Raw genomic sequence first — 72,089 nt, forward strand, 5'->3', positions numbered from 1 at the left:
CCCATTATGACGAGGATCCCTTATCTTTAGCATTAGGAGTGAAAGACAGACATGGTCGAGTTCGTGAAGTTCGTAAATTTGTGTTGCCATTAAATTTTTTCAATAATCAACCCAAAACCCCTCAAATGACGAATGCACAATATAAAGTAATCATTAAGCAACAACAACAAAACTTGATGACCAAGAGCAACGCTTGAATAAGCAACAACAATGACTCGCAGCTTTAGAGACGATGTTGGCAGCAATGCAGCTTAGCATGCCTGTAGGCCAGTCGGATAGCATCATCCACCTAGGACAAGCTTCCGTTGTAAGTCAGGCAAGAAAACCAACCTTCAATACCAGCATGAAGTATGATTTTGTTTATTCACTTAATATTTATTTGTTTATTATATTTATTGATTTGGTTTTAATGCTTATATTTCATTATATATCATAGCACGATGTTGGGACTCAGAGTATGACCTTTGCTCAGGTTGCCATTAATAAGTTATCTAATTATTCACTTGATCATTTATCCAGAGAAAACTGCATTAACGTTGAGTCCGATGATGGATTATTTGATCAACCATCAGTTTCTTACATTGGTGAGGATAAGGTTAAGGAATTTTATAACCTAGATAAAATATCAACTGCTAATATTATTGCTTATATGAGGTTAGCTTATAAATATAAATATGCAAAGTCAATATTTATTAATCTATATTATGGTGTATTACTAACTAGTATTATTGATTGTTATCGTGTAGTTTCCTATATAGAGAGGTCAATGCGAGACAAATAAGCCATAAATTCATATTCATTAACACAAATTTCATTAATGAGTAGAGTGGCACAGTCGTTTTTCATGCTCGTCATGTGATTCAATGCATGAAAAAACAAGTTGATTATTATTTGCTCCCATATAATGCTACGTAGGTTATATTCATATAAATAATTATTCCAACTTTTATAAGAATCTGAGATGATGCCTAATCTGAGTATATCATTCTTATTATTTTGCAATTGTCATTGGCAGCTTATTGCGATTGACACCAATTCTTTTATGCCATACTTATTTAATTTTGCTCAACCAACAACGATGCCTAACCCTAATATTAAAAATTTTATAAAGAGGTATCACATGTTATTATATTATCTTCTATTTCTACATAATTACTTTTATAGTTGTATTAAGTAATTTTTTTCTTTTCAATTTAGGGTAATATCTGCATTTGATAAGAAAGCAAAGATAAATTGAGTGTCATTATCGGTAAATATGAAATTTATTCTTTTATGTTAAATTTGTTTAGATAAATATTTCCTAAACCTGCTAAATTTATTTTTCAGGTACTTCATCAATTAGAATATATTAAATGTAGATATTATGTCTTTCGTTTTACGATGGAGATAGTTTTATATGATTTTATGACCATACCATTCAAGGTTAGTATTAATTTTTTCAAATCATTATATCTTAAAAAAAAACTAAATTATGTTTTCGTTTATTAACATTTACTTTTGATTTTTCTTAGTGGGAGAGTAAAGAAAGCTTCATGATAGACAAACTTGATGAAGTCCGTAAAGAATGGTGTAAGTATGCATTATCGTTTGCTAAACCTTGAGGTTGGAAATTGTTGGTTGGGTGTAAATATATGCATTTCATTTGTTACAATGTTTTTAACATGCCATGTTGAATAGATAATTTAAGTTTCTAGATTGGGGTATTGGTTTAATATTATTGGTATATATTTATTTTATATCAATTGGCAGCTTATATGAATACATATATATTGAGTACGATTTTTTGAAAAAGTATATTTATATGGCAATATTATCAGTTTTAAATTCGGATGTGTGATCAATTTATTGAAATACTACAATGTTTGTAATATAAATTCTAAAATATAATTCATAATATCATATATATAAACTAAATGTTTTGTGGGTATAAACCTACAACTGACTTCAAATGTTTTTTGGGCATAAACCTACAACTGACTTTACATATATAATTAAATCAAATGTCTTTTGATGGCATTACTGAAGACATTTTTAGCCAGAAAATATCCTGAATAATTCCTTACAAAATGTTGAATAGGGTTATTGAAGCTGTTTCTAGCTAACAATACTTTCAATAATCTCCTTCAATAATTGAATAGGGTTATAAAATTTTTTATAAGGATTATTGAAGGCATTTTGACCAAAAACACCTTCAATAATCCCTTATAAAAATTTATTAAGTAGATTGTTGAAGGTGTTTTCGACCAAAAATGCTTTTAATAATATCTTCTAAAATTTTTTAGAGGATTATTGAAGGCATTTTTGGATAAAAATATTTTTAGTAATTCCTCCAAAATTTTTTGTAAAGATTATTGAACGTGTTTTTTGCTAAAAATACCTTCAATATTCTCTCTCCATAATTTTTTGAATAAATTATTAAAGGATTTTTTGTTAGAAAATGCTTGAAATAATCCCATTCAATTTTTGTAAGGGATTATTTAAGACATTTTTTGGTCAAAAATACCTTCAATAATCCATTCCCATTATTTCAGGGGAGTATTGAAAGCATTTTTGGTCAGAAATACCTTGAATAATCCCTTACAAATAATCTCTTGAAAAATAAAAAAAATGCTAAAGGGATGGATCAAACCTATGACCTTATAGTTAACAACCATATGATCTAACTGACAGAGCTACTCTAGTTTTTTTAATTAAAAATTTTTATTTAAGAGATGATTTATTGAATGCATTTTTTACCAAAAAAGCCTTCAATAATCTTCTCCAATTTTTTAGGAAAATTATTGAAGGCATTTCTGATAGAAAATGCCTTCATTCTCCATTTGTTATGAAAGGATTATTCAAGGCTTTGTCTACCAAAAATGCCTTCAATAATTTTCTATCCATTTTAATAAGGGAATTATTCAAGGTGTTTTCAGCCAAAAATACCTTCAATAATCATTTCAATTTTTTAGAGAGGATTATTCAAGGTATTTTAGTTGATAAACGCCGCTAATTTTTATCTTTAGTGGCATTTATAAGTACAAACGCTGCTATTTTAATATTTAGTGACATTTTGATAACAAACACCTTAAGTTTTATAAAAACACGGAAGCTAGCGTTTTTAAGTGAAACACCGCTATAAAACTACCACAATTTTTTATTTTCTTGTAGTGATTAGAAAATCTTTTTTTTTGAAAAAATATTCTCAAAGAAAATGTTTTATTTTTTGGAAGTTGTTTTTAAGTTGTCAAACGAAGTCTTAATTTAATTCAAATTAAATTTGAATATTAAATATTTTAATTATGTTTGAGTAGAATTTTAAATTTGAAAATAAAAAAATTTAAAATATTTGAATAGAATGGAATTATATATTTTTTATTATTTTTATATTTTTTAAATTTATAAAATAAAAATAATTATTTTATATAAATCTATTTAAATATATAAAAAGATTATATTAAAAATCAAATCAAATTTTGAAAAAAATAATTTCAAAATTCAATGAACTAAACTAATTAATAAAATTCGATTCAGATCAAATCAATTGCAAAAAAATTTCAGTTTAAATTCAAATCAATTTTTAAAGTTTTATAATATTATATATTAATCAAATCAAAACGAATCAAACCATTGTCATCGTGAGGATAATTTGGGTGATATCAGCCCTTATCATTGGAACTAAAATATAATAACACTTGGAATATAAAATCTAAAGTATGTTAAATTTGTATTGCTAAATTTTATAGTGAAAGTAATTCAATTTTAAATCAATTAAAATTTTTTAATTGTTCTAAATTCATTTTAATATTAAATTTTATTTATTAATTTTTTATTGAATTAAATTAATTCAAGTTTAAATGAATGAAATTAATTTTTTTTATACAATTATTATTGTGGACTCAAACCATAATTTTTTTCATTTGATTCACATAGCTCTAATACCAAATACTACAAATTTACTAGCTTGTGGTCTATGCAATGCACAAATTATTTATATATATAATTATACACACAAATAAGTATTTTTAATAAAATAATATAAATTTTACATATATTTCCAATTTACTTATTTAAGAAAACAAAATTTTTGTCAAGTAAGCCTTTTCTTAACTAGTGATAAAGAAAATATGTATTGAAATATTGAGATCCAAGGTTCAAATCATATCATATGTGAGTTTGATCAAATTTTATATTGACTTTGTCTAATTGTGTCTTAATATAAATATTGATTGATTTATTTGTTTAATTTAATTTAGTGATTTTCTAATTTGAATGTAATATTTGAACAATATTATTGTTAAAGAAAAAAAAAGCCAAAATTTGCGTTAACTCAAAGTTCTTCATCAATTTTACATTATTTATGTTTATTCTAGTTAAACATAAGTTAATTTTATTTAAGAAAACAATAAATTTATAAGTTAGGATTATAATAGTAATTTGTATATATTTTGTGTAATTTCAATAATATCTTTCAATAATATTTTAGCAAATTTGATTTATAAAAAATGTATACTATTATTATGTTTTATAGCAAAAAATAAAATGCTAATAGGAAAATCATGGGATCAATAAACAATATTACATAAAAATGAAGGAAAAAAAAGTCAAAATAACTTATTAAAAAGAATATAGAAAAAGAATAGGACACAAAAAGGGGAAAAAAAGTTAAACAATTATACTCATCAAAATTATTATACCATTCTTAAGATAGTACTGATAATGTTTTTTTCTTGCATGTATATGAAGATTCTAAACATAAAATTTCTTTATATTAATCTATTTTTCATGATTGAAAATCCTACAAGAGGGACAATTTCAAATGTTGTTACATTAATCTTTTTATTAATGAAAAAAAATCCATAAAATTATAGACATAATACCATTTATACCTTGATGGCTTCAAAATCTATATTTTTCACATCTTTACCATTAGAAAATTAAGCCACCAATTGAATAGTACGACTTAGGAAAAAATGAATATGTACATTTTCAACTACAACTAGCAAAATAAATACACAAATATTTTATTCCATAAGATGTATAGCAAGAGAAAAAAAAAACAATCACAAAGACATAATAAAAATTATGTCAATTTATAAGAGATTAATAGATAAAAATGTGATTAAATATATAGCAAATGAAGCTTTAATAATAGATTATAGCTGCATATTAAATGTAGATAATCAAAATATTTGATATTAACAAAATTCACTCACTACCCACAAATTTGTAAATGTTAAAACATATGAAAGAAAGCAAATAAGTTGACATTGAAAGGGAAAAAAAAAGTGGAAGTTATGATCTATCAAGTGATATTTATAAACAATGCAAATGTTAAAAAATGTAATGTAATCATCTTATTAAGAACTTAATATTGCCGACTAACTCTTGGTTCAGTTGGTATGTTATTAGAGTTGGTACTTAGAAATTGTGGGTTCAATAAAATTTAAGCGTGTAATATCCTTTTCAGTAAGGTAAATAATAAGGTAGGGGGTTTAATGATATATTAAAAATTAAAAAAAAAAAACCTAATATTTATAATATTGAATAACAGAGAAAGTAATAATAGAATTCAGTGATAATGAACATTTGATAAAAAGGGAAATATATAATTTGATTCAATTCAGTATTCAATTTAAAAAATTAAGAATTAAATAAATTTCTTTCTATATAATTCAATTTTAAAATTTGAATTTTTCATTGAAAATGATTAAAGAAAATATTTATATATTAGATGTGTTAGCAAAATTGGTTTTTAAATTTAAATTTAAAACATATATATATGGCAATGTAAATTAGTTTTGAAAAGTTAATTAAAGAGAAAATTAATTGGTCAGTTTTCAATTAATGGTTTTTATTTTTTGAACATATCATGGAAACTGGTTAAAAGTAAATCGAAAATCAATTTTTGGAATATATCATGGAAACATATAATCTAAATAGTTGTTAATCTTTTCTCATAAAATAATTAATTTTTTATAAAATTATTAGAGGTAATTTAAAATATTTGATTTTAAATTAACGCCTACATTGATTGTTTCTATTTTAGTGTAATAATTATATTTTATATTGAAAAGCCTATTTTAGTGTTTTGAAAAGTTCTTATTAAATAGTAAATTATACTCACAAATATGTGAGATTGCAAATAGAAAGAAATATAAAATATATATATGTTTGCAATTAATTAGGCTTTTTATTTTAGTTTTGAATTTCTAGCATTATACATTTGGTTTATATATTAAATTAGATTAATAAATGCATAAATTATTTCTTAATTAAACACTAAAATTACAGCTATTAAATATTCAATACTTTAAAAGTATATTTTTTATTTATAATATTCATATTTGATGCTTAAAATTTAGAATTAAATTTTTTAAAAATGATTTAAGATAATTGATTTGTAATATCAATAACAATATATAATAACTGTCCCCAAACTCAGATTTGGTGGACAACTATTAATTGTCTGAAAAAACAATTTGAGAGCAAATGTAGGGATAGTATATATTTAAAGAGGACACAATTGGCAAACAAAAAACAAAGGTAATTCAACGTGTTGCTTTGGTTCTATAAAAAAAAATTAGTGTAATAAAAACCGAAAATATTTGCTAGGAGGATAGCAAATTGACCAGGCGTTGAATACCAAATCAAGGTCTGCAACTAAGGTGTGAATCATCTTCAACAGAAGCTTGAGGCTCGAAATAGGGTCTCTTGCTTCAGCAACTAAATGAGGCTATATTCCCTCTCGCTTTCTCATTTCATTCAGGTTGAGGAGAAGATGATTTAGCGAAGATAATTTGGTAAAGGGTTAGGGTTTAGTAAATAATTTGATAAAGAAGTGATTTGGTGTTTTTTTTTTTTTTATGCCAATAATTTGAACGATTATGTTTTTTTTCCTTTTAGGCAAATTTTTTTATAATTCGATTATAACTGTTTTTTTTTTTTTAGCTTACCTGTTTGCTTGATCAAAATTTTTCAGGAAATTAGGTGAAATTTAAGGTTTGTATTTTTTTTGTAGAGTTAAATTAACTTGACTATAGATTAAATAAATTCAGTTGCAAATGAAATGTGATTTATGTAGTAGTTTTTATTTTTTGGAAAACAATTTTTTGCAAAAGAGAAAAGGGAAAAAAATGTATTTAATTCCTGTTAAAAAGTCAAATTCTTTGATATGACTACTATTCAAAGTTAACCTGGCAAAGTAATACCCAATTTTTGTAGTGCAATTTTGTTTTAACCTTCTAATTAATGTCTGATTTATTGATTTGGTGATATAACATGGGTTCTGAAACTCTAGCTCCATTGGTTGATAAGACAAATGCAGTAGTGTAGACATCTGTTGGCAGGTCAATCATTGAATATCTTAGGAGCTTTAATTACATCTCTTCTATAATTGCTGGTTTGTATCTGAATTCATTTCATGGCTTGAAACCATAGGTCTCAATGTTGTGAGTGCCCTCACTCATTAAGATCACATGATTAATCAAATACAAAATGGGAGAGAAGATGTATAACTGATTGCAGTTTGTAGGTTCAAAATAATGGAGCAAAGTAATCCGATGAAAGGCATGGTAGATTCTTTCAATGTTTCGGTGGCTGCAGGTATGGTCATGCATCATGCTGTTTGTGACAAAAATAGCTCGCCTGGTAATGGTTTCTGCCTAAATTCATGGATATTTTAGTCATTTACTGATTCTGATAGTTCCTTCTTATTCTGAATTTTGTGATATTATAGAGATAAGAGAAAATATGTGGACAAATGTCCTCACCAATTGATGTTTAAAAAGAACTCGAAGAAAAGAACATGAAAGTGAAAAAAAGGTACGAAAAATAATTTTTTGCTTTGATTTTGTTATATTTGGAAAATTATTTTTATGTTTTATATTTGAGTTCTAAGTAAGCAGAGAAATCATAGATTAATGTGTGCTAAATTGCTCTTTCATTAAACACTTCTGTTTTGTTTTAACCATTAAGTAATATCATGTTCATTACTAAACATGTGCAGGGAATGAGAACAACTACTGGCTTTTTGTGTTGAAGGGTGGCTTGCTATGTACTTCGCTAAGTTTTTAATAGTTCTCCACCTCTAAATTTATTATTGCTTAAACTGCAAATTAACCATAATCAATTATGCGAAAATATGACTTAATAATCTTTTTGTCTTAATTAAAAACAAAAGGGGGCTTTGGGTTTGGACATTGGAGGACTGGCAACAGGATATGGAATGGGAGTCTTCTCATATGTGGTGAGTTTCTATATCTCTTCTAGGATTTCACTCATAAACATTCTCCAGTAATTGGTACACTACTTGTTCTTTACGATCATGATGCCTTTTGTTGAATGTATGACAAAGTACCAATATTTATTACTGAAATCGCACCAAAGAAACTATAAACCAGGTAACATGTGCCTGTCAAGTAGCAGCAATCATTATCATCATCACAATTTCCTGAAGTTGTGAATTTAATTTTCTGAACAATCATTAGTTGTTTGAATGTGCAATATAAATGCATAAAATAGATAGAAAACAATGAAACATGCACATAGTTTTATCTGATTATTTCTCATCTTATTCTACAGCTTATGATCTGCAGTGGAGTATCTGTTGCCTTCATAATATGGCAGTTCTAACTTGAGGGCTTTAGCATTAACAAGTAAAAGTGTCTTATCCATTTATTCAGAGCAATTGGATTCACAACATTCTTCTGTAAAACCATGTGTACGTGTGTGTGAGTGTGTTTCTAAAGCTAGATAAGACAAGCTGGGACTCACAAGTAGAATGATTGCAGGATTTATTCCTTATGCAATTCTAGTCTTTGGACTCTTTTTCATTCCAGAGTCTTCCAGATGGCTGGTATGAGATAGCAGTTAAAAGATGATGGAATCCTCTTTTTACCCTGAATTATAGTAACATTATAAATGGGAATTGGATAAAAATCTTAGATATAATGCAGGCAAAGATAGGACGTGAAAAAGAATTTAAAGCAAATGTGATTTGGCTACTTAGGAAGCAGTAGGTATGGTCAACAAAATAAAGATGGTGACTTGGCTCTGTTGCATGAAAGCAAGCTTGATTTTAGAGATCCATTTAGGAAGCAGAAAATGATATGTAGGCAAGTGTATCACTAACTACTTATTCACAAGGTTAATGGAATTACTGCAGTTGTTTTTGCAAGCACTTACCATTTGGCATTTTGAGCAGATATCATCATAAGGCACCTACATCATGGACAGCGCCGACCACCACATTCTTATTCTCTATGATCTGCTTATTAGTTGGCTATATCTTATATGATGTGGCAATGCACATTGTTAAAGTTGAAGATGATTTCCACCAAATGCAAGAACTGAAGGTTTGAGTAGAAGCTGTTGATGTTGCCAAATCGCAGGTATGATTTTCAAGATATATATATATATATATATATATATATATATATATATATATATCAACACATGGTTCACCACCCATTTCCAAGCTAAAACTAATTATGACTTGAGAGTGTTGCTTGTGTTCTTGATACCAGTTTCTGGTAACAATTTCTCATGAAATTAGGACTCCCATGAATGGCATCCTTCGTATGTTCCAGATCTCTCCTTAAGGTTTTCTCTGTAAAATATACCTGCGAGGACATTAATAAATTTTAATCCGGTAATGTTCTTATGACTTTTTGAATGGTTGCAGGGATACTGGCTTTGCTTTTAGATACAAATTTAAGTTCAACACAAAAGGATTACGCTCAAACTGCTCAAGATTGTGGAAAGGCGCTGATAACATTGATAAATGATGTGCTTGACCAAGCAAAAATTGAAGCAGGAAAGCTAGAGCTCAAATTTGTCGTCTTTGACCTTCGAACTATTCTAGATGATATGCTCTCTTTATTTTCTGAAAAGTGTAAAAGCAAAGGTGTTAAGGTAAGCCCAGATAAGATTAATAAAATCTGCTGCTTCATTTTTCAGTATGTTTCTCTATGTTAGATAGTTCCTATAGGTTATAGGCTTATGGGGATGCTTATGATCAAAATAGAAAAATCCTTATGGTTTATAATATGCTTAAACTAACTTGGTGCCTTTGTTTTTCCCTTTCCTTTCTCTGTTTCGGTGGGTTGTTGATGTCAATAAATGGTGGTGTTCCTGATGCGTTACAATGACGGTGTAATTCTTTGGGAAGTGAAGCTGGCAGTTTTTGTTTCTGATAAAATTCCTAAAAGAGTTGTGGGAGAGCCAGGGAAATTCAAACAGATCATTACTAATCTTGTTGGGAACTCTGTTAAAGTAAGTGGGTTGCCCTACCTCCACTCTTTTTGGCACTAATTTAGATAGAACTAGGGGTGTAATCAAGAGAGTCTTATTTAGAGACTCTAGCTAAAGCACAAGCTCAAATTTAGTTTACTATTGAATTGTCTTTGGTTTGGGCTGCATTTTTAGAAATTCAAACTTTAGTTTTGCACCTTGATTACCGTGTTACACTTTGTAGATTCAATTGGTGATGTTCTTTATTTACTGCAGTACTGCTCTGTGGTTCTTGGTTTGGATCGTACATTTGAATCGCATGTTTATGCTGGTTATCTATATGTATGAAGTATTGGTTATTGATGTGAACTATTGATTATTTGTGTGAGGTACTGTGTTTTCCATTGCATAATTTATATTCTGCATAGTTTTTTTGGGCAACTGGTTTTTCTTCTCATACTATCAGTATTCTCATGCTCCTAAATTATTCCAGCGGTGAAATGCAGGCTTGAAGTATGGTATATTTATAAAAGGTAAGAATATTTGATTTTTATAAGATAATAAATATACTTAATTTAGTCAAAATAAATCTTTTAAATAAAATTTATATGAAAATAAATCAAAATAATTAAATATAGTAGACATAAATATTTTTTAAAATTGTCCAAATATCAATAATATAAATCTTCTACGTTAGATTATTTTTTATTTTTATTAAAGACTAACTTTTATATATTTATATAAGATTACATCTCAAACCATAATTTGGAGGAGAAAAAAAAAGAAATGGAAATTCCATGTATTTATCCACGTGCTACATAAATTATTTGTGTTATTTTCTCTATTGCTGAAACAAAAAAATGGATGTATGCCCAAAACTGAAATTATTAGAAATGGACTATAAGATGTCTTATATCATCGTACGATGAAACCTAAGGATCCTCAGCCAAATGGTATGGAATTAATTTATTTGTACATTTGCTTAATAGAGGCCCTCAATCTCCTCAAATATGGGAGGTGTAACCATTATTCATCGTCGATCATACAAATTTCAGATCATCATCACCACCCTAACACCACCTGTATGCATTGTGTCTAGGATGACAACAGTCCTATTAAGACGATTTTTCTCGTTTCATTCCGATTTGATTTTTAAAAAATTTTATTCGGTTTTCATCCGATTCAATGTCAAATTATTATTGTTAATATTTGATTTGACTCCACATTTATATAATTTGCATCTGGTCTGTGTTTGATTTGAAATTAATTTAATATTTTATTTAATATAATATTTATAAAAATATTATTTTTAATATAAATTATATTATAATTATATATAAATATAATATTTTATTAAATTAACATCATAAATTAAAATATCAAATAATTATTTTATTAATATATAAATATAAAATTAAATAAATAATAAATTATATATTTTTATACATACTAAAATTTTATTTGGATAGATAGTGAAATTAATTTAGATAAAATTGAAAATAATAATAAAATTTATTATAATTGTGATTGAAAAAAATTTATTTTAAAAATTTAGAGAGAAATTTATATTGAATAGATTTTCGTATAATTTATATTTAAATTCAACTGATAATGCGGTAAGCTTAATTACATCACATTAATTAAGTACTATAAATCAAGCCCTCAACAAAGATCGTAGAAATAAAATACTTTAAAACTCATCTCTAATTTGACTTTGATCTTTAAAAAGTAATCAAATTATGCTTATAGCTTTTATACTATATCCAAATTTGATATTTAATCTCTTTAATATAATTTATATAAATTAAATTCTCATATTATTTTAATTTTATAATTTTAATTTAATTATTAATATTCTAAAAATTTATTGTTAAAAATAATCACGTAACTATTAATTTGATGATGTAATTATTAATTTTGTTTATATGACATTTTGATTAGTTGATATTGTGTCCATAAATAAAATGACATCATGTGGACAAAAATTTTAATCTATCAAAATTTAAGATATTTTCAAGAAACATTATTAATAGAAATTTAATTTTTAAACTTAATTACTTTTAAAAAAAATAAAATCCATTCAAACAGCCAGCAACCATCAAATCTAGATTTTAAAAATCGATCATCGTGTATCCATGTCGAAATATCACCAAAATTTACTTGAAAATCCTCTTTATAGATGTATCGGTTTATATTTAAATTTTTTTTTCACAAAAAATCAAAATAACTTAAATCCTAAACACCTAGATTTATCGCTTTGCCACCTCCGATTGCCCTAAAACTTTCTTCGAACCTGCCCCTCATCTCTCCCAAGATTTTTATCATTGGGATTTGAAAAATACTTCTTAAAATCCTTTGAACCAGAAACTTCTAAAATTTTAACTTTTCTTTCTCTTTTTTTTTTCTTTTTTAATACGCTTTTCGCACTCATTTTTATCACTGATTTTAATTTTATTTAAATTAATTTTATTGTACATATAAATAAATTCTCAAATTCCTAGCTCCAATGAATAATAGTAACTCCACTACCACATCATCAACAATAAAAGCATCTTAAAAATGAACAAGAGTTAAATTTAAAGCTTTTACTTGGGATTAGTTTAACCAGCAGGAGCTCGATCTCAACTCAGGTTTCCAATGCCAACTCCGCCTAGTCCAAAACTGAGCTAGATAACAACAATTTCCACTTTCTTGGAAAATCTATGGTGGCTAAGGCAATTTGTTTATTTGACATTTAGAATATCAAAGAAGTGAAATTTGTCGGAACTGTCAAAACACAAATGGGTTATATAGATGTTGTAGACCTTTGGATTCACAGGGTCAATTTAGTGGTGTTATTTGTATTAGGGATTTTTTAAGTTCGGAATCAAGAAGATTAGGGATTGTTGATTGAGTTAGAGATTTTCGATTTCCTATTTGGATTTTAAGGTCTTTTTATCATACTTGTTATGCATTTTTTCAATTTTAAGTTTAAAATTTTGAATTTTAATTAATTTTTTTTGAAAAAAATTAAATAAATTCTTAAATTTTGATTAAAACTAGAGGTTTTTTTATTTATTTACGCAACATGTCGTCCTATCCATATCATTATAAATTAAAATATCAATCAATTAAAATATTATATTAAAAAAGTTAAAAATTATATCATCAAATCTACAATCATGTTAATATTTTTAATGATAAAAATTTTAAAATATTAATAATTGAATTAAATTATTAACTTAAAATAATATGATAATCACATTTATATAAATTATATTAACAAAATTAAATTTAACATTTTAAAAAAATCCGATACACTTTTGATGCAACTTTAATTTAAAAAAAAAAACCGTTTTTATGGAATAGGGACTAATAGTAACCTATAAAGGCCCTACCATATTTAAGGCTTTCTTTATAACTAAAAAGGACTTGTGATGTGGCTCGATTAAAATCTCTATTTGCATCATTCCGTTTGGGTAACAAATGAGCATCACATTGAGACACTCTGATCTCACTGCATCTTTTGGTTGGGGATTGGACTCATGAGGGTCCAGTGGAAAAAAGTTGATTTCTATCGTAGGTTATTTCCATTTTTAACCACGTTTTTGTTTTGTTCTTTCAACATTTGTCCTTTTTTTTTCCTTTTTTTTTAATTTTTTAACTTATAAAGTTTTTTATTTATATTTTATAAGATTAAATTATTAATTATTTATTAACAAATTATTATTATTATTATTAAACATAAAAACAATTTAATAAAAATTAAAATATTTATTAATTTTATAAAATTAAATAATTAAAATTTTATTATATAGAAATTTTAATGTAATATTTTTAACAATATTTTTCACTACAATTTATTTTATTATAATAATTATTTTTACATCAAAATTTATATTTTATTATTATTTTAATCTTTTACTATAATAATTATTTTTATTATTATAATATCTAATTTCATTTATATCATAATTTTCAATATCAATTCTGATAACCGTTCAAATGAATCCTAACTCAACCAATGCCGATAGAAGTGACGCACATGAAATCATCTACACGTGACAAGCACATGTTACTATTCTTCTAGGCTCACGGTTTTAGGAAGGAGACAAGCATGATCCCGACAAAAAATTTGGTTCGATCCTTGAATGATTTGATGTGCTGAGCTGATGATGATGTGGCGTCCATTGTTATGATAAGCTTTTTTTATTTTTTTTGGGTCGGTGAATAGATTTTTCCCGACGGCGGCACCGCCTTATCATTTTTAACACGCATGGAGCGTTTTTTAAGAACAAAAAAGAGTCATGCTAGAGCCTCTACTATATTTTTTCATGGCCGCAATAAATTTTTATAAACTTCATAAAAAATTTATAATTATGATCCGGTTTAATGCAAATTTGTTTATTTAATACATTTTTTGTCAAATTAAAAAAATTTACTAATTATAAACTATTTTATTAATATCATCTTAATTCAGATTTGTAAGTCCTTATTAAAATTTTTATAAATTTTTAATAAAAAATTATTAAATATTTTAATTTTACATATGAAATTAATAAATTTACATTATTTTTAATATATATTAAAAATAAAAATAATTTTAAAAATAAAATATACATCATTTTATTAATTTTATTTATGAAATTAAAAATTTTTATTGATAATGTATTAAATAATTTTTTTGATTCATCTAATTAAATTATAAATCAAACAAATCAAATAAAAATTTTACTATTTTATTACATAATGCAATACCTCCGAGTATAAGAGGAGTGAGTAAATCATCGAAGCCAAGAGTACAAGATCCAAGTTTAAATGTTCCATACTTGAAAGTTCATCAAGTTTCAAGCAACCCAAACAAACAACAAGGTCCACGCCCACCATCAAAACCCAAAAGGACCCAATCAAAACTCTAAAAACACTTGACCCAAATCAAGCTCATGTTTTTGACGACCATAAGTCATCAATTAATTCGATTGTTTGGGCTTCTCATGAGCTGGGACTTTGTTTGGCATATAGCCCTTCCGATGGAAATGTACCAGTTTTAACTGCAAGGAAAGATGGAGGCTGGGACGCGTCGAGGATTCACCAGGTTCACCCGGTTGGTATAATTTTGTTTCATGGGCTCCATCAATGTCACCCGGTGCTCTTCTGGGTTCTGGTTTGCAATACCCTGTTCAGAAACTTTGCTCTGGTGGATGTGATAACAATGCAAATGTGTGGAAGCTCTAGAATGGGACATGGAAGATGGATTGCTTTCCAGCACTTCAAATGCATACTAATTGGGCACGGGATGTTGCTTGGACACCCAATTTGGGGTTCCCTAAATCTACTATTCGAAATGCATCACAGATTGGAAAAGTAAGGGGATCAGTGGGAAGGTAAAGTATTGCATAATTTTAATACCCCTGTCCGGAGGGTGTCCTAGTCATTGACCTGAAACATATGTGGCTGAAGGGAACAGCAATCATAATCATTGACCTGAAACATATGTGGCTGATGGGAACAGCAATGTGACAATAAGGAAAGAAGCTGAAGATGGGGAGTGGCAACAGGTGACTTGTTGAGCCATAGAACTGATTCTCTTGTGAAATTTGCCATGTTTTAGAACCTATTTAGTTACATGTATGACAACTATCAGGTTTACCATTTTATACAGCTGCATAGTTCGATGTCCTTGCTAATTATGAGAGTTTATTGTACTTTGCAGACCATGTTATAATCGAGCCATTAGTATGTTTATCTATTGAATATTTTTGTTCTTAATATCCCATAAATTTTATATGTTCATTGCACTTGTCAACTTGATTTTCTCTGTGGTAAAATATATATATTTTTTATTTTTGTGATTTTTTTTAAATCACAAATTAAAAAATAAAAGAAAGAAATATAGGTATTGAAATTTGAATTTTAAATTTATTAATGACACCTCTTAAAAATATTACATGAATCAATTAATTTAAGTTTTAAATTTTATGTAAATGTAATTTGTTTGTACATGTTCATAACGTTTTCTCTGGTAACATAGTTAACTAGTTATAACTTATCTTTGAAAATGATTTTCTTTGCTAAGTTGGGGCTTTTTTAAAAAGTTTTTAAAGATGAGGCAATCCAAAGGTCTTTCAGAATAAATAGCAATAGGGTTCAAAGATATTACATGTTTGCATCTTACTATGCGGCAAAAGCTTTGATTGGGAGACAGGTGATAAATAAAGAGCATCCTGTATGAAAGGTGGTCTGGTGTGCGAGCGTCGGCCCAAAGGTGAAGGTCTTTATTCGGAGATTAGTTCATGGAATCTTGCCAACTTTTGAAGCATTGAGAATATGAGGAATTGGTTTTGAATCTTTGTGTCCGGTTTGTGGATGTCCATGAGGAGTCTTGCTTGCATGTATTTTTCACCAATGCTCTATGGAATGAGATGGGCATACAACCTGATGTGTATAATGCGCAAGCAGATAGCTGTAAGGAGGATTTCTGGTTCTGTATATTTAGTCAAGCACTTCAAGCGAATTGTTTGGAAAAATTCTTACGCTTGTTGTGGTTGAATTCGCAGTGAAGGGAGTGGCAGCATTAGTAGTTCGTGTGGCAAACTATATAATTTTATTAAATATTTAGTATTATATAAATATTAAATATTTTATCTTATATAATTTAATAGTTAATAGTTAACTATTAATATAATATAATATTTCATATTTCACATTTAATTAAATATTATATTATTTTGTATTAAATATTTAATAAGAATAGTTATGTGAAATTAAATATTTAATGAAATATTAAACATTAAATTGTTTAATAAGACTAGTTATATAATAGTAAATATTATATAATAATTCTGAATTATTAAAATTTTAATTAAATATTTTTATTTATTATGATTTATATTAAATTTAATATAACTTTTTATTTAAAAATTAATTAATTATATTTATAATTTTTAATATGAAAAATATATAATATTATATTAGTATAAATAAACTATTCCTTGCTTTGAAAAGTATCAGAAAATGAAAACATGTTTTCAAAAATAATGAAACCAAAAAATTCTTACTTTCAACAATTTTGAAAATTTTTGTTTTTCTTTTCTTTTTTTTTTTAAATAAAAAAAGTTAACAAACATGTTTTCTGCTGTTGTTTACAAAAAATTTAAAACAAAAATAAAAAATAGAAACGATATCAAATGATCTCTAAAAAACTTGTTTGCAATGATGGATTCAAAAAAATATATTTTTTTTATAATTACGACGAATTTATTATTTTTATGAACAAAATTGATGTTAAAAAATAAAATTTGAGGATATTAAAAAAAGTTCTTTTAAATTTTTAAAAAGTTTTTGAGTCGATAAACAATTTACTCAAGTATTTGGATCTGCCTCCGCTTGTATTTTTTGTAAGATTGCCCTTGTTGTGAGTATAAGCTTTTATTTTCATTAAAAATATAATTAAAATTTTATTTTTATTCATTTTTGTTAGCATACAATAATTGAAGGAAACATCAATATGATTGTTGTACATGATCACGCCTCAACACTAAACTCTGAAATAATTAAGCTCTAAGATGAATTCAACCCCTTGAAAGAGAAAATAAACGTTTCTTGTTTCTTATTCACCAAATGTACATTTTTTTGGCTGTGTGTGTAATCCCCTGCATTTTACATTAATTTGGTACTGAGAATTTACTTCGCAATTCTTCCATCCACCTGACACCACTTTGCACGTGCTTCCACGTTAGTTTTGAAGAATTTACTTAGGAAGGAGCATCGCACGTGTGGGAAGGGGAGGAAGCGTCAAAATTCAATTAATTCCAGCCACGTGGAATTTGACCCCAAACCCTTCCTCCCATTGGCTATTATCAAGCTTTCATAAAACCCAACCCGTACAAAAAGAAACTCACATGATCGCTGACAACTCCACCTCCTTTGTCGCGTGCTCCATGGACCCCACTCACTCTTTTAAAAATATTAATTACATCATCAAAAGATTTTCTTAACGTTAAAAGAATAAAACAACTTTTGGTAAAATGTATATTTAAATAAACAAGAAAAAAATGGGAGTAAAATACTAATCGGACAATAAACCATATCCAATTTTGATTTCACCCAATTAGATATTTAACCTTAACATAGGGAATAGTGTCGAATATGTGAAATTTCATTTTTAGAAAGTACATTAACAATTTTCATTTTACAAACTATACAAGCTTTTTAGTTTGTATTACAAGATTGGCAAGCTTTGTCCTAGGATAGTAAATGAACAAAAAATCTGTCCCATCTTAAGGTTACAAATGAATAAAATATTTGATAAATTATTTTTAACTAGATTCAATCTTTATTTATTTATATTATTTATTAAATTTAACCAATGATTTTTAATAAAAAATTAGAGCTTTTTATAATATTTTAAGTCGTAAATTATTAATTTAAATTATAATGGATGATTTTCCATTTTGATCAAGGGAGAAAAAAATATAGGAGTATTTTATTTACATGGAAATTTTTTATAAAATTTGAAAAATGGGAAAATACCTCTATTTTTGTTTGTTGGGGAAATGGGAAATGAGATAAAAGGTGAAAATATAGCCACGTGGATGAGATGATGACCGTTGGTTTTTTTTGTTAAGTTGAGCTGTAATTATCGTGCTTAAACGTGGGTAAGGGATAAAATAAATGGTTATGATTGGCAAGTGGCAACAGGAGGTAGAAAAGCTAGAAACAAATGGATGATTTATTAGTTGTACTCGCAGCTTACAAGTACTTTTTATTCTTCAATTTTTAATGTGTTAGATGGTTCAATGTTAAAGTTTCAAAACACTTGTATGCGCATTTGATTCAATATTAAAAATGTTATGAATTCTTTTTTTTAAGTGAAATAAAATTGAAACTGAATAAATTTGAATTGATAAATTGTCATATTTATTTTTTATATTTGAGTTTAGTTTATAATTTATTTGAATCATTGACTTGATAAATTAACAAAATTATAAAGATAGATATTACATACTGTATTTTTGTTATTTATTTATATATATTAAAAATATTAAAAAATTAATTAAACTCATAAATTTTTTTAATCGAATATTAAAATATTTAAATTCGATTCAATTAATATTTGATTTAATAATGAATAAATCAAACTCGAATATTCATAAAATCAAATTATAATATTTTACAGATATTTTGACTCGTTTTAAACCCTTAGTGATAAAACAAAAATAATGACATATGTAGTATGTATATAAATTATGGCTGAATATGGGTATCTATATTTGTTAATGTTACTTAAATTTCTATGTTAATATAGTTCTTGTTAGGAGTGTCTTAAATAATTTTATTTAATGTATTTTTCTCACAAAATTCATTAAGAGACAGTATATTAATAATAAAATATTAAAATATTTTCTATGAATATACTTATAGGTATATATAGGCATAAATTAATATTTTTTATTTTAAAATGCTTTTTATTATAAATATCAACTTTCGGTATTGTCAATACATACAAATGAACATTTTTCCATAAATGGTATAAATTGCTTTAAATACTTTTGTAGTAATTAATATGGGTGGAATCTAAGTGAGGGGAACTGCGGCTCCCATGAAGGAAGGTAGCTCGAATAATGAAGGGGGTAATAGTTCTGTGGCCTAGCTGTTGACAGCTGCCACAATTATGTTTTGCAATCCCTTACACTTTGTTGCTTTGACTATTTGGAGCAAACTACCACTAATTAATGTGAAAGTTTTGTAGTAAGAAAAAATAATTTTTTATGAATTCATTAAATTTGATGTAAATAAATTTGTTGGATTGAATTAGCGAGAAGATATAATAGATGAAACTCAAAAATCCCTTATTATTAAAAAATATATGAATTTTGTAAATATTTTATTGAAAATCATATAGATTTCTTTTTGTTTGAAAAATATTCAATAGTTTTCAATAAAAATGTAAATAATACATTAATACCTATAAATTACTAAGATTAGATTCGAATAAAACTCAAATTTAGTTTGATTATTATTAAATCAAAATCGAGCTCGAATAGTTTGACTTATCAATCAAGTCAATTAGAGTATTTTTATACTCAACTCGAATTATTCGCGAGTTTAATCGAGTCTTTATATTTTAATATATTTTAATTATTTTAATTGATAAAATATTTTGAATTCGAATTCGAGTTCAAGTTTGAATATAAATAATCAAGTTTGAATATAAATAATCAAGTTTTTGTCGAATATAAGAATTGAGTTTATTTTTACATGTTAATCGAACATAATCGAGCAAGTTCAAGTAGCTTAATTTTTATTTCTAATCTAGCTCGAGTTAAAAAAAATAAAACTCGATTGAGTTCGAACTGAGTTTCGAGTTTCAAATTTAGAGTCGAGCGCGAGCTCGAACTTAGTATTGTATTGACTCGAACTTGATCGATTATACCTGTAGTTTCCAATCAATAATTATGTTACAATTTTTTGGCTTATGAATGAATTAAATTTGTTGTTCTAAGTTACAAGGCATTTCATCTTACTATATCATTTGAAGAAACCTTATTTATTTCCACCAAATTTTAACACTAGGTTTCTTTAGTCTTAAAAGAAGGGAAAATCAGTGGAGCTTGGAAGGGTTATTTTCATCATGTTAAATAAATTCTTTCCCCTTTGTTTTGATGATTTTCTTTTTAAACAAAATTAAGTTCAGTTTTACATCATCAAAAAACATTCCTAATATGTTTTTCATGTCAAACATGTTCCCAATATGTTAGCTACTTTCATGTTAAATGAACAACCTTAAAAAAGTACTACTAATATGTCTATCTACTAAGTTTTGAAATTAATTTAAGAAAAAAACTTTAATTAATTAGGTTTGAAGTTAGTGTTAATTAAATTCAAAATGTAATTCAGTTAATTAATATAAAAAGTGGCATTTAGTAAGTACGAGATTTAAGATCAATTGAATCCAAAATTTAATTTAATTAATTAATATAAACAATAATATTTAATAAGTAAGAGATTCAAATCCAAATATATATAACCTTTTTTTTCATTTAGAGGTTTAAATGAATATTGTTGGTTTAGCACAATCCATTTAAATATTAGTCCATGTGTTAATGGATCATGCTAGCCTAGCATTATTTTTTAATATGTCATGCTAATACAGTTCAATAAAATTAAGGTTAAGGCCCAACATGGCATTATTTTTTGTGTCAAGATGTGCCAAACACAATCTATTAATATTTTTTAAAATTTTAATTATTTTTTAAAGAAAATTGTCTATTATTAAAATAATATGCAGAGATAAATAAAATTTAAATGAAATAAAATGACATAATTTATGTGATTGGACAAAATGCTTACATTCATGGAAATGGGTAGTGAAACTCACTAAATAAAAATTTTGAAATGACAATCCTAATATTTCAAAAATCACACATATACATTTAAAAAAAAATTATAAAACACATATTATTATTATATTTTTCATTCTCAACATTGATGATTCTCTTTTATAATGTGTAGTCTTACGTATTTATTTTATACTTTTCATCCTATAATAATTTGCTTTATTAATTAAATTTGTACTTAACTTGAAGTCTTAATTTATTTTTATCATTTTATTATTGCTAATCACTAGTTAAATATAATTTATCTATTAATAATTTAAATATTTCATAAGTAATTTTAATATAATTTTATTTTTTAAATTATCAACAAAATATCAAAAATAAATATAATTTCATTGTAATATAAAAAATAATACAACTCAACTCAAAGGACATAAGCCCTCATATAACAATTATAGATTAATATAGTACGATTGCACTTGTGCGTCGTTTCAATTCATGGGTCTAAAATTTTTTAGCTCATTACATCACACATATATAGTGCTTGACACACAATTCGATTACTTAACAACAAACCTAATCAAATGGTCGTGTCATAAGCTACCCAACGCATTCTTTTATCTCAAGATTACAATCTTTATATATATATATATATATATATATAAGCATGAATCACTTACCCAATTATTCAAATTTGTTTACCTTTGTTTAAGCAATGATACCTTTACTTTAGAATGCGAAACCTTACCATTTGCCAGCTCCTAATCACCAAATCATAAAAAAAACCAAACTAAGAAACCCCCAAAACAAAAAGTTAATAAAAGTAAAAAATAAACTAAACTAAAAAATTAGAAGTAATTTAAAGTAGCATAAAATATTTTTATTTTCAAAAACAAAAAAAAAGCATAACTTAATTTAATTAATTTTAATTCCATAAATGAGATTAAAATAATAATACATTAGAAAAATTACCTGGTCATGCTGGGGCTGTAAAATTTTTTTATTTAATAATAAATTACAAATTATTTTTAAGTATTTTATTGGTTTTTTATTTTTAAAAAATATAATCTTTTTAAAAAATAAAAACATGATACTCTAATTGTGCAATTCAATTACAATTGGATAAATGTTAGCTTTTAGTTTAAATAAGGGCGACTATTTTAAAAAATTATATAGATTAAATCTAAATTCAATAATATATATGATAATCTAACCTACTGAAATAATATTTATTTATTATCAATATTAATCAATTATCAAATTTAAACCCATTTGCCTATGAAATCAAAGGCCACTAATATTATCACTCATTCAACTTAATTTTTTTAAGGAAAAAACCAATAATTTTATTATGGTAGGAGATGAATTATAATAATTTTTGTCAATAATAAGTGAATGATATTTTTGTAATTATGATTAGAAAGACAATGTAGTAACTTTGATTAATTATGATATTGAGGTATTTTAATAATTATAAAAAAAGAGATATTATAATAATTTTAGTTAATTATAAGAGGGATATTATAATAAATTTGGACACGTGCATTTAATCGTCAAGTAATTGAAAAAATATTATGATTATTTACAATGAAATTTTGGTTGATTATGAAATAAAAAAGGCAATGTATTAAATTTTTACACGTGTCAAGCACTAAGTAAATAATTAGAAGGGCATAATTGTCATTTTTAAATGAGTTTATTTTCATTATATAGTTATAAAATTTCAAATAAAATGACATATGTCAATTTATTATGAACTAATTATAAAGATATTTTTGTAATTTTAATAAAAAGTATTATAATAATTTTGATCAATTTTGATGAAAGGATATTTTTATAATTATGATAAAAATATATTATAATAATTTTTATCAATCATAATCGTAGGTAATTTTTATAATTATAGTTGGAGAGATATTATAGTAATTTTAGCTTAATACGATATGTAATGTATTTTCGTAATTAATGATATTAAAATAAATTTATATTTGTAAAAGTGGTATTTTTGTCATTTTAAGAATAAATGACACTATAGTAATTTGATATTTATAAAAAAAAATATTTTCGTCATTTAAGAAATGAAGAATTTATAGTAAATTACATTCAAAAGAGGAGTATTTTTGTCAATTACATAGGAGGGCATTATCATCTTTTTAGACACTTGTCAAGCAATTAATCAAAAAGTAGAAAGGTAAATTTGTCATTTCAATGATAGATCATTTTTATATATAATTATAGATATATGTGTATTTAAAAAAAATAAAACATATGTCATCATTTTAATTTTTTTATAAAATAAAAACATCAATTATTAATATATCAAATAATTTTTTATTCAAAAGATAATATATTATTTTATTAAATTTATTTATAAATTAAAAAATTTCACTAACCAAATATCAAATAATTTATCTAAATTAATTCCCTGCTAGCATGTAAAAAAACTCCAATTTCCTCATTTCACACTTCTGCCCTTCCCTTCACTCCTCAAAGCCTACCCTTTTCTCTCCACTCACTCTCAGACACCAAACCTTTCTCTGTCTAAAATTTGTTTAACATTTTCTCATTTTCTCTCCCTCGAAAAAACCAAAACAATTTCACTGTCACTATAAAATTTTCATATAAACGTATATAGGAGGTTGTACATTGTAAGTCTAAATGGAGGCGGGGGACTTCGTCGGAGGATATTACGGAGGCGCACCAGCCGTTTATTTCTCGCCCGAGAAAAGGATGTCCGCCCACCAAAAGCTCGCTGAGAATTTCACCGTTGACGACCTCCTCGACTTCTCCACTAAAGACTCCATTATCAGCGACGGCCTCTTCGACAATGTCGCCGGCAATTCCACCTATTCCTCCACCGTCACCAGAAATTCCTCAGTTTCCGGAGGCGATAACCACTTATCTTCCGCCATATTCCCACACTCGTCTCCGTTCTCCAGCGAACTCTGCGTCCCGGTAATGAACAAAAAATTCTCCTGTTAGTTTTTCCTATTTTTGCATGGTAAAATTATCTTTTACGTGAAACTAACGTACTTAATTATGGTAAAATGGATAAATACTCTTTCTTCTAAACCAATTGAATAATTTTTTTTGGATGAATGAACCAATTGAATAATTATTAAATCAAAATTCCTATTTTTTCACGTAAATATAAAATTGATATGTGGAAATTAAATTTGCTTTTTCTTGGGTTACAGTATGATGAATTGGCGGAACTTGAATGGCTCTCAAATTTCGTTGATGGCTCATTCTCGACAGACCAGAATATAGAGAGCAACCTCCAAAATTTTGCCATGTCAAAATCATCCACACCCGAATCCTCCTCTTCATCAACCCGACCCGATTCCTCACTCCGGAGCCCAACCAACCCAATTTTCCAACACGACACTCCACTCCCGGGGAAGGCCCGCTCTAAGCGTTCGCGGGCCGCACCGTGCGCTTGGTCAACCCGACTCCTCCACCTCACCCCGAAATCCACGGGCCAGAAGAAAAGAGAGAAGATGAACGCCAATTCGGAGTCGTCGGGTCGAAAATGTTTGCATTGTGCGGCGGAGAAGACTCCGCAGTGGAGGACCGGACCGATGGGTCCGAAAACGCTTTGTAATGCGTGTGGGGTGAGGTACAAGTCTGGTCGGTTGGTACCCGAATACCGACCCGCTGCGAGTCCGACATTCGTGTCGACGAAGCATTCGAATTCGCATAGGAAAGTTTTGGAGCTTAGGAGGCAACAGGAGTTGCAAAGAGCACAGCATCAACAGTTTCTTAGTCAAACTTCGATTTTCGGCATATCCAACGGTAGTGGTGTTAATGATTTCTTGATCCATCCTCATGTTGGTTCCAATTTTATGCACATGATTTAGTTAGAATTTGAATGAAAGGAGAGGAAAAACAGAGGAGCTAAACAAAGTACTGTAGCCATTTCCTAGGCTTTGGACTTAAGAAAAAAAAATGAATTTTGTAGTTTTATTTCGCACCCAAAAAAGCAAAAGGAAAAAAAAATGTAATCCTAATTGATTTTCGCCCAATTGGCTGATTTTAGATTTGATTTTTATTTTCATAAGTGCTATTACTAGATTTTTTTCAATTGTTTTCTTATTATATCAAGAAAAAGACAAGTTAATACAGATTAATTGAATGGATAATGATAAAATATTTTATTTGTGTTTTCAGTTTCTTAATCTAATAGTCAAAAAAATCTTAAGAAGACACAAGATTGAGATTTAACCCTCGCCTCCTTTCTTCCTTATTGTAGGGTTTTGCCCTCTTTTAAAACAAAAAAAAAATATTTTATTTGTAAAGTTTAGGTTTAATTTTTTTTATTAATAATCTTCCTTAATAAACAATTTATAAATCTAATATAAAGAACTGTGGCATGTTCTGATTTTAAAATATAATAATTTCCTTTCCCCTAAGTTTTTATATATTAAAAAAAGAAAAAAAAATCTTAAGTTGGATGGGTAGATGAGGAATAATAGTGAAGCAAATGGGTGCAAACACTTTTGTGGAGCCAACGGGTCGGAAAAAAGATGTTGTGTCCAAATGCATTTACACGTGAGAACGGAATGGTTGGCCAAGTTATTTTTGGTTGAAGGATTAAATAATTTTCTGAATTATAATTAAAAGATAATCAAAGTCTTATTTTATTATTGAAATCAATCAATCAATATCTTCAATTTTTATTTGTATTCAATGAAATCTTTATTTTGATGAAAAAAATTAATATTATTAATATTTTGTCAATTAAAATAAAATTTCATATGATATTAATAAAATAAATTAAAATTTTTTATATGACACAATTAATATATGTAAAAATTAAATAAAATTTACTTTTCACCTTGTTTTTTCTTTATTTTCTCTTTTCTTTATCTCTATAAGATCCATTTACAATTGATTATAGTTCAAAAGTTGATTGATTAAATTTTATTACATAATTAAATTCTGTCCATTTAATAGTTCAAGTGAATCCAAATATAAGGTTGAAAGTTTGATTAATTGTAATAAAATATTAAGAATTTAAGTTATTATTAAATTATAATTCAGAGGTATTTTTAACCCTTCAGCCTTATTTTTTTCATTAACCCAATCTTTTTTTTTTTTTAGCCTTTTCATCCTTTTATTCGTAGGTTAAAAATTCAAATTCATTTGGTTGCTTAATAATTCAACAAAGAGATAGAAGACAACTGAAAAAGGCTTATAATAAGCATAACCACATAACTTCCTTTTTATGGTTTTACTTGTAAATTATAACTGATAAGAATTAGGATCCTTTTAATGCTAGAAATGCATTCGTATATATAGGAAGTTAAGTAACTTACGCAAATTCGAAAGAAAAGAAAAAGCCATTTTAGGTTGACACAGTACAAAAGTAAGGTGAGATTTGAAGAAAATTATGAAATTCGAGTTCGCAACATGTATATACTTTGTTCGTCAATCAAAATCAAATTCAGAATAAACAATTTCTACCATACCGATTATATAACAAGGAATGAGGATGCTTTTTAAATTATTTTATTAATTTATGGAATACTAAAAGTAGATATATTTATGATTCGAATTATCCATTCGATCCAACATGTGAGTTTTAAAATTTGAGTTTTGATTTAGCTCAAAATTTTATTTAAAAAAAACTAATTTTAAATTATAAATATTTTTAAAATTATTAAAATATTAACATTTTAATCTATTTTAATATATCTTTTAAAAAATTTTTGAGTTTTTAAACTTGACCAATCAAATCCAACGTTTAACACATATTTTGAAATGTCAAACGAATCTGACTATGGAACTCTATGGATCCAAATTAGTGAGTATGGATAATTAAAAGAGTGTTATTATTTTTGATCATTCAAAGAAGCAGAGCCTTATATTAAGGGAGGGAAAATATTAGGATTTGAACTCGGATCTCGATGTCTTTTTTAAGGTTATTTTGACCATTAAACCAAACAGCTGAAGATAAAAATGTTGTTATTTGTATTCTAACAATTACTTAATATATCTTTTACTTTTAACATCTTAATTTTTATTTATTAAGTCCTATATCTAAAACACAAAGTTATAAAAAATCCAAACACCTCATCTTCTTTTCTCTCACACTCCATTTCTTCTCTATTTTTTTTCAACCGAAAACCTAAAAAATTTTAAGTCTCAATCAAGCCAAATTTAAAGGAAATTTTACCAATTTAAAGTTAAAAGCATAAAATCAAAAGTAAATAGTTTATTTGTTTTTTTTTTATTTGATTTTGTGTTTAATTTCGTAAGATTTCATATTAAAATGTTTTAGTATAATTAAAATTTATTGAAATAGATTTTCAGAAGTTCTTAAAAATTTTTAGAAATATATTTTTGGAAGTTCTTAAAGTTTTCCGAAAATAAATGTTCAAAAACTTTAAAATCTTTAAAAAATCTTAGATTTTCAAAAATGACTATCCAAAAATTTTTAAAAATTTTTGAATATTTAATTTTTGAAAATCTTTAAGAGCGTCCGAAAATAAATTTTTAAAATGAGTGTGAAAGATAAAAAGATAATTAGTTAATAAATATTTAGATAATTTTATTAAAGCTTAAAAAATTAGGGTATATTGAGAAGAAATTATAGAAGTACTCTAATTAAAATCAATTTAGACATCGTCTTTTGTACGAACAAGGGTAAAGTAAAAAAAAAAATTATGAAATCAACGATATTTGAAGAGATCAAGAAACATTCAAAGAACCAACAATTCTTTTCGAAGGCAGAATTTGGCTGCATAGTCATGTGTGGAGGTGAGAACTAATATATATGTATATATGTGTATATATATATAAATGTATTTATACATATATATAAATGTATACATATATATGTATATCAGAATTAGGTGTTCATTGGGGTGACATGAACTGTCCACCCGATCCTAGACATTTGCTCTTCCATTGGGTCCACTCTAATTTATTTTTATTTTTATTTTTTTTGGTTATGATTATTAAAGATTTAAAGTAGTGGGGCTATGATTAATTTTTTAAATTAACATTTAGCAGTAAACTTGCTTGTTACTGTGTTAGACTACAGGGATACAATCCTTAATTTCAGTGTCAAATATTTGTTATGGTACAAAACTTTAGAATAGATCAATCAATAAGGCAAATGCATAATCATTTTTTCATTTTTATTGTTTGTATAATTTAGTTAAAATTGATAAATATTATCACCAAGCTCAATGAAAAGTATTGCAACTTATAATGTATCCTTTATTCAAAAAAAATTAAGTTTGACAATTTTATTTTTCTAATAAAAAAATAATTATAATGAAACATGTATATTCAGCTTCTTTCTCACAAAAAATTTCAATTATGAAGGTAATTTTTTTTTTTTAAATACGAAAGCATTCTTAATAAAAAATCTGGAATGGTGTTGTTAATGGGTGTCTATAGGTATTATTAGAAATAAAAAGTTATAGCCATATTTACATGCAATAAAATGTAATGGACTTAATTTCATTTTTTATTAAAGTTTAAAAATATATTTAATTATTAAGCCTCTTTTAAATCTTACACCCGTAAAAATAGTTTGAATTCAAAGTCAAAAGAAAACAGACATTACCTATTTCATCCGAAAAACAACCCATACCCATTTATCCAAAATATGATCCAAATACAATACAACCTCAAGAAAAGCGAACAACAATCAAGAAACTATGCTATGGGTGTGATGAACATCTAAAATTTGGGAAAATTGACATGGTTTTTTTTCTTTGGTTTGCAGCTTGCAAGTGCTTTAAAGTGGGATAAAAAAAAATGTAAAACAAAAGTAAAATGTAGAGACTAAAGAAAGAATAGATCTGAAATTCTTTGCCAAAAGAAGATGGAGTTGAGCTTTGAGAAACAAAAATAAGGGGATATATCTGATCCAAGAAGATATAATATTGTCTATGTACATAAAGATAAATTATATATTAATACTGATTAAGTAAAGCGTACACAAAAAGTACACCGTATATGTACATGGGGGGTTGGGGTATGTATTTAATTTGAAAATGTGCATGAAGGTGAAGCAAGATATAGGCATGTGGAGATACGATGGAGAGCAAAGCACAACAAACACGCAACGTGATTATCAAAGAGGAGCACATGCCCGACGTTAGTGAAGCGCATGACTGCTTCTGCTGCTGTTTTAGATAATATATCCAAATTATCAGAATGGCTTTGCTGCCCTGTGTCTGGGGATCTTTCCATGTTATTTCTAAACCAGACGACATGATTGTTGTCCCCCCAACACCCTTATTTTTCCTCTACTGATTCTTTATATGAATAATTTTTGGGCTCCTTTCTATTATAATTACAATTTCATTTTTTTTGGTCCCACAATTTGCACTTGAGGAAAAAATAATGGTCCTGTTTTTTGGGATTTTGAGTAAGGACTAAGGAGATATTTTGGTATAATTTCACATGCTTTAGGATTATTGGCATGGGTGAGAATGGGTAGGTAATGATAGAAGATAGTTGAAAGATTGCTTGGCTGAATGGAAAATTATTGTTGGGTGGCAGTCTTCTTTCATTAGCAGTGATTCTGCTCCAAACCCCATATGAGGGATATGAATTCGATTCCAACCAAAGATCATGAGTCAAACTGCAAGTGCTATTTTTTGATATACTTAGTAATGATCCTTTATCATTTAATTTCCTCTGCTGGCAGATAAATAAACATGATGCCAAATGCAAGTTTCCCAGTCCTTGTGAATGATAAGGGAGCAAAAGTATACATTTCTTAATTTGGGTGTAAATCTTTAAAAGAAAAAGAAAAAGAGATAAGAGTAGAAAACCAAAGCAAGAAATATCAAATGTAATAAAAAAATGTGTTGGTATTTCTTTTTCCTTTATGAATTGCAAGCAAAAGTACCCCAAATTAGACTACTCGTCATTTTTGTTAGGAAAATGGGGTCCAGTCTCATGTAAGTGGTTTTGGACCAAGTAAAGGCCATGGGTCTTGATATTTTATTTTACACAGAGCCCTAGCTACTTAATAAAAAAAGAGGTGGGGTTGTTTTAGGTGTGTGTCGAAAACCAAGCAGAGAAAGAAGAAAAGCCAGGAAAAGCAGAGAGAGAAAAAGGAGAAGGGAGAATTGGTTGAACGGAAGTCAATCCGTGGTCCAATTGAGTTGGAACCTTGTCAAGAGGTTTATGATTCAGAGTTCTACATTTTGAAAGGTGAAGATCGGGTTTGAAGCTCTTTAGAAACAAATCCAGGGTGTATTTGTTGAGTCACTTATTTGGTGAGATTTCTCCAATTGTTTCTCTAGTTGTTGATTAGCTCTAGTTTTAGCTAGAGAAGAACTTTGTATAACTATTATTTGATAGTGAAGATTTTTCTGGCGGCTCGTGGTTTTTTCCCTCTACACTGGAGGGTTTTTCACGTAAATTTTGGTGTGCTTTATTTTTCCTGCGTATTTGATTATTGATTGTTGTCTATTGCTTCTGTATTGTTGTGATTATTGCTTCAGGCGCAACAAGTGGTATCAGAGCGAGGGTTATTTTGAGACATCGATATAGAAGTAACCCAGGATAGAAGTAAATTCTGTTTGAGATCATGGAGGATGATACAGGTTCCATGATAAAATTGACAGCATCGAATTATTCAATTTGGAAGCTTATGATGGAGGATCATTTATACTGCAAAGATTTGTATGAGCCAGTATTGGGAGATTCGGCTAAACCAGCGGATATGAAAGATGAAAGCTGAAAGAAGCTAGGTAAAAAAACGCTGGCTACAATCAGAAAATGGGTTGATATCAGCATGTTCCATCATGTAGCGCATGAATTAGATGCTCACATTGTTTGGAAAAAATTGGCAGCATTGTATGAGAGAAAAACATGTATGAATAAAGTTATGCTTGTTAAAAAAGATTGCAACTTTACAGTACAGGGATGGACGATCTGTTACAGAGCACTTGAGTGATTTTCAAGATATATTTAATCGAATGACTACTATGGAGCTTAAGATGGATGATGAAATGAAGGCATTATTTCTTTTGGGTTCATTGCCAGACAGCTGGAATACTTTAGTTGTGACTGTTCTTAATTCAGCTCCTGATTATAAGGTGACATTAGAGATGGTAAAGGACATTATGCTTAATGAAGAAGCGAGACGAAAAGATGTAGACCCTGAGAATCAAGCTCTAGTCACAGAGAATAGGGGTAGAAACATCGACAGAGGTCAGGACTCAAAAAGCCGTGATAAGTCTAAACATAGATCCAAATCTAGAGGTAAAATGAAGTGTTTTCATTATGGTAAGACGGGTCATATAAAACGAAACTGTAGAATCTTAAAGCAAGAGCGAAAAGATGAGAAAGATAAGAGTTCAGATGATGGCAATGTTGCAGCAGTGAATTCAGATAGTGATTAAGTTACTTTGATTTGTACACATGGTGATTGTAATCATGTTAGTGATCTCGGCATTGAGTGGATAGTTGACACAGGAGCGGCATATCATTGTGTTCCTAAGAGAGAGTTGTTTACAACTTACAAAGCAGGAGACTTTGGTTGTACCAAGATGGGAAACAAGAGTGTGTCGCAGATTGTTGGGATTGGTGATATTGTTGTACAAACTAGTACAGGCTGCATGTTGACTTTTAGGGATGTCAGACACATTCCAGATATGAGAATGAACTTGCTTGCTATTAATGTCCTTGATAAGGAGGGATATGAAAACCGATAAAAGAATGGACAGTGAAAGCTTCTCAAAGGATCTATGGTAGTTACAAGGAGAAAACTATGCTGTACAATGTATAAGACATGGATGCAATTGAACGGTAACCAGGTAAATACCGTTGAAAATGATGCTTCAGCAAACTTGTGGCACAGGAGGCTGGCACACATGAGTGAAAAGGGGTTACAGGTTTTGGCAAGGCACTCTCTCATTCCCTTGACCAAAGGTATGTCTCTCGATTCATGTGATTATTGTTTGTTTGGTAAGCATCATAGAGTTTTTTTTCGTAAAAGTTCTCAGAGAAAAGAAAATATATTGGAATTTATTCTGACGTATGTGGTCCCATTGAGGTTGAGTCATTAGGTGGTAGCAGATATTTTGTTACTTTTATTGATGATGCTTCACGTAAGACTTGGGTGTATATGTTGAAATACAAAAGTCAAGTACTGTAGTATTTTTAAAAATTTCATGCCATGATTGAAAGGATGACAAGGTTACCCTTGAAGTGTATTCGAACTGATAATGGTGGGGAATACACATCTAAATGCTTTGAAGAGTATTGCTCAAAGCATGGGATCAAGCATGAGAGGACAAAACCTGGAACATCGCAGTATAATGGTATAGCTGAAAGAATGAATCGCACCATTGTGGAAAAAATCAGATGTATGTTGAGGATGACAAAATTATCAAAGCCATTTTGGGGTGAAGTAGTCAACACAGCTTGTTATTTACTTAACAGGTCACCATCAGTTCTTTTGGGCTTTGACATTCCAGAAGGAGTGTGGACAGAAAAAGATACTTCATACTCTCACTTGAAAGTTTTTGGTGTAAAGCATTCATGCATGTGCCAAAAGAGCAGAGGTCAAAGCTTGACAATAAAACTACACAGTGTGTGTTTGTAGGATATGATAATGAAGAATTTGGTTACAGGGTATGGGATCCAATAAAGAGCAAGACAGTCAGAAGCAGAGATGTGGTCTTTCATGAAAAAGAAACCATAGCAGACCTTGAGAAAAATGAGAAGACTACACGAGTTACTGTTGAGTGTGATGTTTCAACACCGACAGAGATTTCACAGGAAAGAGCCACAGATGGTGAAAATGAGCCAGAAACAGAACTTAGGGATATGAATGAGCCAGCCACAGTTGGTGATGAGCCAGATGCTACTAGTTTTGAGCAGGGAGAGCAATCTTCTCTACTTGAGAGTGTTGAGCAGGGGGAGCTACCTTCAGCATCAAGTGATGTAGAATCTCAGCCCAAGAGATCTACTAGAGAGCGCAGGCCATCTATCAGGTATCCAAGTTCAGATTTTATTTTAGTTACCAGTGAAGGGGAGCCAGAAAGCTTTCAAGATGTACAGGCTACTCCGGATAGAGAGCACTGGTTAAAAGTAATGAAAGAAGAGATGGAGTCATTGCGAAAGAATGGTACTTATGATCTTGTTAAACTTCCAACAGGGAAGAGGCCATTAAAGAATAAATGGGTGTTCAAGTTGAAAAAAGATGGTGACAAACTAGTGAGGTACAAAGCTCGATTGGTAGTAAAAAGTTTTTCTCAGAAATCAGGCATCGATTTTGATGAGATTTTTGCTTCAGTTGTAAAAATGAGTTCTATTCGAGTGGTACTAGGATTGGTAGCTAGTTTGAATCTTGAACTTGAGCAACTTGATGTTAAAACTGCTTTTTTGCATGGTGATTTACAGGAGAATATTTATATGAATCAGCCTGAGGGTTTTGAAGTGAAAGGGAAAGAGCACTTAATTTGCAATTTGAAGAAAAGCTTGTATGGCTTGAAACAAGCTCCGCGACAGTGGTACAAGAAGTTTGATTCTTTTATGGTGAGTCATAACTATAAAAGAACAGCAACGGATTCTAGTGTGTATGTTAAACAATTTTCTAATAGTAACTTCATTATCCTATTATTATATGTTGATGATATGTTGATTGTAGGACAAGATGCTAGTATGGTTTGCAGGTTGAAAGAACAATTGTCTAAGTCCTTTGATATGAAGGATTTAGGTCCAGCAAAACAGATTTTTGGTATGGACATTATCCGGGATAGGAGAGCTGGAAAGCTGTGGTTATCACAGGAAAAGTATGTTGAAAGAGTGCTTGGTAGATTCAACATGCAACATGCTAAATCAGTTAGCAGTTCACTTGCCAACCATTTTCATCTAAGTAAGAAATCTTGTCCAGTGTTTAAGGAAGAGCAACTAGCTATGTCTAGTATTCCTTATTCTTCTGCAGTCGGTTCTTTAATGTATCTTATGGTTTGTACAAGGCCTGACATTGCTCATGCAGTTAGTGTAGTGAGCAGATTTCTTTCTAATCCAGGGAAGGTTCACTAGGAAGCAGTGAAATGGATTTTTAGATATTTGAGGGGTACCTAAAAAATGTGCTTGACTTATGGAGTTTCACAACCAGTTCTAGAAGGGTTTACTGATGCTGACATGGCAGACGATCTTGATGGTAAAAAATCTACTTCAGGGTATTTATTCACTTTTGCAGGAGGAGCTGTATCTTGGCAGTCTAAGTTACAGAAGTGTGTTGCTTTGTCAACTACAGAAGCTGAGTATATTACAGCAACTGAAGCATGTAAAGAAATGCTTTGGATGAAACGTTTTCTTTTTGAATTGGGGTTGAATCAGAAAGAGTATGTGATATTTTGTAATAGCTAGAGTGCTTTAGATTTGAGTAAGAATACCATGTACCATGCTAGAACAAAGCACATTGATGTTAGATATCATTGGTTACGTTCAGTGATTGAAGAACAGCAGATGTTATTGAAGAAAGTCTATACTGATAAGAATGTAGCAGATATGTTGACTAAGATACTTCTTAAGGAAAAGCTTAAGCTTTACAGTAACTTGGTCGGAATGAGTTCCCTGGCCAAGGTAAATTCCAAATGAAATTATTATGGTGATGAATCTCCTTCTAATGGGACTGGAGGGGGATATTGTTAGGAAAATGGGGTCCAGTCCCATGTAAGTGGTTTTGGACCAAGTAAAGGCCATGTGCCTTGATCTTTTATTTTATACAGAGCCCTAGCTACTTAATAAAAAAAGAGGTGGGGTTGTTTTAGGTGTGTGTCGAAAACCAAGCAGAGAAAGAAGAAAAGCCAAAAAAAGCAGAGAGAGAAAAAAGAGAAGGGAGAGTTGGTTGAACGGAAGTCAATCCGTAGTCCGATTGAGTTGGAATCTTGTCAGGAGGTTTATGATTCAGAGTTCTACATTCTGAACGGTGAAGATTGGGTTTGAAACTCTCTAGGAACAAATCCAGGGTGTATTTGTTGAGTCACTTATTTGGTGAGATTTTTTCAATTGTTTCTCTAGTTGTTGATTAGCTCTAGTTTTAGCTAGAGAAGAACTTTGTATAACTATTATTTGATAGTGAAGATTTTTCTGGTGGCTCGTGGTTTTTTCCCTCTACACTGGAGGGTTTTCCACGTAAATCTTGGTGTGCTTTATTTTTCCTGCGTATTTGATTATTGATTGTTGTCTATTGCTTCTGTATTGTTGTGATTATTGCTTCAGGCGCAACAATTTTGCATTGTGATGGTGAAGATGAAAAGGCTAGGCGGTCAAGAACCAGGTTTAAGCTTGAATTTTTTGGGCTAAATCTTTATTATAACTAAATGTAACAAAATGAACTTAAAAATTAATACTCAGGATTGGTCAAGTGGTTTTTTATTTGTTTTAGGATTATTGAACAATAATTAAACAAATTAGCACAACCAACCTTTATACAAGTAAGAAGGCAAAAAATAGGCATGAGAAGTAATCACATTTTTCTCTAACCAATCAGAAATTAAGAAAATTTCCAAACAACTCTCATTTTGCCTAATCTCTCATTTTTCCAAACAAATCAGATACGGAATATTGATGCATTACCCATCTTGAAAACAACTTTGGTCATGTATATCTCAATTGAAAATGAATTAGCTGAAAAAGCCCTTTTTAGAGCCACGGGATTTGAATGAAAGACAGAGTTACAATCCAGTTTCAGCCTCAATTTCCTTTGCTACACATAATATTCACTCTTTTTCATGACAATCTATTTCAATTTTTTCAACAATGCCCGTGACAGCAGTAAACAGAAAGAAAAAAAGAAAAAAGCAAAGAAAATTAGTGTTTCTAATTGAGCTTGGCCAGGTATTTATAGGCAACTGTTTGCATGAAGGCAATATGAAAAAGTAGCAAGTGTGCCAAGTTGTTGGTAATGGGATGCTACTCCATTTCTGAGGTGAAGACTGCATTTGGGTTGCTACCGTACTATTTTCCATGGCTGCTAATGTCTGTTGCTCCATTGAGATGGAGCCTAGAACATTGAAGCAAGGACAACTCAACCATGCTAGGGTAGTAATCTTTTTCAACTCCACCCCTTTCAGTATTTCTTCTGATTTTAATTTCAATCTTCTTACTCTTAACTCTTTTTTTTCCCATCATTTTGCTTACATATGATATTGGTCATCACTACATTAATTCTTCATACTTCGATCAAAACGGAATACTCTGTGTTAAGATGGAGATGACGAGTTATTGGTGTTACAAAGATTCCTGCTTATGAGTAATCCATAAACAGAATTACATGATTTATTAGAAATTGGATTAACAAATCAAGGATGAATATGTTTACTAATAAGGCCCCAGTGGAGAATATTTGGCCCACAACTGGTGCTTCGATGTGAAAGGAATGCCTTCCATCGCATTGCACTGACCACTGACCTGTTTTGTCGAATGTGGCCTAAGTTTTTTTTTTTTTTTTGGTACATAAGGGTTGCAGCCTGGGGATAAGGGAATCTTGCCTAAGTTCAGTGGTTCTTTCTAATTAAAAGCAAGTATAAACCAGTAGCGAGCTAATTATACACATCTTGTTCGTAGCCTGACCAATTTTCTTTTCACCCTTGTGTAGGAAATGGCTGCAGATGTAGCTCAAAAGATGAAAGAAGATGCTTCCGCCGTATTCATTGAGGTCTGCTTTCAGAAACATAGACAAATTGATTAAGGCTCTAACCCATGTCCCTAAAACCAAGTTTATATTAATTTTGAAAGATGTTTTTGAATTGGTTGTTCCAGCGATTGGGATTGGTATCAACTGTTGAAATAAAGGAGGTGAATGACCTGACAAACGAATTAGAAAAGGAAGTTGGAGTTGAAAAGCATGTTGAATACTGCAACCAAAAGGCCCAAAATATTGTAGAAAGACCTTGCCAATGTTCTTGCGACATCAACAACATAGAATCCCCAGATCCCAACAACATTATTCTGAACAATGTTAAGGAGCCTGTTACTGCCCCTTTTTGATCAGCATGGATTTGCTTATTAGTAGTATTGGTTTTCTTTTGTAAATCACTACTATTTGTTGTGTTAATAATGGAGTTAATTATCGTAATGTAGATGTAATGTAATCAATAATATCAGGTCTCAGCCTGTCATTGGATTGGAATCTGGATCTATATTCATATGATTTTTAGATGCATTTTGGAACCCAAAGCAAAGTCTGGCCTGCTTTCTACTCTTAGCAAGAGGGAATAAGACTTTGCAAATAAACTCAAACTTGAAATTATCTTTAGATTTAAAGGTAAAAGTCTGGTGGAAAATTTAAAAGAGTTTAATGTGGTCACGTATCCTTTCACGGCGTTGCATTGTCCCAAAAAGCGAATTCTATATTATCATGTCATATTCAATTTTAATAGCAGGAGTTTACATATATATTTTATATGTTTTGATAATTTGAGGACAAAAAAAAAAAAGGGTTTGGTTTTGAAAGATAGCATGGATGGAAATGTTGTACTTGCAGACTCGTCAGTGCCATTAATCCAATAGATATAGGGAACCACCTGATGATGCCATGATGGACTCTTTTGTTTCTGAAAGTTAGTGTGATGTGGTTGCTAGTTAATAATATTGGGATGGGAGTTTTGTCAGCTAGGATAGATGGGGTAAGCATAATCTTTTTTGTTGTTTGTGGTTTATGCTAGTCCTACAATGGAGGTTAGGCAAAATTTGTGGCATTATTTGGAGGAGTTTGTATCGGATATTTGTTTACTTTGGATCTTAACGGGTGATTTGTAACAATAATGACATGTTTTAGGTAAGGGATATATACGAGACGCTATCAGCTTTTCAATATGATCAGTTGTTGTGGATTAACTCATCTTGGTATTCAAGGCCCAGCATATACAATCATCTCAAATATGAAAAAGGGATAGTTCGAACAAAAGTATCTCAAATGGAGCAACCTTAATGAACAAGAAAATGAAGGATGTTTACGTCATTTAGGCAGACTCAAAACGGTAATCAAAACTGTATATTTAGTAAAGAAAATAAAAAAATGAAAAAAATTTTTGAAAATAGGAATGAAAAATCAATTATTTAAAGATAAAATATATTTAGTAAAAATAAAAATTTTAAATTGTATTTAATAATAAAGCATATAAAATAAAAATGAAAGTGTAAATAAACTTCCCTTTAAAATTTGAATTGAGGGCTTAGGTTTTCAAAATAAAATTGTTTACATTTCTTATCTTTCTTTATGTTTATTGAAAACTGCTCTGTTCTTCAGCTTTTCAGTTTGGAGGGAAAATCCCAACTTAGCTCGACTCGAGGTACTCTCTCTCTCTTTAGTTCTGTTTGTTTATTTATTTGTAATGTTAATGAAATGCTTTATTAAAGGAATTGAAATGCAAAAATTGTTTATGTGAAACATTTGTGAAAATTTGTTCAATAAACATTTTTGTTTGGTTTCCGAGAAAGAGAAATTGAAGAAAACGAAAAAAGACGTTAACTTTCAAGTTTCAACAGAACTAAACCGGAAAGAATCAAGCTTTAATTAGCTAGTACTATTTGTTAATTTTTCTTTTTTAAATTTTTTGGGCAACCAAAAGGGTTAGAAAATATTAAAGTTATTATTTGTTGTTTAATATTCTGTTGATATTTCTTAAATTTGCCCTTTGTTGAGCTTAATGAAATTCAATGTTGTATAGGCTAGTTAAGTTGGTACATCAGGTTTTGGTAAAGCTAATGACATGATATGGATACAGGACTCTTTATTAAGTGCGCATCTTTTGGAAAGAAATGAGCACTGTAGTTCATAGAACTCCCAAATCGGGGAGACAATCATTGTTTTTCCAAGACTTGGCATCACCTGTCTCTGCCCGGAGAGGCAAATTCTCTAGTCCAGGTCAAGCAGCAGCTGTCTCAGCTTTATGGCATGAGAATTTCGGAGGTTCGGATCTTCCACCTCCTCCTATGTATACCATGGAGGACCGTTCAGATTTGTCTCCTGAATCTGGGATGCTGGATTATCCTATGTCTCCTGAAATCAAGTCAGACCCAAGAACACCGGTCCAAAGTTCTGGACATGACTTCTCAACTCCAGCAAAGAGCAAGTCAGGGGCTAGCACTTCATTTGGCATACTTAGTGGGCAGCATAATCAGCAGAGCCCAACGAGTTTGAGTTGGTGGTCACCCACAAAGGCAAGTGGTAGCGAGCAGGATGACAAGGGAAGGGGTTCTCCTGTTGAGGGTGTAGTTCAGCCTGGTGCTTTGATCACGCTTCTGCCTCCAAGGGAAGTTGCTAGGCCAGAAACACAAAGGAATTCCATACCTGCAGGAAATCTGGATGAGGAAGAATGGGTTACTGTTTATGGGTACGCTCCATACTTTCGTGTTCTAATTAATAGTTGATATGTTTGTCTTGTGGTTTTCTGACTATCAGTTGTGTTTCATCTGTTGTATGGACACCTCATTTTGCTGGAGTAACTTTTGCTTTTATTATTTCACCGGTCACTTCTCTGCGTTTAAGGTCCCATTTTATTGTTTTCAATTTGCCGAAGTTTTCCCCGTTTATGTCAGGTTAAAAAAGAATTATTTGGATGTTATCTGCTTAAATGTTTTGGATAATTGGTAGTGTGGTTTCATCTAATTTGTTTGTCAACAAATACGCATCTTTCATTGTTTCTTGGGTACTGTTGTCTGATCCACCATTTGCAATCTGTAACGTTCTGATAACCAGGCAGTGATTTTAACTTTTTTCCCTCAGTGATTGCGGTCATCTCTCCATGTTTCTCTGTTTTAGTAAAACAAAGTGTTGGACCTAAACATCTGGGTTAAACTAATGAAGTGATCTTGCTCATTTATGTATGCAAGACCTAGACTTAATTATTTGTTTTCTTTCCAGATTTTCTCCTGCTGATACAAATTTAGTTTTGCGAGAGTTTGAAAAGTGTGGTGTGATATTGAAGCATGTTCCTGGTCCAAGGGATGCTAACTGGATGCACATTCTTTATCTGGTGAATCTTCTCTCCTGTGCTCCCAATTTGTATCTGTTAATGCTCTTTCATGATAAGTATTGATGTGCTCTAGTTATCTATCATTTTGGTTCCTTTTTGCAGATCTTTTGTTATTCATTTCATTTTCTTTATTTGTTGCGTGCTATCCTTGCTTGCTAAAAAGATATGTAATCCTAATGAAGATAAAAATGGTACTCCAGTTGGAGATTAATATAAAAAAAGTTGACTGAAAAGTAGATTGCTGTTTTTGATAACCATGATCTTTGTAACCTTTCTAGGTTGTAAAACATTGGTTGAATTATAAACCTATATCACCTTGTTCAAGCTGGAATCTTATAGGCTAAATATCTCAATGGATTTTTCTGAAACCCAGACCTGATAAAATTTTTGCTTGTTGACAGATGGGCTGTGATCTTTTGATCTGATCCATATATGTTTTTAGTTTGGCGTCTAAAATGTGTTTTTTTTTGCATCTTGGCTTTTGTTATCCCTTTTGGGCCCAATGGCTGATAACCTTTTTTTAAAAATTTTTTTTTTTTTATGTACTTTCTGAAATATGTGCAGTTGTATGTGAAAGTCTTGAGGATTAGCTAAATTAAAAAGGAAATGTATGATTTTTTTATTTTCTTGATGAAATCATAAGCAATACATGGCAATGATTGCTTTCTATTTGCTGCAGAATCGATCTGATGCTCAGAGGGCTCTCAGCAAGAATAGAATGCAAATTAATGGAGCACTAATTGTTGGTGTGAAGCCGGTGGATCCAATGCAACGCGAGGCTTTAAATGAAAGATTGAATAATCAGGGATTCATGACTTTACCCCCACCATCAAGTAGAACGTCAGAGCCGAGCAATTTCCAACCCTCTCGCCCTCACTATCTTCAAAATGGTAACACTAATGCACGGCAGTCAGGAGGTGCTATTGCAAACCCTACAAAATCACTAGGGACCAAAGTCATGGAGTTGTTGTTTGGATATTAGGAAGAGCTGTTTCATTCACCCGCCTGCCTTGTGCTATTTCATTATTGTGTGACAGTGTTCCTTCCAGATATATTCATGAAGGGGATTGAGAGTTTCAATTTACTGAGAGTTCCAGTATGTCTCGCTTGAATGAGCAAAAAATTTTTTTTAATTAACATTACAGGATTGGAATTTTGATTATTAAATTAAAAATTTAATATTTTATCAACAATTCACGTGATTATTGACAACCAGTAATTTCCCCTATGATGGAAAGTTTATATGGTTTACTTGCAATTACGATTGTATAAGACTAAATGAAATTTATGAAAAATCATGGTGAAAATTAGCTCTTTTTTTTTTTTCTTACTCCATAAACTTGAATTTGGATAAGAAGTTTTTTTTAATATTGTAGTTGCAATACGCATCATAGTTTTGGAATACATAGAACCATGATCGCCTACTTCAACTAACTATTGGCTACCATTAGAGAGAACAGTGGTATACTAGGATACTACCTCAAATGTTTGTCTCATAATTTATTAGCTGTGGAAGCATAAAAATCTACTTAACAAAAACTGACGGCAGTCACTCAGTTCTTTTTTTAGGTAAAAGCCTCAATTCAAGTCATAAGTAGTAGCAAAATTAAATAATTAATTAATTATGTAAGAAATAATAATTTAATGTAATCTAATTTAATATCAATTAATTATAAAAAATTATAAATATACAATTTCAATCAATGAGTTATAAGTATCCTAACAATCCATCGGTTTGAGTGTCAACCGATCCTCAAAACGAACACACGACCAACAATGAAATGAGAAAACTGTCTTCCTTCCAACATGGGATTTAATGTTCTATATCTCCTTATCATAAAGACATGTTAAAGACATGTTAAGTGTCCATCTTGTTGTCCTTTACGTATGTAACTTGTTATTGAAATTTCCTCTTTCTGCTGAGTTACATGCTTGCAAGCTTTAGTCTCATAAATGTCATATTTATTGTGAAAATTTGGCTTTATTTGGATTTATTGATCCAAATGTTTTAAATTCTATAAATGAGATTAAATTATTATTTTTATTTAATAATAATAAATAAATTAATTAATTTTCATGAAATTTATGTAGAATAATTGTCCTGATAAATCAATAAAGCAAATTTTCTGGGAGAAGCCAACGACATATATAAGAAAGGTTAAGTCAGAGGTGATGTTGGTAAGCCAGAATAACATTGTCTCCTTTTCTGAGGCAAACTGTGATCTCATTAAAGTCTGAACGCAGCAGCATGCAGTATGATTGGAGGATTTATTATTTCCCATATCCAAAATTAGCTCATCTTCTAGTTCTAGGAATCAGGGAAAATTATTTATGTAATACATTCACGAAGCAAAAAAAAAAAGCCAGAAATTCGACTGACATGTATTTGGACCTTTCCGATATTGAGAGTTGACTCTTGATGCCATATCCATGCTTTCGAGGAATATTATTGCGTGAACAAATTGTCTCACGGTGCCCTACTTTGTAAAGAAAGAAAGAAACACGAGACACAACCGGATCATAATAATTGTCGTGTTGCAATAAGGCAGATGATTTTTGTCTCAAAGGGGTTGCATTTGTAAAAAGCTAGTATGATTTGGTGTTTTCTCTCTTTTTTTCTTCTTTTCCTCTTTGGAAAACGAGGGTGTGGTTGTTCTGGGTCTATATCCTTTGGGGAATCATTGATTCAAATTTCTAAAATTGGAACGTCCTCCTTTCAGAATGGTCAAACTCAAGCAATAATTATCTGTAGTTTTGTTACAACTTAAAGCTCCTGTTTGGAGCTGCAATGGCTATTATCCTACTGAGTCCATTTCTAAGTTCATAATGTACATATGCATTTTGAATGGTTATAGATGTTCATAAATATATTTTCCATAGCCAATAGTCATCCAACGATACTGGCCAAAATCAAATAAAACCGAAAAGTTGGTCCTGAAAAGGATCGATTAACTTAAACGAATTTAGAATATAGCAAAATAGCAAGACCGTGTTTATTTCCTGTTTACAAACAGCACTAGCTAACTTAGCACTACCAAAATTTCATCAACAAAACTAGCTAAATCATATACTAGTACATTTAGGACGATGATGAATTTTAATGCCTGGAGAGCCAAATTACATCCTGAATAGCAGAAGCAGCGTACAGGACACAGCTGAAGAAAGTGAAGGCTATTGAAACTGCAACATGATCGCAGAAGCTATCCAGACACTTACAAAAATTTGGTAGAGCGGTGTGTCTGATTCCTGTTCGATTCAGGTTGGTTACCCCTGATGCTGCTGATCCAGCACTCATCATTGCATACGCCAATATCTGCCAGCAACAGATTAAGGTAATTTGCAAATAGTCAAATTCTCATCATATTTGGGAAAATCACATTAATTACCTGATCCCCAGCAAAAATAAGCCAAGCTTGATTTCTTGAGGGAATCACTGGAGACTTCCTCACCAACCTTGACATGCCAATGAGTAATTGCAGCAAGGAGTAACCTGCAGCAGCTGCAGTAACTCCAACAAGATATCTGTTCGATCACCAAATAAACACAGAATTCAACAAAAATTAGTCAACAGTCATGTCAAAGAGTCAAGTTTCCGCATTTTCCATGCCCTGAAAATCTCTTGGTTAAAACTGATTTGGAGAGCTTCAAAATGTGGAGATCCAGAAAAGTTAATAAAGAAAACAAAGAGAATAACCAAATAAATTAAAGCAGATATTAAAATGGAAAATAAATACTCACGGGTCTGATTCTGTTCATAGAGAGACATAGGAATTCTCCTCCAAACTTTGTTGCTATTCAAGGAAGCACCAAACCGAACATGCAAATAGCAAACAAACAAAACTCCGCACTTTACCTCATAAAAGTTGGTAAAAAAAGATCATAAAACCCACAATTTAAGGGTTTTTAGTCAATGTAAATGCCAAAATTGTATCATGAACACTCTATTGTGCTGTGTTTGAGACATGTAAGAAGCAAAAGAAATTTTTTTATAATTCACAAAATAATAATTGTAGCTTAATTATTTGAGTTAATTGGTTCCTATAATGAATGTCTTGATTTGATATTCTGAACCTATGCAAAAGACAGAAAAGGAACCAAATTATTTTATGATATTAATCTCAGCATGCAAAGCATTATTAAAATCTTAAAAAAATGCCAAGTACTTGGATACATTACATTTTCTATAACACAAGAAAACAAGTAGTACATTCCTTCGGTCGGTGAGAAAAAATGGAATAGAAAACAAATGAAATGAAAAAGATGAAAAAAGTAACCGAAAGATCAAAGCGTCACACAATAAACAGGAAATCGTTAGGTGAGGGTGAGCTCCACTTTTTCTTCCATTTTCCTTCACTTTCTCAGCAGCCAAACAAAAACACAACACCATACAAAAAATAAAATAGTAAAAACAACATAGCAGTTATATCGAGCACAGCTAAACAGTGAGGTTATTAATAATAGTAATTTCGATCTAGGAAGAAGAATGAAGGAGCACGCAAGGGTATGGTACTTACTCGAAGGAGTAAGAGAAAGACCATTTAGAGTGGAGCTGGAGCTGGAACCCGTAGAAGGAAGCAGTGCTAACCAGACGGGCTGTGACCATGAACGACATGGCTGTAACCGAAACAGCCATGCACAACAACCTGAGGGTCACCAGCACCACGTCCCCTCTCGTCCAGACTCCTGTCTTGGACCCTATCCCTACGTTGAACCTAAACCTCACACGGTTTTCACTCTGTCTGTTCTCCACCACCTTTTCCTCCGTCAGCTGCAACGAGAACGTAGATGGTGGTGGTGGTGGTGTTTTATGGTCATTCATCATCATTTCTCAAAGCTCTAACTTTTTCTGAGATTCGGATTATATATATATATATATGTTTCCTGTTGTCTCTCTCAAGTCTCAAGATCGTTGGACATGATATGAAGGTGGATGAGGAAGGGGGTTTTTAAAGGGAAAGCGGGGGCGTATATTTTACTGTCACTACAGTAATCGAGGCTGTGCTCGTCACACACCCGCACAGGAGGCGACTCTTCATTGGAATTGGAGCCCCCCCTTCCCCCCCGCTGGAAATTTTGAAATATATTATTTTCTCAATAATTTTTAAGCTTTTTTTTTATAAATAAATTAGTTAACCCCTCAACTCTAAATTATTGTGTTCATATTCATAATACTTTTTTGTAAAAATTATTATTATTATTAGTTAGTTTGGTATATAGGGTCAAAGTTGAAGGAAAATTTTAAAAAAGGAATTTGTAAATATTAGAGATCAAATCTAGTTTTTTCAAATGAATTATTTGAAATAAGTTTAGGTTTATAAAAATTATTATTATTATTATTATTATTATTATAGTGCCTATTTCTTATCTCTTTTGAAAAGGAGTTGTAAATAGGATTGTAAACTTATTATTTCTCATCTCAAAATCATTATCTCTGATTAATTTTTTTTTGGGTCAATTAACTTAACATTGTGTATTATTTTTAATGAAATTATAAAATTTTAAAATAAAATTTGTAAATTTTGAATTTTAAAAATTTTAAAACATAATTTTAAAAATTTTAATTCAATATAATATTTAAAAAATCAAGATTTGTCTTAAACAAAGAATAAAATTATTTTTAAAAAAATTTATATTTAATTCACAGCATATAAAATTTATATACTGTTAATAAATTAGGTGATATCATATCATGAATGAAATGAATCAGATTATGTCATCTCATTATTAAATAAATTTTTTAAAAAACATTAATTTTTATACATTTATTTTAAAAATTGATATTTACTAATTTTTGATATGATATAATTTATTTTATTAATAATATATAAAATTTATATCCTAATAATTTATAAAATATATACCTTTTTTAAAAAGTAATATAAAATAAGACGTGGTCATTTTTAGGAATTCCCGTACGATACCCGTGAGAACACAGTGGCATGGCCATGGGTGTTTTTTTTTTGGTTGCTCCTTTTTGTGTATTAATCAACTTTCTTAATATTTCTTTTATTTATCCAATGCAAATATGCTTCCATTTGAACTAATTTTGGAGTGGCAAAAATATTAGATTAAGTTTGTAATCATGGAATATTCAGTTTTAATTGTTAAATGAATAAAAAAAATTTAATTATTAAAAATTTTATGGAGCTAATATGAACTAAATTACTAAAAATATATTTTAATCATTCAATTTATACATGTTAATATAAAAATAAATATTCATAAATAAAAATAACTCCTATTACAAAACATGAGAACACATTCTAGTTCTACGTAGTAAAAGAAAGTAGCTATACTCGATTTTATTACTTTTATATTTATTATTATAAAATTACTTATTTTGTATTCTATAAAACAAAAGTTGTAATATGATATACATTTATACCCTTATTTGAAGTGTCAATTTATTTAAATTAAAATTATATTTCTACATAACAAAAAACAATAACAGTGTAATCAAAAGAATTATTCCCAAATTTATTAATTTTTTTAATTTTTATAATTGTATCACTTAATTTCTTATTACAAGAAACAAAAAATAGTATCACCAATTTTTTATATTTATTAATTTGTTATTAAATTAAGTAATTTATTATTTTACATAATAAAAAGTAATATTACTATATTTTAATTTTTATCTATATTTTGCTATTTTTGCATCTAGTTGTTATCATAATACTTAATTTCGTATCAAACATAATAACAAAGACAGTATTGTTATTTTTTGTTATTTCTATACTTAAACTTTGTTTTTTATTAACACTTTTTGCCACTTTTCTTCTATTTGATTTTTCCTTCTTTAAAATTGGTACGAGCTAAGGAAAAGTATCTAATACTATTATGGATAAATAAGTTAAGTTGTTAGTCAAAATTCAAATCATAACAGTTTTCGATATAGGAAAAAGATGAATTACTTATAAGGTGTTCAAACTTAACTTGATAAATATTTGAATTCATTTCGTTAACTATTAAATAAATTTAAGTTTGAAATATTCAAGTAACGAATTAAGTTGAGTTTAAGTTTTATAATAATTGATTTCAGTAATTTGCAAATCTTATGGAGATTTTTATTTTTTTAATTTTTAATATCATATTACTTGAATCAAGCTCAACTCTACTTATGTAATACTTTGCTTGAATAGTTTATAAGTTTTTTCGAAAATTTTTAAATTTTTTATATTATATACATAATTCAAACATAAAATTGAATTGAATTCTTAATTTCTTATATAAATTAATAATAATTGAACTTGTTCAAATCAAACTCAAATACCGTGAATTAATTTTCGAGATTGAGCTCAATCACAAAATAATAACAATAATAATAAAGTTTGACAAAGCACAACTCTCAAGTTTTGTAATAGTGTGAAGCTTGAGGTTGCCTAACTTTATTATTATTGTTTATTAATTTATTACTAAATTGAGATTTAGAGAATGTAAAATATTTGTTATTTTATTGTTATTAAATAAATTAATATAATCCTTGATGGGATGTATACGTAATTACGAATCAGTCTTGTAAACATACTGGTAAAAAAATTTTTTTTTCAAGCGGAGCAATTTAACATTGACGTTAGATTCCCCAGTAGTTTCGAGACACAGTTTTAATCTGAAAAGAGAAAGAAGAAAAGAAAGAAGATGCTTTGTCTTAAGCTTCATTGTCGACTAAATCGAAAGCTCAATTACCTTAAATTATCTGTTTCAGTTTCATTTCTCAATGTAAGTCTCTCTCTTTCAATCTTTTAAAACGTTAAAATATTCTTTTTTTTTCATGTCACTCAAAATCCTGTTCACTTTTTTTTTTAATTGTTCATGGCTTATCATTTCTCTCTTGGTTCTTCATTGTACCCAAAACTCCCATCTCGAAAACCCAACTCCCATGTTCCATTTTTCTCCAAAACTTACCCTTCAATTTCTTGTCGAATTCATAGCTGTAAGAGCAATACTTCTAATGATGATGATAAAACCAAGAAAACCCAATTCAATTTTGTTGCTTTACCTATTATTCTTACTATAATCTCCACTTCGTTTCCACAAAAAAGTTCTCTTGCTGCAGTTAAAGTATCTGATAGCAAAAAAAAAAAAAAAATCAGAAAAAACCCAAGGAGCATTAACCCCAGAGCAAGTAAAACAATGGTCGAAAAACAAACAGGATTCCATATACTGAAATTTTGAGTTTAAAACGCGAAGGAAAGATTAAACATTTAATAAAGCTGTCCAGAGTGAGTTTAAATCAAAAGGCGGAGCCAGTTTTAGTAGTTTTAGAGGATTCCAGAGTGTTAAGAACTGTTTTGCCTTCGATTGATAGTGATAGGAAATTTTGGGATTCATGGGACGAGTTAAAGATTTAATCTTTGTGTACTAATGCATATACACCTCCAATTAAGAGGCCTGAGGTGCCTGCCCCATATATTTGTGGAGGGTGCCTGCGTTTATGTTGTCATGGTTTAAGCCAAAGGAGTCCAAAAGGGCTGTGGAGATAAGGAGAGCAAGCGAGGAGTTCAAGGAGACAAATAAAGGAGTTGGAGTCCACGAATATTTTGACCCTTATTGTTATTATTATTTAATGGTGACTAAACCATAAAGCCTTTTGAGTTAAGATAAAGGACCCATAGGATAGTAATTGCTGATGTTGAGAAAATTGAATTCAAGTTTTAAGAGTGATTCAAGGATGCATGTAGGATAGTGATTGGGTGCCTTGATGCCCAATATTTTAGTTTGAAGCATGGTTTGCCAATAGTAATTTTTCTAGCATATATATTTTTTTCGTTCTTTTGTAAAAATTTTTATGAATAAGCTTCTTGCTATGTTTCATCCCGTATTCATCTGTATTTAGTCGATTAACTTGATCCACTTGTAATATCCCTAATTATTTCAGTTGAGTACGATATGGGCTGAAACAACAGACAAGGCTAGGTCAGCAGCAAGGATGTTTGTTCTTGGTGGCGTCTCAGAAAAACATCACGGGTTGTCTAACTTCTGGGTTGCAAATCGAATTAATGTGAGGATACATCCATATTTCTTTCTACTTGTTTCTTTGAAAAATAATTTTTGGTTACTTTCTGGCGTACAGCCTAATTCCAGTTATAATATTTCTAAGTTGATGTAATGCAACCTTCATTGAGTTCCTCTTTTTACTTAAAAAATTTTATCTAATGCATCTATATAGTAAAATGAATTTTGAGAAGAATAGGTTAAGATAAATTACGTGTTAAAGTCTCCGGTGGTAGACCACCTAAAAGTTTATCTTTTAAATAAAATTATAAAAGAGTGTTTAAAGTTTATCAAAAAGATAAATTTGATCTATGAAAATAAATTTTGAGTTTGAGAGTCGGTTACGTGTGGGGAATAATTAGTACCCCGCAACACCCATAAATTGGTACCATTTAATCATGCGCTATTTTCAGTGTTGGATGAAATGGTTTTAATTTAAACTTTAATACTAATTCCCTTCATTTAAAAAATGGTTTTTGCTAAAATTCTTTATTTAGAAATATTGAGGAAATATTTAAGTTAAAGAATTATCTTAAAATTCTCTAACATTTAGGCTGAATTTAAAATAACTCTTTTCGCTTAAGACTTAACGCAATATTCTTTAAAATGAAAATAACATTCGTAGTGAAAGATAATTATTGGTAACTCTCCAACATCTAGGCAGAGTACCGAGAATTATTTCATTTGAAATGTTATTTTTGTTTTATTTTATAATATCAAAAATTTAAAAGTAAGTAAATTAAAAAAAAATTTTGGGTGAAAAAGTAAATGATGGTATTATCATATTGCAAGTAAAAATTAAAGACAAAGAAATGCAAATGAGTGCAAACAATAATAAATAAATGCTTGTAAGCCAATAGGTGTTGTGTATGAAGATGAAATGCAAATTTGAAATTGGATTCTTAAATATAATGAGACCACATTGACTTTTCAACATCTAGATGGAGCTTAGATGCGACTATTTATATTTAAGATCCCATTATAATATTATACCTTTTTATTTATTGATTTTTTTCCCATGATTAAAACAAATTAAAGACTGGCATGAAAACTTAATAAAATAAAGTTTCTTAAGTATCTCATCGTTTAGGCGACACTCGAGAACAAATTATTTCAAGAAAAATTTTTATACATGTTCTTAGGATTTTGGGATGGTTTTGATTAGAGTTTAGGTCAAGGTTTTAAAGGTTAGGGTTTCAGATTTTGGAGTTTTGGATTTTGGGGTTTTGGTTTGAGTTTCAAGGGTTTTAGAATTTGGTTTTAGGGTTTAAAGAGTTTTAGGGCTTAAATTTTAGGGTTTGAAAAGTTTAGGGTTTTGATTTTAGGGTTTGGGGATTAAGTTTTTGATTTTAGGGTTTACAGGGTTTAAGGTTTTAGTTTTACGATTTGGAGGGTTTAGGGTTCTGATTTTAGGGTTTGGAGGGTTTAGGGTTTCGATTTAAGGTTTGGAAGGTTTAGGGTTTTGATTTAGGGTTTGAAAGGTTTAGGGTTTTAATTTTATGGTTTGGATTTTAATTTTTTTGAATTTTTAAAAACGTAAACATCTTTAAAAATCTTCAATATTTAGATAGACTTTTGGAGCAAGTTTAATTTTTATGATTTTCAAAAATTAACTAAAATATTTTTCATATATTTCTCTTTTAGGAGATTTATTATTATTATTGTTAATTTATTATTTATTATCTTTTTATACTTTTTAATTTTAAAATTTTTTTATAATAATTCTCCAACATCTAGCTGAAATTATTTTTAGAAATATGTTTTTATTCTTTCCAACATCTAGGTAGAAAAAATAATAAAGAAAAATTATTCTATTATTATTATTATTATTTTTTAGAATTTTTTTGTCATTATCTTATTATGTTTTATTTTTAAAAAAAATTATTTCTTAATATTATAAAACAAAAAAATATTCTTGTGAATTTACGCATTTTAATGTGCATAAATAATAATAATAATAAAATTTGAATAATAACAAAGAAATAATATATAAAAAAATTAAAAAAAAATCTAAACTGGGTCGATCAATAGTCCGGTCAATAGGGTAGTCTGATTGGGCAGTTCGGGGCAAAGACAGTTTAGACTAGTTCAATTGGATCGGTCAGGGCTAGGGGCTAAGGGACGTTAGGTCGTTGAGTCAGTTTGTGCGGATCCTGGGTCGGATTCGGGTTGACACGCGAATCTTCCCTGCATAAAACGATGTCGTTTTGTTTCTTTGTTTCCTATATAAAGGGCTCATTTTTTTTCTAGCTTATTTCTCTATTTCTTCAGAAAAAAACTCTTTTTTTTTCTCTCAACAAAAAAAAAAAAAAGGTTAGCCTACTGCTAGAAGTTGGTGTCACCAACGGTTGTGCCGACCGCCATATGTCACCATAGGCCGTTGATCACTAGCACTAGAAAAGCCTCAAAAGCACCAAAGCTTTATTTTTCATCTTTTTTCTAGATTCGGTGTTCTTTTCACCGAAAATGGCCATGATCGATGTAGATCGAGGCTAAAAGTTTCTGTCTTATTTCTTTTTTTTTTATAAACCAAAATTGATGTATTTTTTCTTTTATAGGTACCTTTTTGGTGTTGGGTTCCCCTCTATAGGGAGGATTGTGTTGATTTTTTTTGTGTTTTTTTTGTGTGAAATGTTTTTTAGTTTTCTGATGGGTATTGTGAGGAAGTGATAATCGGGGTTCGTTGGGTGCTGGTGTAATGGTTCGGGCACAGGGAGTGGGTGTGTGACATTGGGCTTGATGAAGGTTGAGGCTCAAACTGAAAGGCTAGTAAATTTTGGGTTTTTGGTGTATTTGAACTTGGAAAGGGAAATGAGTGTTTAAGGGCAGTATGTCTGGTGGTGTTGAGGGGTTGGAGTCTAGTGGTGGAGTTGAGGGATTCTGGGTGTTTGAAGGTAGTGTGTCTGGTAGGAAAGATCGGTGTTTGGTTATCCTTAGAGGTTTTTAGGAGCTTCAAAGAGGGAACATATGGTGTTTGGAGGGGTGGCTATAAGGAATAGCTGGGGTAGGTTATAGAAGGTGGCTGGTCGGGCTAAGGTAGGTTGTAAGTGGTTACTGTAGGGTAGGGAAAGCTGGAGGTGGCTGTAGGATGGCTGGTGCTAGGCATCAGTCGCCTTGTCTTCTGCCACTTTTCTATTTCCCTTTTTCATTTTTTTGTATTTTTTTCAATATTAAACTAATATTAATATTTTATTATCAATATGTTTTCTTTTATTATTAATAGTTTAATATTGATAAACAAAAACCAAAAAACGTGATTTAAAGCATCAATAAACTCAGATAAAATTCGATGTCTACAACTGTCTCTCTTTGTACATTATTGAAAATAAAGAATAGGGTAAAGATAAAGACAACAATTTTGTCTAGAAAGAAATTGAAGAGTTTTTTTTTTTTTTATTAAACTTCAAATCAAGTGATAAAGACAACGACTGAGACGATGCCACGAATTGAGAAATAAAGAATCAATCGGGACAACACCGCAAGTTGAGGAATAAAGAATTGATTAGGACAACACTGTAAGTCAAAAAATAAATAATCGATCGATATAACATCGTGAATCGAAATTATACCCGGATATCTTAAAGATTATGTTCAGAGGACTTAGAAATCATGCTTAAAGGTCTTACAAAATCGATTGGGACAACATCGTAGGTCAAAAAATAAAAAATCATTCGAGATAACACCGTGAATCAAAATTATTCTCGGAGGTCTTGAAGATTATGCCCAGAAGTCTTAAAAATCATGCCTGGAGGTCTTATAGAATCGACTGGGATAACTCCGTAAGTCAAAACATAAGAAATCAATTGGGACAACATTGCGAATCAAAATTATGCCTAGAGGTCTTAAAAATTATGCTTGGAGGTCTTAGAAATCATGCCCGGAGGTTTTACAGAATCGACTGGGATAACATCGCAAGTCAAAAAATAAGAAATCAATCGGGACAACATCACGAATTGAAATTATGCCTAGAAATTTTAAAGATTATACTTGGAGGTCTTAAAAATCATGCTCGAAGGTCTTAGAGAATCGACTGGGACAACATCGCAAGTTAAAAAATAAAAAATTGATCGAGACAATATCACGAATTAAAATTATGCCCAGAGGTCTTAAAGATCATGTCCAGAGGTATTAAAAATGATGCTTGGAGATTTTATAGAATTGACTAGGATAACACCACAAGTCGAAAAATAAGGAATCGATTGAGACAACACTGCAAATCAAAATTATACCCAGAGGTCTTAAAGATTATGCTGAGAGGTCTTAGAAATCATGTTCAGAGGTCTTAGAGAATCGATTGGGACAACACCGTAAGTCAAAAAATAAAGAATCGATTGAGACAACACCATGAATCAAAATTATGCCTAAAGGTCTTAAAGATTATGCCCGAAGGTTTAAGAAATCATGTATGGAGGTCTTAGTGATTATGCTTAGAGGTCTTAAAGATTATGTCAAAAAGTCTTAAAAACCATTCCTAGAGGTCTTATAGAATCGACTAGGACAACACTGCAAGTTAAAAAATAAAGAATCAATTGGGATAACATCGTGAATCGAAATTATGCCTAGAGATCTTAAAGATTATGCCCAAAGGTTTTAGAAATCATGCTTGGAGGTCTTAGAAAATCGACTGGGACAACACCGCAAGTCAAAAAATAAAGAATTGATCGAAACAATACCGTGAATCAAAATTATGTCTAGAGGTCTTAAAGATTATGCTTGAAAATCTTAGAAATCATGTCCGGAGGTCTTAGAGAATCGACTGAGACAACATTGCAAGTCAAAAAATAAAGAATTGATTTAGATAATACCGCGAATCAAAATTATGCTTAGAGGTCTTAGAGATTTCAAGATCTTTGAATGCTCATTTCAATCAAAGGTAATGAAATTTTAAAAATTTAAAAATCTTTTTCCTGAAAGTCTTGCAAATTTCAAAATCTTTGGATGCTCCTCCCAATCAGAGGCAAAGAAACTTTGAAATGTAAAGAATTTGTTTTGAAAATGGCTTTCACCTGATCAGAGATTTTTGAGACTCTAAAGGTCTTACTTGAAGAAGGTTCCTCTTAAACAGAGGCTTCGAAATCTTGATTGAAAATGGTATCCCTTAAACCTAGGCTTTGAATCTTGCTTTTTTTTTTTCTCTTTTTTTATATTATTTTTTTATATATTTAATACTTACAAAGTTGATAAATGTAATCATGATACAAATGTCAATTCTCATCAAATGTCGAGGTGAATGTAAATGTCAATGTAAGAATGCAAATGCTTGATGTAGATACATTTGACTTTTTCACAATGTAAATAACAATGTTCTTTTCATGTAAATGCCCTTACAAATACCTTTTCTTAGGATACAGATGTCATGATGCAAATGTAAATTCTTTTTATAGTGTGAATGCAAATGTCTTATACAGATACAAATGCAAATAAGGCAAATGCGAATGTCTTTCTTGTGATGCAGATGCAAGTGATGCAAATGCAAGTGATGCAAATGCAAGTGATGCAAATGCAAAGACTCTTCTTGCTTTCCCTTTTTATTTTAAGAATCTCTGTTCAAATTTTCAATGTTTCATTTTTATGAAAAAAATGATCTCAGTATTATGTTCAAAATGCTCAAATAATCTCTAAAATTTTTAAAAATGATTAAAAAATTACCTCATATAAAGTATCTTTGCAATCAAATAAAAAAAATTAAAACTCAAGACTTCTGAATCTCTTGAAAATTGATGACTACTATTTGAAAGGCTTGTGGATAGGGGATAATTGACAATTCAATTTTTTTTCACTGGTGGGCATATCTTATAGAGAGCTCAACGAGGGTTGTAAAGATTTTTCTTGGGCTCATAAAAGAGATAATTTTCTAAAATGCTTTCCTTTTATTAAAAACGTGATACTTCAATATGTGTTAAAACTAACCATTACCTTTCAAACAAGATATGGGAAGAGGACAAAGCTGGTTTTCTTCTCTTTTTTTTTTTGAAATATAAGATCTTTAATGGGTATTGATCCTTCATAAGGTTTTGCATCGAGAATTTTTTTTTTATTCTGGATAGAACCTTGTAACTCTAAAATTATTTTGGGGCCTCATAAATGATTTTAGCTCTAAATTACCCTTTTGAGGTTTTCACCTTAGAGCTAAAATTTTTTATCAATGAAGAATTTGGTGAAATCTTGCCAAATACCAATAAATATACAAAATTTCAAGGATATTGCTCTTCAATTCAAGTGTTAATATTTGATTAGAATGAACTTTTCAAGGTGTGTAATGTAGGCCATGATTAGGAGTTTTGAAAGAATGGATAAATAGGCTTAAAATATATTATTCAGGACAATTAGACAAAGGATCCTGAGGAGCATTCTCTGGCTTTTTTTTTTTTAAAAACATCTGATTTTAAGTTCATCAACTTTATTCACCTTTTTTTTTTACCTTGAATTCTTATTTTCAAAGTTCATGTTTTCTCTTTTCTTTTTTTTTTTTTGTTTTTTGTTTTAAAATTTTTTGAATTTTGACTGAAACTTCAGATCTTTATCTCTAAGGTGCATTTTTTTCTCGAAGACACTTAATTTCATCTTTTTTTTTTCTATTTACTTTCTTGAACTCTTGAGATTTCTTGAACTCGGACTTTCATATTTGAGAGGTGTGTTAGATTCTTTTAATATTAAATACTTTCATTAAAGTTGGTCTCTTAAAGATATCCTTATTTTACCCCAAATGTAGAAAATAATCATTGACCATGGTTCATTTTAGAATAAAAAAATTTAATAGGCTCAAATGGGTAGCAAGTGGATAATTTTTTATATATGAGAAGGATAGAGAAAAATGATCATTCATCATTTCAAACATGATCACTTGGTTCGATGGGTGAATCATTGAAGAATGAGATAAAAGAAATTTTTTTTACTTTTTTTTTGTTTTTTTTTATGATGCATCATCTTATTTTTCATTTAAGGTTCTAATGACAATCAAGTTGTATAGGATCGATCACATAGTTCAAAAACCTATTTGGGCTCAAATTTTTTTTTGGTGAAAAAAAGAGAAAAATTATAAAGGTATGAAACAAATTATCTTAGGCAAAAATAGAGTCTATTTTTTTGTGCCTTAAGACATGAAATAAGGGCTATTTTAGATAGAAAGTTTATGTATTTTTGTGTTTATGGTCATAGCAAAATTTTGACACACATTGAATTACCAATTGAAAGTTTGTAAGCGTATCTAATTTTTGAAATTCAAAACGAACTTTTAAAATTAACCTCTTTTGTTCTTTGTTGAAGAAAAGATTATCGGCCTTTTAAAGTATGAATTCAAACTCACATTCCCTGAAGGGATTATGGTTGATGAGTTAAATTATTTGAGTGATTAGGAGCATGAAGTTTTCAAAAGGTGTGGAGCTATTCGGTGAAATCTTTCCTAATAGTAATCAACATTTCCTTTAAGAATCATTCCATCTTTATTATAGAAAAAAAACTTTTTTTTTTTTTTTGTCTTTTTTTTTAATCTTGAAAGTTATTTATGTGGGACCTTTTATTCAAGCAAATGCATAAAAAGAAAATTTTATAAAAAAAGGATCTAAAACATTCAATTCTTCCAAAATGAGTTAGATAACTTCTAGGGACACCATAAGCATGTCATACATAAACAGTGAAAAGATTCAAAAGAAAATCATGCTATCTTGATTTTTTAAAACTTGAAACTTCCTTTTTCATCTTAACTCCTCACATTTGGCAATTGGATAGAGTCAACTTCTATTGTTCTATCACCTCTAGAGTCAAAATATCACTCTTGATAAGGTTTTCAATCTTTTCTTTTAACTGTTTGTATTTTTCAGTTGAGTGATCGATTTATGTGTAGACTCTTTACCATTGGGATTATAGCTCCTTACCAATAGATTTGGTGTTATTTTCAGAGGTACAAGAGTGAGATCTGACCTTTTATTAGTAAAGGCAAAAGGTAAGAAATAGGGATTGGCAATTTTTTTTTATCATTTCTTAGTTGTTTTTGATTATTTATTGGTCGGATGGTGGGTTCAAATGTAGGAGCAAGATCATGAATGGCCATTTGAGGATGAGAATTTACTGGAAAGCTTAAATGCTAGCTTGGCTGGCAAGGATATAAGTTCTAAGATATATTGCTTGTGACAGTGTAATGAGGCTGATGAGAAGGATATGGATTGTACAGGATGAAGCTATTGGGTAGATGCCCCTCCATTGTGATTGCTTGCACTTCTCTTTTTTTATTTTTTAATGTACTTTCTTTTTCAACATCTGTTATATCTTTCAACTTAATCCTACCATTCTTGATTGCATTTTCTATAATCTCACTAAAAATTATCATATCAAAAAAGTTTTTAGAGACATTCCCAATTATTCTTTCGTAAGAGGGAGTGTTCAAAAAATTGACAAACAGAACAATAATTTTTTTCTTTGATAATGATGGTTGTACTTGGGCTGTTATGTCTCTCTATTTATGTGTATACTCTTTAAAAGTTTCAGTTGACCTTTTTTTCATGTTCTGCAGGGACATCTTATCTGGCTTCATATCTTCAACGTGCTTGTATTGTGCTAGAAAGGCCATTGTCAAATCATTTCAAGAGTAAATCTTGTTTCGATCTAGTTGAGCATACCATCTTATCATAGACTCAGTGAGACTATCCTGAAAGCAATGGATCAATAACTTATCATCATGAGTGTAGCCTATCATCTTTCGAAAATACATGGTGATATGTGTTAAAAGGTATTTTGTTCCATCATACTTTTCAAAATCTGGGACTTTGAATTTTGATGGAATAACGAGATTAGGCTCTAGACTAAGTTCATTGGCATCGATATTCCCATACACATCATGGCCTTCAATTACCTTCAATCTCCCTTCCAATAGGTCATACTTATCCGATATTTTTATATCTTCTGATGAATCTGACACTTTTTTTAATCTTTTCAATTCTTTAGGTTCATCCACATTAGGCACAGTAGTGGAGTGGTAAAGAGTAGGCCTGAGATTGATATTTATCTAAATTGATGGCAGCTCGACAGAAGGGTCGGTATAAGGTTAATGATTTATTGGAGGTGCTTGCAGCATATCTCTTGAACATATGTGAACCCAAATGGATATGATGGTATCTCAATAACTATTTATTCCCTTGCCTTGTGTGTTTCAATAATGCTTTTTCCTTTTGTTAACTTTGTTAACATCTATTTTAATTTTGCTAATTGTCTATCCATGTTTTATTGTATTCTTGTGATTGTTTACATGATCTCTCCCCAGGCCTTTTCTATTTTTTCCATCCGACTTGCATCTTCATTTTTCATGATTCTGGTATCGACTCAAGTGCACAGACTTAACTGATCTTGTTTCCTAGGATAGCTATCATTGAACCTTTTATTAATTATCAGAAGTAAAAAATGCATGGCATGAATTTTATTAAAAAGAAAAAAATTTGATTCGAAAGTTTGCAAAAGGATATTTATAATTATCATTCTTTGTCTTTAGCTGGCATGAAAAGCAATTAATTCAAATAAATGATGCATGATATGCAAGTCATATTTTATTATTTTTGTTGAGGGGAAACTTGAGTTCCATCCTATATTCAAAGTGGGTTATCTAAAAACATTCTTTCCATTTTAAAAGTTTGGTGAAGACATATTTGCAACCATCATTCTTTCTCACACTCCTTTAGGCAAAAAAAAAAAAAAAAAAAATGGAGGCATCAATTCATAGAAAATTCAGGTCAAAAGAAGTTTCCATTCATTCTCAAAAGTATCAAGTTTACACATCGTGAACCATTCTATGGCTGAGGCCAAAAAGTGTTGGACCTACTCTTACTCCCCTTGTCTCACCTAAGAAATCCAAAAATAGTTGACTATGATTATTGAGGAGGACAACGCTTTACTTTAAAAGCTTCTACTTCTTATTCATTATCTTAGCCAACCTTATTGTTACCGTCAGTACTGCTTATTGTCTCAGCATGGATCAATGAAAGGTTCTTATGAATAATTGGCTTTATTTTGACATCGAAACCTAGATATCTAACTTTCATCAGTTTTGTACCTTATGTTTCAAAACTGTGCAATTTTTTAGAGAATGGCCCGTGATGCCAAAATGGTATTAACATTGAGCATTGGGGTCATACCATTCGGGGAAAGGTGGTTTGCAAGGTTCAGCAGGGATAGGGGTAATGAGATAGTTTTCTATGAGTAATAGGTATAACTCTGTGTAGGACATGGGTATTAGATCAATATGAGTTTTTCTTTTGGTGTTGCTAGAGTTTTGCTATCCTATGATTGGTTTGCTTTGCTTAAAAGATGGTGGTATAGTTGGTCTTGAAGTGAATTGAGAAACTTTAGGTCGAAGATTAGGTTGAGAAAGTGGCGATGGGATAGCATGCTGAACAAGTAATTGTGAAATGTGAGGTGGTAGATGTGGATTCAAATGTGAAGTTTTTAGAGGTTGCATGAAATTTGGAGGCCTAATCCAGATGCTTGGAAAGGAGGTTAAAAGTAGTCATGAAAAAGATTTAAGTGCAGGTTTGGACTTGGGATAGTTGGTGATGATTGTTTGAAGCTAGGTGACTCTTTCTTGGAAATCAAATTTTTGAGCTTAGTTATTTACTTGGCTAGTTCACCCATTCCTCTCTTGAGTTCGTTTAAACCTGATTATTGTTTAAATCACCTAATGCTTTAGAATGCTTTGGAAGAGTGCTGGAACGAATATGAGCCAATTGACCTTGACTTGATGGAATCAAAAGTGACAACAATCCTTGAGGGGCAATAACTTCAACCATACCACTACTTTTAACCATTTTTATCAATTGAGCAATCTGTTGTTTCATCTCTCGAGCTTAAGCCATAATTTTCCTTGATTCAACTCTAAAGCACTAATCCTTGCTTCCAATTGATCTTTAATTTTTGTCATTCTAGTTTCCACTAAGACAAACATTTTATTTCGAAACTTAGACAAAAAATTCTAGACCATTACCCTTATTGAGTGAATACCACAAAAATAACTTTTAACTTACATAACACAATAGCATGTTCATGAATGTGACAATGATACCTAATGAATCTCATGAAATGCATATATGCCTAAGACAATGAATTTTTATATGTACAAGGACCCAAATGAAATTTTCGTCAACCATGAATGTGTATGCAATGAATGTAATGTTATGTTGTAGGGATGGTGGGATATGAAATGCAATGTATGTTCCATAAGACCCTATTATTCATGAATCCATATGTATGAAATGCAATGACATCCTTACATGAATGATGGGATATATACTTATGACTAATGCAACATACTTGTATGGAATGCATAAACCTATCAAGTGCATGTTATATTTTTACATAGAATGCAATGCTTGTATTATGCTAACCTAGTGAAACTGACACTACCTTTAAATATATAATGAAATGGAGTGTGTACACTACTTATAAAGATGCGTATGGAAGGCATGTATCAATATGTACATAACATGGAATATATGTACTATCTTATTATGATGTAAATGGGATGGGGTACATCAAAGATCAAATGAAAATGTGAAATATGTAGCAATATTCGAAAAAAAGAAAGAAATAAAAAAAATCTCTCTTTTTTTTTTTTACAAGGAGAAATATATATATTTTTTCTTTACACAGAGTAACTAGGATTTGAAAATTAATTTTTATTTGGTCAATAAACAAAGAATTTAAGAGAAGTCTTTAATTTTTTCTAAAAACTTTTTTGTTTTTTGCTTTTTTTTGGCTTGTTGGATAATGCTAAAAAGAATCATTTTATTCTAAAATATTTTATGAAAATGTAAAAATTGGACAATTACAAAATGAATGAACTACATGTTAAGAGAAAATTTATTTTTCTCAAGAAAATGCTTTTCTTTTATTATCCATTTTTCAAATTTTGATACATTTTTTGGTTATTTCTATAAAAGGTTGGCATGGCTCTATCCTAAGCAAGCTTTCTATGGCTCATGATATGAATGTTAGGATTTATACATCTAAAGATTCCCAGACTATTCCTTACATCATCGTCCATTATAGACTAATAAGGCTCTCCGATTCTCACCCATTACAGGCTACTAACGAAAAAGGTTCAATATAAGTGAAAGTGTTTCGCTAGCAAATACAGAGATTATCACCTTATGAGAGCAGAGCTACTTCACTTCCTTCTAAAAAGAAAAGAACCTAGGTCTAGAGCTTATGCATACGAGTGAATATGCAAAGTGTGTGCAAAGTAATGTATTAATCAAAATAATATAAATAAATCATAAACATAAAATCAAAATAAAGTAATAATTAACATACAATTTATTTTATTTATTAACTTGTATGTTTTTAAAAAATAAAATAAAAGGAATTAAATTAAATATCAAATAAAACCAATTAAATCCAACTATTGTTAATAGCACATAATTAAAATTTTGGCATGATTTTAAAAAATCCCCAGTGGAGTCGCCAAAAACTGTTGTAACGATTTTGAGACCGTTAAACGTAAAGAATTTTAAAATTGAAAAAAATAAAGAGTCACCACCAAGCTTTTTAAGGGTGTAATTGATCGCTTAAAAGTTTATCTTTTTAATAAAATTATAAAAATAGGTTTAAAGTTTATCAAAAAGATAAATTTTGATCTACGAAAATAAATTTTGGGTTTGAGAGTCAATTACGTGTGGGGAAGGATTAGCACCCCCACAATGCCTATAAATTGGTACCATTTAATCATGCGCTATTTTTGGTATTTGATGAAATGATTTCGATTTGAAATTTAATACTAATTTTCTTCATTTAAAAAATGTTTTTTGCTAAAATTTTTTATTTAGAAATATTGAGAAAATATTTAAGTTAAAGAATTATCTTAAAATTCTCCAACACCTAGGCTAAATTTAAAATAACTCTTTTCGCTTAAGATTTAACACAATATTCCTTAAAATAAAAATAACATTCATAGTGAAAGATAATTATTGGTAACTTTTCAACATCTAGGTAGAGTACTGAGAATTATTTCATTCGAAATGTTATTTTTGTTTTATTTTATAATATCAAAATTTTAAAAGTAAGTAAATTAAAAAAAATATTTTGTGTGAAAAAGTAAATGATGGTATTATCAGATTACAAATAAAAATTAAAGATAAAGAAATGCAAATGAGTGTAAACAATAATAAATAAATGGATGTAAGCTAATAGGTGTTGTGTATGGAGATGAAATGCAAATTTGAAATTGGATTCTTAAATAAAATGAAACCACCTTAACTCTCCAATATCTAGGCGGAGCTTAGGTACAACTATTTATATTTAAGATCCCATTATAATATTATACCTTTTTATTTATTGATTTTAATCCCATGGTTAAATCAAATTAAGGACTGGCATGAAAACTTAATGAAATAAAGTTTCTTAAGTGCCCCATCGTCTAGGCAGCACTAGAGAACAAATTATTTCAAAAAAAATTTTCATTCATGTCATTTGGATTTTGGGATGGTTTTAATTAGAGTTTAGGTCGAGGTTTTAAATGTTAGGGTTTTAGATTTTGGAGTTTTGGATTTTGGGGTTTTGGTTTGAGTTTTAAGGGTTTTAGAATTTGGTTTTAGGGTTTAAAGAGTTTTAGGGCTTAAATTTTAGGGTTTGAAAAGTTTAGGGTTTGAAAAGTTTAGGGTTTTGATTTTAGGATTTGGGTATTAGGTTTTTGATTTTAGGGTTCAAGGTATAAGCTCTCAGTTTTACGATTTGGAGGGTTAGGGTTTTGATTTTAGGGTTTGGAGGGTTTAGGGTTTCGGTTTAGGGTTTGAAATGTTTAGGGTTTTAATTTTACGGTTTGGATTTTAATTTTTTTGAATTTTTAAAAATACGAATGTCTCTAAAAATTTTCAATATTTAGGTGGACTTTCAGAGCAAGTTCAATTTTTATGATTTTCAAAAGTTAACTGAAATATTCTTCATATATTTCTTTTCTAGGAGATTTAATATTATTACTGTTAATTTATTATTATTTTCTTATTTATTATCTTTTTATACTTTTTAATTTTAATTTTTTTTATAATAATTTCTCAACATCTAGGTGAAATTATTTTTAGAAATATGTTTTTATTCCTTCCAACATCTAGGTAGAAAAAATAATAAAAAAAAATTATTCTATTATTATTGTTATTTTTTTAGAATTTTTTTGTCATTATCCTACAATGTTTTATTTTTTTAAAAAATTATTTATTAATATTATAAAACAAACAAATATTCTTGTGAATTTACACATTTTAATGTGCATAAATAATAATAATAAAATTTGAATAACAACAAAGAAGTAATATATAAAAAAATTCAAAAAAATAAAAAAGTACCTAAATCGGATCAGTCAACGGTTTGATCAACAGGCCGATCTGATTGGGTGGTTCGGGGCAAAGACGGTTCGGACCGATTCAATTGGACTGATCAGGGCCAGGGGCTAAGGGGCACTGGGTCGTCGGGTCTGTTTACACAAATTTCGGGTCAGATCTGGGTTGACATGTGGATCCTTCTTGCCCCAAACGAGGTTGTTTTGCTTATTTGTTTCTTATATAAAAGGCTATTTTTTTTAGCTCATTTCTCATATTCTCTAAAAAAAAACTTTTTTTTTCTCTCAACCAAAAAAACAGAAGATTGGTCGACTGCCAGAAGTCGGTCACCGACGGTCGTATCGACCGTCATGCGTCACTGTCGGTTGCAATTCACGGATACCGAAAAGGCCTCCAAAACAACCAAATGCTTTCTTTCTTCGTCATCTTTTTCAGATCTGGTGTTTTTTTCACTGAAAACAACCCCGATCGGCATAGATCGAGGCTCAAAGTTTCTATCTTCTTTCTTTTTTTTATAAACCAAAATTGATGTATTTTTTTTATAGGTACCTCTTTGACGTTGGGCTTTTCTCTACGGTTAGGATTGTGTTGATTTTTTGTGTTTTTTTTTCTGTGTAGATTTTTTTTAATTTTTTGATGGGTATTATGGGGTAGTGATAATCGGGGTTCGTTGGGGGCTGGCATGGTGGTTTCGGGCACAAGGAGTGGGTTTATGACACTGGACTTGATGAGGGTTGAGGCTTTGACTGGGGTGCTAGTGAATTTCAAGTTTTTGGTGTGTTTGAACTTGGAAAGGGAATTGAGTGTTTGAGGGCAGTGTGTTTAGTGGTGTTGAAGGGTTGGAATCTAGTGGTGGAGTTGAGGGGTTCTAGGTGTCTGAAGGTAGTGTGTCTAGTGGGAGAGATCGGTGCTTGGTCGTTTTGGGGGGTTTATAAAAGCTTCAAATGGGGAACATATGTTGTTTGAAGGGGTGGCTGTAGGGAATGGCTAGGGTAGATTGTAGAGAGTGGCTGGTCGAGCTAGGGTAGGTTGTAAATAGCTGCAAAAGGTTATATGGTAGGGATGGTTGTAGGTGGCTGGAGGTGGCTACATGGTGGCTAGTCCCAGGCATCAGTCGCCCTACTTTTTGCCACTTTTTTGTTTTTTTTTATTTTTTTATTTTTTTTCTTCTCTTTTTTTTATTTTTTTTTGTATTTTTTTCAATGTTAAACTAATATTAATATTTTATTATCAATATTTTTTTTATTATTAATAGTTTAATATTGTTAAACAAAAACAAAAACAAAAAATATGATTTAAAATATCAATAGATCCGAATAAAATTCGGTGCCTACACCAAGCGAGCTCGATTCCAAGAAATGATGATGAACCTGAAAAAGGAGATTTTAGGGAGCATTACCTTATATTCAAATTAAGAGCCACCTGAACCTGAAATTTAGCTTATTTGGATCATGTATTTACTATTAAGAAGTGACAATTGACACGTCTAAGAATTGAATCTCAGCAACTTTTTTCCTTAGCTCCATGCAGCAGCTTCCTAGGTATAAAAAAAAAAAAAATTAATAGCCATCTGTCAGGCAATCTATTTCAGTCTTTCAGATATGCTGGTAGCCTATCGGCAGAGAGGGATATAAAATGGGGCACTGAAATCCTGTAAGGCATGTTTTCTTGTAGCATTTTAAAATTTTTTTTTCTTAATAAGAAAACAGTAGCATTTTTTGGTAATAAATACAAAATTAATTTAGTGGGAGTTAATTTTAATTACCAAAATAAATTCTATAAAACTACTATTACATTACGTTTGTAACAAAAATTATCAGAGTTGAGCGCAATCGAGCCCCTGTCAACACGGATGGTTCAACCCATTAAAAAAAAACCGACAAGCGCGCACGTTTCTGCATAACTGTCCACTACTCCAGTCTCTCACGCTCTTGAAACCTAGCCCGCCAAGTTCATACTTCAAAGTTCAACCAACTTCTATTACTATTTTAATTTTTCCTTCAAATCCTTTCCTAAATTCCCCCATATATCTCTTGTCACTATCAGTTACTATGAAAATCTAAACTTTTCAAGTAGAAAAAAGTTAACAACTCAAAAATGAAACATTTCAAGGGTTTGATATTTTGTACTTATTTTCTCAATATTCTAGCTGCCATGAATGGCTCCGTTGAAGCTTCCAAGCATTTCAAAGTGGGGGATCAGATAGGTTGGCAGCAGCCTAGCACTAACGACACTGCGGTCTACAGCCAGTGGGCTACGAGTAAAAGGTTTCATGTTGGAGACTCTCTTTGTGAGTTTCTTCAACCTTTTGCTTAGTTATACCCTTCACTTTTTACGAGTAGTATCACTCGACATCCTAATCTTTATTACATTTTTCAAAAATTTATTGATCAAATGCTCTATGTTGTTTGCTTAATTGTCAGGTTTCTGATATTTAGCTATCATTTTTTTTCTTTGTTGCAGCTTTTGAGTATCAGAATGATTCAGTCCTTGTGGTGGAGAAATGGGATTACTATCATTGCAACACAAACACGCCCATCTCTTTCTTTAACGATGGAAAGACTGTTATCAATCTTGATAGGCATGGACTCTTCTACTTCATCAGCGGAGCCCCCGATCACTGCAACAGGGGTCAGAAATTGCTCATCCGGGTGATGGGTTTTCACCAAAGAGCAGGATCTCCACCTTCCATTGCAAATCCACCAGAGGATGGCATCACACCAGGGCCACATCCTAGTTCAGGATTAATAGTTTCAGTGACACTTAGTTCAGTCTTTGTTGCTCTTATTGTCACAGTTGTAACTTTGATATGATGTGCACCATAACCTATTTCTTTGCTTTGTTTTTGTCTTTTTCTTTCTTCTGTGACAGATTCCAAGCGTTGGAATTCTTTGTCTCAATTATTTAGCTATACATGTGTGTTGGATTATTGTGATGTTGCCGTTGCTAATGGTCGTTGCATTTGCATCTGAATTCATCATTTAACAAGTCTTCTCCATTTTCACCACTCTCAATTTCAGGTTTCTCGCGAACTTGATGTGGCAACAAGTCCACTCTTGAATTGTAAAAACAGAAAAGAAAAGTTCAATCTGTAGATTTAAGATGAGCTTATAATATGTTTTTCTCCTACACGTGAGGATCCCATCCTCATACATTGTAGAAAATACGAAAAGAAAAAAAAAGAAGAAGATAATTTTGCATAAATTATAATAAAGCAAATGTTTATGGAATTAATCAACAATATAACATTTCATTAATAGAATAGTCGAGAATTCAGTTAATTTAAAAAAAAAAATTATTGTACGTTTTGAATAATTTCATCATGCATGTTGAAATGTTATGACTCAAGGTGCTATTATTCTGGCTATTTCTTGAGTCCTAAGGAATATAGGAAGAACTCAGGCAGGCCAACTAAATGATGTTGAAAATGAGTGCCCGTGGCAATGGCAGAGCACTCTGTTTAACTATTTGCTCATAGAATACTCATAAAAACTGCACTTTTTGTATTGCTCTACTTGATTCCTTACACATTTTATATTCAGAAGTCTGAGTAGCTGCGAAAGTGTTAAGATGAAGCTACTTATGCGAGCGATTTTAGTATACAAATATTCGATGATTAATGATGACAGTGGGCAAAAAATGGTCCAAAGTCCAAACAATACCACTAAATGAGGAACTCAGGACAAGCTCTATTGAAGCTTTCGATTCAGAACAAACTGAATAACAGACATGGAACGGGAGGAAGCACTTGCAACCCACACAGACATGGTATCTTGTGGACATATTTATGTTTGTTGAATAAAAGACAAATCAAATTTCTCAAGTTGAAAGTGTAAGCCTTCAAAATGAATGATAAACTCGGTGGTAGCAACTCTCCATGTCTGAATTAAAAGAAGCTATCCTTTCCCTTCTGAGGTCTCTCTTTCGTTCTTTTATCCACTTCAGCTTCCGTAACCAGTGTTCAACCAGCATCACAGTTACACCGGCGAAAGCTGCTCCAAGAGTTCCCCTACAGGTTGATAGTAGTGCCACAAACACCCATCTCCCTTGATCATTGGGCACTGTCACCCAGGTGGCTGCAACATAAGCCGTTGCCACGATCTGTTAGAAAAAATAAATAAGAGAAGACAAAAAAATAGAAGAGAATTTTAGCTTTGAAGTGTGAAAAAGATTTTCTTAAATGTAATTATATCTTTAAGATACAACAAAGTCTTAAAAATCTCCAAGCAAAAGTAGTGAAAATGATTATACTGAAAGATTTATTTATAATGAATGAACATATAAACTTCTATTCAGATGGTTATGACTTTTTGTATAATCATAATCTTTATGAATAATTTATATTTAAATAGTTATGATCATTTGTCATATGATAATTGTTTCTGTTCAAACATAATTATTGAAAATATAAATAAAATTAATATAAAAATTAATTTTATTCATCAATAATTAAATTTTTTTATCAAATGTGGGATACACCACATTCTAAATTACCAATAATCCCCCACGAGTTTGAAATGTTGTTGCTTAATTTTACCTTTTACACAAATAAATATTATGAATATAAGAAAATATCTCTATATTTAAACCTTTAATTAGCATATATATCTTATAATTCTAACGAAGTTGATTGTGTTCATAGATTAAACCTTAACTCGTAGTATTATAATTGAAGATATAACACACATAATATTTATTTATTCTTTTGTCAGAAGTTTATAACCATTTTTTAGCACTATTATGGCCATATTTACAAGAGAGACCTCAATTCTTCTTGTTGAAGCGACACCACTTCTATGTTTATATAGGTAGAGTTTTCATTATGTCTCAATTACTTTAGATATTTAAAACTTCATTAAGAGTATAGAAGCTCATCTTCTCTACACAATGGATTACACTAATTTTTAAAATTTGAATGGATTTTACTAGTGCTTAACAAACACATAACAATAACTTGTTTTTACCCATTAAACTTTGTAATTAAATGTTACTAATTCAAAGTTAGGTTCCTATTATTGGTGTCAAATAATAAGGGTTTAAATTTATTCTACTTGTAGTACTACTAACCAAATATCTTAAAATTCAATTTTCTTTTATGGTAATTACCCTTACTTGAAATTGAATATCTAATATAATCACTTCAGGTTAATATGTCCAAACTTTTCATTTTGTATATCATTTATATGCTCTGGACATTGTTGCCTTATTCTTATCATTTTATGATATAGCTGGTTTTGGTTGTAGTCACAATTCTATACTCATAAATTTCAACCATTCTATTTTCATACTTTTATACATCTTTAATACAATTATACTTCTAGTACAATTGAATAAACTCAATGAAGAAACCAAGCCATTTTAGTCTTTTAAGATTTTTAAGGACCTTTTATGATTTTGCTTTAATAAGTGTCTAAACTTATTAGCTTGTATAGTTTACTCAGAAAATTATACTAAAATCTTACAACACTATAGTGATAGTTTTTATTTTTTTTATTCTTATTACCCTCACCATATGTAAGTATGCATTTTTTTATTGAAGAATGTTATGCATTCTTTTATTAAAGAATGTCTAATTCAATAGTTAAAATATCATATATTCTTAATCAAGTTGTCATTTCATTTATCTTTTTATTATTTGGTATTTTTTTTTTAAATAAGAGACCTCCAAATTCATATTTAGTGAAAGATAACTAGCAAATATCTTAATATTTCTATAAAAGTTTCAAAACTTTTATATTTTAACTCAATATAAGAGTTTATATCAATAAGTAGATTTCAAATATAATCATGCTTCTATAATATTTTTTAAAGACTTTTTATATTAATTCATAAATACTTATATGAATCTATTTATTCATGGACACTATTAATAGTTTTTATTTTCATGAACAAAATCATTTGATCACCCAAATGGATTAAATAGCATTCCATTTACTATTATAAAAGTTTTCATATTCATAAGATATTTGAATCACTCATAGCTTCCAAAGTAAATATGCTTTGAAAATTTTACTATATAAAACCATATATGATAAATCATTTGTACAATCTATGAATTAGACCATATACATAACAAAAAATTACCACAACAAGATCAAGATTGTGGCATCAATTTTAGCTTATGGCTATTCTAAGCCATTCATAATAATCCACATCATACCTATAAATCATGTAGATTTGGCTATTGAAGTTATCTTATTTATAATGATGCTTTTGAGTGAAAACCAACTATCTCAAATGTTATAATGAGTTTCCAATGCATATATTAATTGCTCAATGGCCAATTCCAAGTTCATGACTATTAAAACCTCTAAGCTTAATTTCAAAATTTTATGAGAATTTTATTTCTCCACCATTGTGTAGCCTATGTATTTATGTTATTTACTACTTTTAATTGGTCATAACATTTTCGAATATATAATAAATTCAAACTTTACTCATATGACTAATATGCTTATGTACAATAAGAGTCTAAAGTATATTTAACTCTAATTTCAAATACTTTTACAATAATTTTGTGATCAATATGTTCATATCTAGATCACCATATCAACTTAAGTAATGAAATATGAATCTAAAGAATAATTTTCATGAAATAGTATAAACAATAATTATAACATGAGTTCTACTCATATTTTATGCAAAAACTCATGATGAATTTGCATTGGTTAAATAATTGATTGGCTTGCTCCAAGGCTCACGGGTTTCACAAACCAATATTATTATCTAAGCCTATATGTGAATACGGTGTATAACCAATCACATCTTTGCCATTGTCATGAAACTATTGAAAACCTAAAAAACTTGTTCACTTTTCATTTTAATAGCCTACAAAAGCCATTTTTTCGGCTATAAGAACAAAAATATCTTTATTATCTTTAACTAATAATGTATTAATTAGATGATGGCATTTTATCTCTGCAGTACATATATTTCTTAAGATATAAGAAAGAAAATTCCATGCCATTCCTTTCATTTTTTGTAATTTATGGCAAACTATACCAATATTCTCCATGCCATCACAAAATGGAATTAAGCACATGGATGTATCGGTCCCTTTGGAACATTGAATTTGTATGTTTTTTTTTTCTAATTTATAAATATAGCTAATTTAGACATTAAGGAGCATTTTTCAAAATGCTAGTAATCGACAAATGTATCAATATTTTTAATGACATGTCTTTTCTTTTAATCAATCATCTAACTAACCTAAAATTTTGGCCAAATTTTAGTTAGTGATACTAATATAAAATTTACAAAATATAAGAATGCCATAGATATACATATTTAATGTATTTTATATTACCACCAATTAATCCATAAAACACTATATCTTAATAATAATTATTTACATACATCAATTTAATTTTAATTGATTTTCAAGAAAATTGAACACTAGTCAAAATTTAAACCAATAATAATAATAATAATAATAAATTAACTATTGATTTATACACGACTAACAAAGATAGAACTATACAAATAGCTTGAATTAACTTATTGTCTCAATTTTGGTGCCATGATTTAAAAATAAAATTAATTTTGTAGCCAAATCTTATTTTCAACATATATTTTTTACTTACATCTAATTTTTTTTATGATATATTCCTTTACCCATTTTTGATTGCTTTCATAAAACCCATAAGATAATTTGCCTGCTCTTTTATATAATCAAGATATGACAATTAAACAATCAACTATTCTATTAGAATCTAATTTAATTCGTTACTTGATAATAAGTGATAATTCTTTTGGTCGTAGATCAATTTATGTTTTTCTTTTTTTTTTTTCATGTTTTCAGACTATTTCCTATCTCAATCTTTATAAATATCGATTTTTTAAATAAATATAATACAATTTATTAAACCTAATTTTCGAGCCAATTTTAATATATGCATAAATTTATGTAATGTAATCAATATTTTGCATATTGTGTTTTGACTTTACACACTAATAAAATTAATTATTAACGTGTTTATCTCATTCAGTCAATCTTTTTTACTAGCAATTATGCAAAAAATAAAATACATACCTCTAATGAAGATTTTTATGAAAATTAACATTTTGATCCATGGAAACATTAATCTTTTAACACTTTGAGCCTTTTCTAGTAATGATCTCCAAATCATGCCAATTTTTTTTCCTTTATATCTTCTTCATGCGAAATATAAATTTCTCATAACTGTCTTTAAATTATTAGAAAAATAAATAAGAGAAGACAAAAAATAGAAAAGAATTTTGGTTTTGAGGTGTGAAGAACACTTTTTTAAAGGCAATTA

General features: G+C 29.6%; 6 protein-coding genes and 1 pseudogene across 10 annotated transcripts; 6 read left to right on the forward strand and 1 right to left on the reverse strand.

The window, feature by feature from the left end:
- The first annotated feature begins 6,431 nt into the window (after positions 1–6,431).
- Positions 6,432–10,600, forward strand: LOC111281342 (histidine kinase CRE1-like). Of its 4 annotated transcripts, none has more exons than XR_016335149.1 (11): positions 6,432–6,782; positions 7,514–7,629; positions 7,718–7,803; positions 7,988–8,035; positions 8,162–8,227; positions 8,563–8,701; positions 8,772–8,836; positions 8,937–9,095; positions 9,185–9,371; positions 9,665–9,894; positions 10,156–10,600. XR_016335149.1 is itself a non-coding variant. In XM_089757313.1 (11 exons), exons 9-11 carry the CDS (start codon positions 9,543–9,545, stop codon positions 10,291–10,293), a joined length of 384 nt encoding a protein of 127 aa, XP_089613439.1. In that variant the 5' UTR covers positions 6,515–6,782; positions 7,514–7,629; positions 7,718–7,803; positions 7,988–8,227; positions 8,563–8,636; positions 8,772–8,836; positions 8,937–9,095; positions 9,185–9,371; positions 9,507–9,542; the 3' UTR covers positions 10,294–10,600. The 4 variants fall into 4 exon arrangements, 3 of the variants coding, with proteins under 3 accessions (XP_089613439.1, XP_089613440.1, XP_089613441.1); XM_089757313.1 differs by adding an exon at positions 9,507–9,558 and having other exon boundaries at positions 6,515–6,782; positions 7,988–8,227; positions 8,563–8,636; XM_089757314.1 differs by adding an exon at positions 9,507–9,558 and having other exon boundaries at positions 6,590–6,782; positions 7,514–7,584; positions 7,988–8,227.
- Positions 10,601–11,823: 1,223 nt separating this feature from the next.
- On the forward strand, positions 11,824–15,634 carry LOC111280589 (uncharacterized; annotated as a pseudogene).
- An 8,430-nt stretch (positions 15,635–24,064) lies between these two features.
- On the forward strand, positions 24,065–25,514 carry LOC111281294 (GATA transcription factor 9-like). Its single transcript, XM_022869016.2, has 2 exons — positions 24,065–24,485; positions 24,728–25,514. Exons 1-2 carry the CDS (start codon positions 24,189–24,191, stop codon positions 25,388–25,390), a joined length of 960 nt encoding a protein of 319 aa, XP_022724751.2. The 5' UTR covers positions 24,065–24,188; the 3' UTR covers positions 25,391–25,514.
- Positions 25,515–36,168: 10,654 nt separating this feature from the next.
- On the forward strand, positions 36,169–37,636 carry LOC111281352 (uncharacterized). Its single transcript, XM_022869081.2, has 3 exons — positions 36,169–36,566; positions 37,123–37,182; positions 37,287–37,636. Exons 1-3 carry the CDS (start codon positions 36,492–36,494, stop codon positions 37,512–37,514), a joined length of 363 nt encoding a protein of 120 aa, XP_022724816.2. The 5' UTR covers positions 36,169–36,491; the 3' UTR covers positions 37,515–37,636.
- A 1,033-nt stretch (positions 37,637–38,669) lies between these two features.
- Positions 38,670–41,641, forward strand: LOC111280811 (nuclear pore complex protein NUP35-like). Of its 2 annotated transcripts, none has more exons than XM_022868295.2 (4): positions 38,670–38,818; positions 39,254–39,862; positions 40,393–40,504; positions 41,184–41,641. In XM_022868295.2, the coding sequence occupies exons 2-4, from the start codon at positions 39,288–39,290 to the stop codon at positions 41,484–41,486; spliced, it is 990 nt and encodes a 329-aa protein (XP_022724030.2). In that variant the 5' UTR covers positions 38,670–38,818; positions 39,254–39,287; the 3' UTR covers positions 41,487–41,641. The 2 variants fall into 2 exon arrangements, with proteins under 2 accessions (XP_022724030.2, XP_022724031.2); XM_022868296.2 differs by having other exon boundaries at positions 38,678–38,818; positions 39,197–39,862.
- Positions 41,642–43,404: 1,763 nt separating this feature from the next.
- LOC111281216 (CASP-like protein 3A2) lies at positions 43,405–45,556 on the reverse strand. The gene is made up of 3 exons (XM_089757179.1): positions 45,019–45,556; positions 43,891–44,026; positions 43,405–43,817 (listed from the first exon to the last, which is right to left on the reverse strand). Exons 1-3 carry the CDS (start codon positions 45,327–45,329, stop codon positions 43,602–43,604), a joined length of 663 nt encoding a protein of 220 aa, XP_089613305.1. The 5' UTR covers positions 45,330–45,556; the 3' UTR covers positions 43,405–43,601.
- A 20,057-nt stretch (positions 45,557–65,613) lies between these two features.
- On the forward strand, positions 65,614–66,791 carry LOC111281340 (early nodulin-like protein 7). Its single transcript, XM_022869071.2, has 2 exons — positions 65,614–66,100; positions 66,274–66,791. The coding sequence occupies exons 1-2, from the start codon at positions 65,908–65,910 to the stop codon at positions 66,621–66,623; spliced, it is 543 nt and encodes a 180-aa protein (XP_022724806.2). The 5' UTR covers positions 65,614–65,907; the 3' UTR covers positions 66,624–66,791.
- Positions 66,792–72,089: the final 5,298 nt, after the last annotated feature.

This window comes from Durio zibethinus, chromosome 28, assembly GCF_047325235.1.
Source record: "Durio zibethinus cultivar Kanyao isolate XHJ-2024 chromosome 28, ASM4732523v1, whole genome shotgun sequence".
Lineage (NCBI taxonomy): Eukaryota > Viridiplantae > Streptophyta > Magnoliopsida > Malvales > Malvaceae > Durio > Durio zibethinus.

Coding starts and splice junctions, on each gene's coding strand:
- LOC111281342 (XM_089757313.1), top strand. Junction 9,895..10,155: donor GTAAAAGCAAAGGTGTTAAG/GTAAGCCCAGAT, acceptor TGGGAAGTGAAG/CTGGCAGTTTTTGTTTCTGA.
- LOC111280811 (XM_022868295.2), top strand. CDS start 39,288: ATGAGCACTGTAGTTCATAGAACTCCCAAATCGGGGAGACAATCATTG. Junction 39,863..40,392: donor GAATGGGTTACTGTTTATGG/GTACGCTCCATA, acceptor TTTTCTTTCCAG/ATTTTCTCCTGCTGATACAA. Junction 40,505..41,183: donor GGATGCACATTCTTTATCTG/GTGAATCTTCTC, acceptor TATTTGCTGCAG/AATCGATCTGATGCTCAGAG.
- LOC111281294 (XM_022869016.2), top strand. CDS start 24,189: ATGGAGGCGGGGGACTTCGTCGGAGGATATTACGGAGGCGCACCAGCC. Junction 24,486..24,727: donor CCAGCGAACTCTGCGTCCCG/GTAATGAACAAA, acceptor CTTGGGTTACAG/TATGATGAATTGGCGGAACT.
- LOC111281340 (XM_022869071.2), top strand. CDS start 65,908: ATGAAACATTTCAAGGGTTTGATATTTTGTACTTATTTTCTCAATATT. Junction 66,101..66,273: donor TCATGTTGGAGACTCTCTTT/GTGAGTTTCTTC, acceptor TCTTTGTTGCAG/CTTTTGAGTATCAGAATGAT.
- LOC111281352 (XM_022869081.2), top strand. CDS start 36,492: ATGGCTGCTAATGTCTGTTGCTCCATTGAGATGGAGCCTAGAACATTG. Junction 36,567..37,122: donor GACAACTCAACCATGCTAGG/GTAGTAATCTTT, acceptor ACCCTTGTGTAG/GAAATGGCTGCAGATGTAGC. Junction 37,183..37,286: donor CTTCCGCCGTATTCATTGAG/GTCTGCTTTCAG, acceptor TGGTTGTTCCAG/CGATTGGGATTGGTATCAAC.
- LOC111281216 (XM_089757179.1), bottom strand. CDS start 45,329: ATGATGATGAATGACCATAAAACACCACCACCACCACCATCTACGTTC. Junction 44,027..45,018: donor TCTTTCTCTTACTCCTTCGA/GTAAGTACCATA, acceptor GTGATCGAACAG/ATATCTTGTTGGAGTTACTG. Junction 43,818..43,890: donor TTATTTTTGCTGGGGATCAG/GTAATTAATGTG, acceptor TGTTGCTGGCAG/ATATTGGCGTATGCAATGAT.